We start from the raw sequence: 72,089 nt of genomic DNA on the forward strand, positions 1-72,089 counted from the left end.
GTCAGTAAAGACGGTGGGTCCTTGCACGGGTTCCTGACTATTCTTGGGCCGCAAAGAAATTTGTGTGGATTTCGCCATATGCAACAGCCGATGGCTGAGCAGATGATAAGTGATCTGCCCTGAAAAATTTTCCAGAGCACTCTGCAGGGACACACTGTTTTCAAAGCTCCAGTCAAAATCCTCCCATTGCACCGGGAGTATGATCTTTGCAGGATCCGCACCCATCAATTGCAAACACCGTTGTCGGCATTTGATTATCAAGCCAGCAATCAGCTCAAACAATGCCGTTGCCGTCTTCTGTGGCTGATGGGGCAGGAAAACCCATTCCAGAACGTGCAAGGAATCAGACCATTAGTCACTCCATTGACCAATTATACCTGTGGGATGCGAATCTGGAGTGGTGATGAACACAGTGACATCAACGGAGGGATCAATGAGATAAACCTGACAAACCGAAACAGTTTGCTGGACCACCTCCAATGCCGTACGCGCCTCAGGGGTCAGTGTGCGAGGTGACTTTAGATCAGAGTCTCCTTTCAACAAATCACACAGAGGAGACAGCTGTGCGTTGGTTAGTCCCAAGTATGGACGTAACCAAGTGATGACATCTACCAATTTCTGAGCATCATTCAGTGTCTTCACAGAATGCACAAATTGCACCTCCTGGTGATGGATCGTCCGTTCCAGAATTTTGACCCCCAAGTATTTCCAAGGTGGCTTTTGTTGAACCTTTTCTGGAGCCACCTGCAGTCCATGAGCATGCAAAGCATCGAGCAACCGAGGCTGAATCCTCAGCAGCTCATCCTGGGTGGACGCAGCCACCAAAATGTCGTCCATATAATGATACAGACGCTCATCAGGAAACTGCTTGCGAACTCCAGACAAGGCACGGGCCACATACCACTTGCATATGGCAGGGGAATTGCGCATGCCCTGAGGCAATGTCCTCCATTGATATCTCTGTGCGGCCTCAGCCTCATTAATCGCTGGCACCGAGAAGGCAAACTTCGGTCTGTCATCAGGATGCAAAGGAATCGAAAAGAAACAATCCTTCAGATCCACAATGAGGACCGGCCAGTCTGCGGGAAGCATAGTAGGCGATGGCATGCCCGCCTGCAATGGTCCCATGCTTTCCATCACAGCATTGACCTTCCGGAGGTCTTGCAACAACCTCCATTTCCCAGATTTCTTTTTGATACAGAGACAGGAGTGTTCCAAGGACTGGTAGAAGGCTCCAGATGACCCTGGTCCAACTGCTCCTGCACCAAATTCCGAAGGGCTACTAATTTATCATCAGGGAGGGACCACTGCTTCTCCCAAACGAGTTCGTCCACCAGCCACCGTATAGGAGGCGTAGGACACTCTGCGCCCTTCACTGCAGTGGCCCCCATCAAAAATCCGTCCCGATGCGCACCCCCCAGACAGACAGAACATCCCTCCCCCAGAGATTGGCAGGAGTAGATGTAACATGAGGCCTAACCCAGGCCATCTGTCCCTCCGGGTTCATGACCAGCACAGGCTGCTGGGCCACGTAGCATTGCGCCGTCCTTCCCAGGCCCGCGACAGACGTCCCCACCGGATCCAGGGGCCACTCCGAGGGCCAGGCGGCAAGGGAGAGAACCGTGATGTCAGCACCGCTGTCAAGAAGCCTGCAGATGTGGATTTCCGACGGTGTCACACCAGGAATGGACAGGGTACACAGCATCTCAGGACGGTCCTTGGTCAGGACAGCAGTCCAGTGAACCTGAGGCGGCCCAGTGGATCCAAAACCACCAGCTGTCCTGTGAACAGAAGACTTAAAGGCACAAGTTGAGCAAGCTGTGTCCCTTTTGGGATTGTGACAGGGGGAGTGGGTGTGGAGACCATGGCACAAATCTGCCCCGTAAAATCTGCATCAATGAGCCCCAGGTGCACAATGATGCCCTGAAGGGTGGCACTAGACCTCCCCATAAGGAGAGCACTCATGCCCCCACCCAAGGGACCAAAGGCACCCAGGGGATCCTTGCGTATCTCAGACCAGTCTAAGACAACTGTTGCTGCGGTGTAGACATCCACGCCTGCTTATCTGTTGGTGCTGGCTGCAAGCCGGCAAAGGAGACCTCCATCGGCACCTGGGTCTGGAGGGAAGCTTGTGTCTGAGCGCGCCCCTCCTGCTGCATGCTCCGCTTCCCGTTTCCCGAACCCGGTAGCGCCTGGCCATTAGCATGAACAGTCGCCTTACAAACGTTAGACATGTGATTCAGCCTACCGCACCGACCGCACAAGAACATGGGGAATTTGACCTTCTGCACCTTCTTCCCCCGCTTCCTGCTAACCTGCACATTCCCCTGCTGTGGCTGCTCGCCCTGTGGTGATGCCCAGACTGGCTGCACAGCGGCAGCCACAGTGGCCAACTTCCGACGTGAGGGAATGATGTTCGCACAGGCTTCCGTCATCTCCCAGATACTAGGATCACCAGACATAGTTGCTATAACCTTACTACAAGCTTCATTACAATTGCACTTGACAAGGTTTGCAATCTTATCGTTCCTCGCCAGAGGATCAGGCACCTGCCTCTCCACGGACGTAATCAACCTCGCCGCAAATACCATAAAAGGCTCGTCATCCCCCTGGACAATGGTTGAAAACGGCTGCTTCGGAGCAGCCATTTCCAGGGTCTGCACAATTGCTCCCATGCCCAGCATGTTGCATTGCTCAAGCACAAGGGGATCGTATCTAACCCGTCCCTGAACATTCTCATAACGCCCTGTCCCCATCAGCATGTCAACAACAACTCCACGCCTGGGGTCCTGTGGCACCAGCGCAGCATTCCGCCTCACCGCTTGGGCCACCAGACGAGCCCACTTGGTCTCAAAAACACCAAATTGCACAGGGTCAAAAAGAGAATGTGCCACACAACAGACATCGTGAGGTGTCAGCACGTCCTGATCAAGCCTTCGAAGAATGTGCATAACCTCAGCAGACCCCAAACCATGCTGAGCAACCGCTTCACAGAGTTCCTTCTCCAGCTTATATGCGAGGGGTTCATAGGTGTTATGAGTGATGCCCCCGAGCACAGGGAAAGCCTGGGGACCCCCTGGCAAAGCCACCGCACCTGCTGTGTCCCAATCCTTGGGCCCCCCAGAGACAAGAGGGAGTGATTGACTGGGAGCCGGGGCAACACCACTCGTCCCTGCGCCCACTGCAGCACCGGCAGAGCCAAAGGAATCCGCCCCGTGACCCTGCAGATGCCGTGAGGAGACAGGTTCATTCATCTCATCGGTCTTGGTTTTTGCCTCTCGCCAGAAACGTTCAGGGTACTTTGGGCGCACGGTCACCTGGCACGCAGGAAGCGTCCAATGACTTGACGAGAAAGCGCCATGGCCCTGGGCACCCACCGGCCTCCCGCTGGCCGTGTCAGCAGTTGCACTAAAGGTAAACACCCCAGTCCCCTGCCGCACTGCAGCTCCGGCAGGGGCCGCTTCGGCGGCCGCAGGTGCCAGCACGGCCCGCAAATCTGGCATGGCCCCGGACGAGACCGGTGCGGCCACGGACGAGACCGGTGCGGGGCCCCCATCCCCCGATACGGGGGCAGGGTGGGATGCCGAGTGAGGCGCGGCCCGCGGAGCCGCGTCACTGCAGGGCAGCACAAGGGAGCCGAGCAGGTCCCCTATGAGAGCCCGCCCCAAGCCGCAAGGTCCCGCAGCGGGCACCGCCCCCATCGAGCGGAGAAGGGCGGGCTGCCCGCCCACCAGAATGGGGCTGGGCGGAGCACCGACCAACGCCCGGCCCCTGTCTGCCTTCACCGGCTGCGCATGCCCAGCAGGCTGCGCAGACCCAGAAGCAGGCAACGTCCCGCCCCCAACTGCCTCCACCGACTGCGCATGCTCAGCAGGCTGCACAGACCCAGAGGCGGGCGAAATCGCCCCCCCCCGCTGAGGAACCCGACTCAGGGGTGGGAGAGCCCACCCCCACCGCGCTCAGGGGGAACGTGATGGACACACTGCAATTCGGACAAAAGGTCATGACTGAAGCAGCCTCAAGTCGAGGCGGAGGCTGACCCTCAAAGGCTGGGAAGGCACAAAGAGAGGGCAACCCGTCTCCCGCCCCGCCACCCGTGCAGGGCGAGGCGGGGCGAGGATGGCCCGCCGAATCCAGAGAGACCCCGGGACCAGCTGGCTGTGAGCCCAATCCACCCCGCGCAAACAATGGCCACTCCCCAGCACACCGTTCTGGGATGGGGCAGGGACCTCCACATCGCATAGGAGCTCAATCTCCTCCTCATCCACATCCGAGATAGAAGGGCTTCCCTGGGAACTCCGAGGGGTACAAGAACTAGACCCCTGCCAAAGCTCCTCACATTTCTTCCACTGCACCAGCAGCAGTCCCACATCTACAGTGCAATCATCAAAGAGGGTGTCCATGAGGTGGACCCCCAGGAGAGACCACTCCTCCTTAGAGAACGCCTTTGCAGGGTCCGAAAAAAACCTTGCTCTCAGGCCCACAGAATTAATCTCTCCAAATCATCCCAGGAAACAGATGCCTGTTTCCACTCCAGGACCCCCCTCTCGAGATCCAAAATGAGGAAATCATCCTGGAAAACCACAGAGGTTTCCATTGCCCCAAGAACAGCAGGCAAAGCACCAAAAAGAGGGGGAGAAAACCTCACCGCAATCCGCTGTCCTTGTCTCAGCCTAGGCTGCAATACACTTCGGCAGTCACCAGATGTCGCTGAAGGACACGAAAGAACACAAGCACACCACTGCTCTCAAGATGAAGGAAAAAAGGGAAGTTTTATTCTCTGACTCCAATATTTATAGTTTTACAAAAGTGACAACGGATTGGAAGGTGACAGTGACACCTCTTCAATGACACTGGTCAAACCAACAGTCCATCAACTCTCTCCTCCTCCATAAAGGAATGCAAAACAATGAGTTATTTACAGAAAGTGTGCGAGAAAGTTCACTACAAGAATGTCAACATCAGAAGGCTTAGAAAATCTTAAAAAAACAGGGTGACAGTTAAGCTTAGTTTTTTTATTACAGTACCAAAGTTGAATATTTCAAAGTTATAAATTCAACTTAAAGATTTAACTTGCAACTTTTTTACAATTTATTTTTCCTGTTTACAAGCTGGTTTTTTTTGTTTACAGAGTGTTTTTTCTAGTAGATAGAATTTTCTTCAACAGTTTTAAGACTTACATGGTTTACTCTTTTTAGAGATAAGTTGTCACTTGTAACCTAAACACTAAGAAATTCTTGCCTACTGACCTAAACCAATATACTGCACCTTCACTACATATGTCATACAAATTAAAACCATGCTGTTTTACTGTTACTGTTTGCTAGGGATTCCTGCAAATAGATGACAGCGAACAAACCACGATTTTTAGTGAAGACAAAATGGTGAGATGATGCAGTATTATAATCAAGTTATAATAAGCAGCTCAGCTCAACTCCATGGAGCAGCCTCTGGGCTGACTGACAGAAGCTCACAACCAATGGGAGCTCTCCTAGGATGCACTGTATTGGTTCAGAGTCTAGGGGCATAGAGATAGACCAATGAGCTGTCTCAACCCAGGGGTTTTGGATGGGCTATTGTCCTGGATTGCCAAGCAAATTGTATTCTATTTTCCATCTCTGTGGCAGTTGTCTTCTGTTTAGTGGGCAGTTTTCCTTATCTCTTCCACAACCACTCCTCCCTCTGGGGAGATGTCTTCTCATAATAGCCTATTGAATGTCACTGCATGACTGATAAGAACTATAGCATCCCATTGTGAGATGTTCCACCCAGAGGGAGGAGCCAAGCATTCTTACCTGGATATAATCTTGAAATTCTGGAACACCAGCACAGCTTCTCCACTGGATTTCCCAGAGGAACAGCTGCCTCTTCCACTGGATCTTCAGAGGAAGACTACACCCTTTCTACAGAATCCCTGCTCCAACAGAACCACACCTGACACTCCAGGAGAACTGCAGCCACAATTCCAATTGGACTGCTTACCAGCACCCTGACCAACAGGCTGTCAGGTTGTGTTCTGACTCTGTCAGTGTTGTATTGGTTTACTGCATTGTTTACTTTATATTTTTTTTTTATTTTCTTCCCTATTAAAGAACTTTTATTTCCTGCTCCCATATTTTTGGCCTGAGAGCCCCTTAATTTAAAATTTACTGCGATTTGGAGGAGGGAGGGGGTTTACATTTTCCATTTCAGGGGAGGCTCCTGCCTTCCTTAGCAGACACCTGTCTTTTGAAACCAAGACAGCTATAAAGGATGTGAGACAAAATAAATGAGGCTGTTTGCTGATGACCATGGGAGTTCTGTCCTGTGTTACGTCTCAGACATATGCAGATTCCACTGTAATAGGCAAGGGAAGAGGGGAGAGGATCCTTCTTACTTGCTTTAGGTTTATCTTAATTAGCCAATCACAGGTCTTTTCACCAAGGCTCACCTTCATAATAAGCTAGAAGAGGAAAGAAAGTAAACAAGTGAAGAAAGAAAAAAAGAGGAAGAAAGGAAAGGAGAAAAAAAATCCTTTAGTTTCTTCCTGAAAAGCAAAAACAAAAATAACCCACTTGCTATTCTGGAACTCCCATACTACAGGGTCAGCTCTTTTCACTGCCATGTTTTGACTCTTTGGTGCCTCTTGGTTTGGAGCAACTGTCGAAAGCCACTCACAAGGGCTCCTGAGACCCCTGCATAACAGAGACAGCTCTCGACCCCGGCAGCACCCCACAAGCCCCAAATTATGGCACCCAGTGGCAGCTCCTTGCTGCCCGTGGCCCCTGTCATCTGCGGCTCCCACTGCTAGCGGCCCCACACCTCCAAACTCCTCCAGCCCTCGCCGCCAGCAGTCCTGCACTGGAAGACCAGCAGCTCTGGTCTCCAGTGCTTCTGACTGCCATAGTCACCCTCAGTCGGGTCAGCACCTCTCAAAGTCACCATGCCGGGCACCGCCAGACCACTATCACCCGGTCTCACAGCTTTATGCTGACGGGTTTTATAGGGGTGCCACTGCATTTCTGCACCCTGGTCTGGGGACACTCATACCTCTCGGCCAGTCCCCTACTGCCATCACTGCCATGTGCCCTCACAATCAGTGCACTGGGCCTTCGCTGCCTCCCCCCACCCTCGTTGAGAGCAGCTGTGCATGCCACTCCACATTTCCCCACACCCTAGCTTCCTTTGTGCCAGCAGGTAGGAGAAATCACCACAGCTCTGTTTGGGGAAACCCTGCTTGTAGCTCCCACTGCCAGCGACCCCACTCGTGGCTTTTTTTTTACCCTTCTCTTGTTTGCATCTCACCAGCTACGGGTCTCCTGCCTCCCTTTTCTCTACACCCCTCGCCTGGGAGACCCCGTGCATCCCTTTGTTCTTGGCCCCCTGCCCAGGAAACCCAGCACCACTAGGCTACCACCAGACATCCCTGTGATTGGCATTTTTCAGTTGCCGCTACCAGCGGCAGCACCCCCTCCCAAGCCTCAGCTGGCAAGCTCTGGAAGTTATCGCTCTGACTGCCCACCAGAAGCCCACCACGCTGATTGCTGTGTGTGCTGCCACTCCACATGGAGCGTCTTTGCAGTGCCCCCTCCGCACTGGTGGGCTGGGAAAGCTGCTGCGATGCCTCACCCCAACACGAGTGTGGTCTTCACTGAATGGCAACTTTCGCCATCACTCTAACACCCTTTAAATCTGGTGACCCTCAATCGGACATTTACAGATGCTCTTGGGTCTCCTTAAATCTAATATCTATCACATGGGCCCCACCAGCCACAGGGTCTCCACCTTCTAAGGGGTCCCTGCTTTCTTCTTCTACATGTCCCACCTTAAATGCCTAACAGCCCACTGGTCCTTAGGCTCCAACGGACTCCCAGAATGGATTCCCTGTGCGACTTGCCTGGAGCTGAAGTTTGTACACCTGGATTACAGACAAACAATTTGTCCAGAACAATTATGAGGATCTTCTAAGTTTCATACCTACCCCAAGCACACTCCCGAAACTACGCCACTCACACTTCAAGCATAGTCTCTGCTCTAATACCAACAAACCTCTAGGTCTGCAGTTTTCAGGGGCTTTTTCTCTTCTTCCCCTCCTTTCTTTAATTATCCAGTCTTTGTTGTCTCTGGAGTGTCGACCTGCAATCACCGATGGTCGTTCAATCTGCCAAATTTAGCTGGGGTGCACCATTCATCCGAAATCTCCTAGGGCCACAGAGAAGAGGTTTTATATCCCAAACAAGTCCTCCATTTGTGTGAAACAACCCTCTATTTTAAAATTTTAAAAGGTTTATTAAACCTTATAAAAAAGATACAACAAAGGACTGAATAAGGAAAAATTGCAGTGCTGGGAGTGTCCGTGATTATCAGCCATGTGCTCATCTACAAAATGAATGCTCTGCCTTTTATATCCTTAGCCCTTCCCAAAGTTTTGTTAGTCAACTCTTTTTCTGCCATCCATTGGTGGAGATTGCTTTCTTACATCTTGATTGGAAATCAGGTGTTTTTACACCACACCTCCTGGTAACAAGCTGGCCCTCTCTAAATGTCCTGACTACTAAGGCTATTACCAGGAGGAGGCAAAAGAGCACTATGGGAGGACATATTACAATAACATCACTATGCATCTTAACATACACATAATATTCACCCCTTAATTGTGAGACCCAACCATTACATTACAGACATAAACAAAGTAGGGCTAGTAGCAAGGAAGGGGGTTGAATCGAGACGGGTAATTACTTTATCACCTGTGTTTCTATGTGGAATTCCTGTCAATTATGCTAATTTGCTAAACTAATAAAATTGCACTTCCCCTACATGATGCATGCATCATCAGTGCATTTCAGCTTGTTCTGCACATGCAGGGACTTTCATTAAATGTTAACTCCATTTTATCACCTAATCTCGTCTGACTCTTGATTTTAGGGGCTGAAAAGGCAACAACCTTACGTTTGATGAACTGATCTTAGCCCCCATTCCCAGTCTCCCTGCAATGCTGGGGGAGGAGGTAGAGCTGGGAAGGAGGGAGGGGTGAGGGGAAGGTGTTTCTTAAGGTCTTATTTTACTTATCATTTATCTGCTGTGATTTGATTGGTAATAAATTCAATTACTATCTCTAATTAGAGCCTGTTTTTGCCAATGATGGTATGCAGTGAGTGATCTCTCCTAGTCCTTAGCTCATGAACCCTTCACTATATTTTCTCTCCTTTGTCCAGCTGCAGAGTGGAGTGGTAGAGTGGCTTTGGTGGGTGCCTGGCATCCAGCCAGCATCAACCCACTAGAAGTGGTTTAGGAATGATATTTCTGAATTTTATCTTCCCACTGAAACCCTGCCCCCTCCCATTCTCCTTCCCCATGAGGCCAGCTGGAGACGATAACTGGAGGCACAAAAAGGTAAAGACCACAGAATGAGATATGTTACTGGAAACAGCAACAAAATAAGAAAATTAACAGAAACAGCAGTGTCCTAGGGTGACATTATGATGCTTGTATCCTCATTTGTGTGTTCTATTTATGCTGGATATTATGTTCTGTGCATTCAAGACTGGCTCTGAAGAGAGAATGCTTTGTTTTGTTATCAGCCTGCTCCCCCACAGCTGGCGGGACACACAGACGGGGCAGTACATAGTGAGGCTTTTGCTTTTTGCTTTGCTTTTTGCTTTGCTCTTGCTCTTGCTTCTGCTTTGCTCCTGCTTTGCTCTTGCATTTGCTTCTGCTCATTAGTTAGTTTAGCTAAGTAGTCCAAATTTTCCCTGGACTGTTTTTTCTTTCCCTTTTTTTGGAACTACTCAAACCTGCTTGGACTGGGACCTGGGAAACACCAAGAGGTTGCACTTTGTGGCCTTCAGCAGCTATTCCCAGTGCCAGAGGGACTGATAACAAAGCAGCCACTCCCAGGAGAGACTTTCTGAATTTGTCATCTTTCTTCAGAGCGGTGAAAGAGTGTTGTCAACTGGTATTGTTCATTTTGTGTTCTGGCAGGTGTTTTGCCTGTTAAATAAACAGGTTCTTTCCACTTGTCTCGGAGGAATCCTGCCAGAACTGGTTATGGGGAGGGGCCATGTACGTTTGCTTTCTGGAAGGGCCCCCTTTGGAGGTTTTCTCCCAAATTTGCCCTAAACCAGGACAAATTTATATATTACATATAAATAAATAAATATTAATAACCAGGTGTACAAGGGAAGTGAACAATTCACACATAATTGTTCACCACACAGAGCCTGGCAGTACCCAACCACACGGCCACACAACATGATCTGGAAAACACCCTTTTCCCCATCCCCAGAAAAATTATGTGGTGTGGTATTGGAAAAAAAAAGGCTCCCAATATTACCAGTTAGATTGTGCCTGGGCCAGTCTGACCCTCGCTGCTGGGCCAAAGGCAGCAACTGCGGTGTATCACCGCAGAGATACCTCGGCTTGCTGGTGGTTGCAGCTGGGCACTGAACAAGTCCAGGCTTGTAAGGGACCCCGTTACCTCAGGAGGGATAGCTTCAGGCGATGGTGAAGAGAAAAAGGAGATGGATTCTGCTGGAGGGTTTAATGTCCAGAGGTTTATTCCATGGTTACAGAGGTCTGAACGTGAGGACCTGCTCCAACAGAACGATGACCGCATGGTCTGATCACCTTTTTAAGCTCAGGGACAGGGGGAGGGGAGGTACAGGTGAGCCACCAACCAGGTGAGAGGGGCAGGGTCTCAGAGGAAGATGACACCCAGACAGGCCAATGACCCCTGGGCCTGAGGGGCATCCTTTAAACTTGACCAACCACACGACGCCTTGCTGGAACGTTTAGCCTGATTGACAGGACTCACTCAGCATGGGGGCAAGGGGGAAGGGAGAGAGGCATAGGCACACCTGGGGAAGTGACCTGGAAGGCCAAAATGGGACATCACAGCACACCACAACATCTCCCCCTAGTTTTGTTTAAAAAGAAGAGGACTATGTTTGTGGTGCAGAATGATTGCCAAACCATGGTTGGTAAATCAGTTCTTCCTCTACAGGAGGGTCAGTGTTTTCCACTGAGGCTTCTAGGTCATCCATTGGAGCACTGAGGGCTTCCAAATGGTAGACTTCAGGAGGGGGAGATGAGCTTGAAATTAACTTGAGCACCATGCGTTTGATTAGTCCAAAAACAATGCTATAAACTACAATAACTATAACTAAAATAAACAGAACTAAAACACAGTTTTCAGAATAGATCCCAACCAGCCCGAGAGTCCCCAGCCTTTGAACAGTTCATTCAGCCAGTTGTCAGTTTCTCTGTTGATGTCTGAGAGCCGTTGTCAAGGTAGTCCATACGTGGTTTGGGCTGAGGCACTATGCAGGAGGTCACAGGTGGGATGATCACGAGTAGGACGAGAAGCAGGCTCGGTCTCATGGCGTCTCAAGGCTACACATGAACAGTGGGATCTAAACTGGTACAAAAACTTGAAACAAACATATATTATAAACTATTTCAGATAGGAGGCTTAAATGGAATTTCCTCCAGAGAACACGGGCGGCGTTTTCTTCTCCAGGCAGCATGAGCAACCTGGGGTGCTTCTGTAGATTTCTCTGAGACCTTGGGAACATAGGGCTTTACCCATTTGGAAGGAACCCACCTTAAACCAGAGGGGGTGGACACACAGGCATATCCACGTCCCCAAGTAACCAATTTGTAAGGTCCCACCATTTTCCAAGTCTCAGGGTCCTTTACTAAAACTGGAGGTTTTTCCTTAATTAACCTATGATTGCTCCCCCCAAAGTGGCGTAGGATGGGTGGGTTTTGGCTGTCAAAAGAACAATTCAGAAAATTTATTGTGAGTAGCGCCCTGGATAACCGGATGTGGGGAGGTTCTACCTTCAGAACCTGTTGTTGCTGGTCCAGGACCCTTTTAAGATCACGGTGAGTTCTTTCTACAATGGCTTGACCTGTAGGGGAGTAGGGGATGCCAGTTTTGTGCTCTACTCCCCATTGCTGCAGGAAGCTCCCGAATTCCTTGGATTTGTAAGCAGGCCCATTATCAGTTTTCAGCTCCTTGGGGATGCCCATGAAAGAAAAAGCCTGTAAGAGGTGCTTAGTAGCATCAATAGATGATTCTCCTGTGTGGGCAGAAGCATAGACCGCTCCAGAAAAGGTATCTACACTAACATGAACATATTTCTGCCGTCCAAAAGACTGTATATGTGTTACATCTGTTTGCCACAGTTCACAACTGTTCAGTCCCCTTGGGTTTGCTCCCGTACTCACTGTAGGGAGTGCATGTTGTTGGCAATTTGGGCATGTGGCCACAATCGCTTTGGCCTGTTCTCTAGTGATGTTAAACTGACGAACCAGGCCAGGTGCATTTTGGTGGAAAAGCTGGTGGCTGATTTTTGCCTGTTCAAAAACATTTGGGAGAGTGGCCATTACTGCAGGTGCAGCAAGAGCATCTGCCCTTCTGTTGCCTTCAGCGATAAACCCTGGCAAGTCAGTGTGTGATCTGACATGCATCACATAAAATGGTTGCTCTCGGTGAGTGACTAACTTTACCAGTTTTGAGAGCAATTCGAAAAGTGCGATGTTAGACACATCTTGCAGTATTGCTTGATGTGCCCTGGATACTACTCCTGCCACGTATGCAGAGTCTGTAATCAGATTAAATGGTTCTGAGAACCTTTCAAAGGCCCTAACAACCGCAGCCAATTCAGCAACCTGAGGTGAACCTTCTACCTCAGCAATGTCTGTCTCCCACTGCTGGGTTTGAGGATCCTTCCAAGTCATAACGGACTTGTGGGACCTCCCGGATGCATCTGTGAAGACAGTTAGAGCCCTTTTTAAAGGACTCCTACTTAGAGCACTTCTCAGTTTTAAGGTAAATTGAACATCTTGTTCGAACAATTTGTGAGCGGGCCGCGCTACCGAAATTTGTCCTGAGTAGGAATCCAGAGCAAACTGCAACACTTCATTTTCTTGAAACAATTGTTCCAGTATTTTCATAGTATTTTGATCTGATTTTAACTCAACTGGAATGTGAATGCACTTAAAATCACATCCTGCTAACTCCCTGATCCGGGTCCTTGCCTTTCGGATCAGTTCTGCTACCAGCTCCTGAGGCTTTGTCAGTCTCTTGGACCTTTTGTGACTGAGGAAAACCCATTCTATGATCAAGAGAGGGTCCCTCTGGTCCCGGTCCTTTTTTGGTGTGTTCTTTGCCTTAGGTGTTTGTTTTTCCTCCCACTGGAAAATAATTCCATGGAGGTGTGGCAACTTACCTAGGATGATAAATTTGAATGGCAGGTCAGGCCGGCATCGGTTGGCCTGTCTTGTGGACATTGCAATCTGAACCTTTTCTAGAGCTTTCCGTGCCTCTGGGGTAACAGACCTAGGAGCACCTGGGTCCTCTCCCCCTTTCAATAAATTGAAAAGAGGGGCAAGGTCTTCATTAGTCAGACCGAGCCATGGCCTTACCCAATTCAAAGACCCATGCAACTTGTGGACATCCGCAAGGGTCTTGATCTTTGGATTGATTTCTAATTTTTGAGGAACAATGGTCCTATTTCCATTTTCTAAGCCCAAATACTTCCAAGGTGGCATCTTTTGAATTTTCTTTTCCTGGAGCTCGAACCCTGCAACAATCAATGCATAGATCGTTAGGTCAAGCGCATGCGTGAGTAAATCATCATTGGGGGCACACACAAGGATATCATCCATATAATGATAGATGATGGCCTTCTCTGCGGCTGCACGTACTGGGGAAAGCAGGGAAGACACATACCACTGGCAAATAGCTGGAGATACCTTTAATCCCTGAGGAAGAACGGTCCAATGGTACCTTTTCATAGGGGATTCCATATTAATAGAAGGGACTGAGAATGCAAAACGCGGTGCATCGTCAGGGTGCAAGGGGATTTGGAAAAAACAATCCTTAATATCAATAACAGCTAATTTCCAATCTTGGGGAAGCATTGTTGGGGATGGCATACCAGGTTGGGGAGAACCCATATCTTCAATTACATTATTAATTTGTCGGAGGTCGCAGAGGAGCCGCCATCTCTTTTTGTCAGCTTTTTGGATGACAAACACTGGAGAGTTCCATGGGGACATGGTCTCCACAATGTGGCCCTTTTTTAGTTGCTCTTCCACTTGTTCTTCAAGCACCTTTATTTTTTGTTTACTTAGCGGCCACTGTTTCACCTGAACTGGTTTGTCTGTTATCCACTTCAGTTTTGGGGTGGGGCGCTGTTGTTCAGTGACTGCTGTACAAATATGCTGTGGAGAGTCTGGAATATCAATTGTGACACCCCACTGGGCCATTAAATCTCTCCCTAACAAAGGTTCTGAATAATCCAACACAAATGGACGGATATTAGCCAATTGTCCGTTTGGTCCCTCGAATTGAATAATGCTTTTGGATTGTCTTGCCAATTGCAGACCTCCTACACCTTGAAGGTGACCGGCAACATTTTGCAAAGGCCAATGTGCTGGCCAGTCTTGTACTGGAATTACTGTGCAGTCTGCACCTGTGTCTACAAGCATCTCAATGCATTTAGACTCCCCACCCCCACTGACATTACACCATAATTTGGGTTTGTCTTTCCCAATAACTTGTACTTGGGCGACTGTGGGCCCTTGTTTTTTGATATTTTCAGGTAAAGATGGCACAGCGATAGCTTGTGCAACAATTTGTCCCTTGGGAAGAAACAGGGGTGAGTGGAAACAATGCAGGCCGAGAACGAATTGCTCAGGATCTGATGTTGTCATTCCCGGAGCAATTCTGATCTCTTGTGGTGTGTGTTTGGTGTCCCCAATGACGATGTACTTACAACGAATCCGGTTCCAAGTACCTTTCTGTTCAGGATTTACAGACACAAAATGCCAATCAGTGTCCTCCAGATGGAGTGACTCAGTCAGCTGCAACCTGTAAGGCTCATTGACAGAAGACGTGGTTAACACAGGATCACTTAAATCATACACAGTCTTTGAAGCACCTGCTTCACTTACACAAACATTAATATTATCACGCGCTTGATTTGTTTTGCTACCCTTATTCCCTTGGCCTGCTCTTTTTGTGTCTACGCGCCTGGCAGGCCGGCGCTGGCTATTTAGTTTTTTTGTTGTTGTTGACCCCCAGGGAGGGCTTGTAGTTCTCCTCCCCTGCCATTTCGAAATTCATCAAATTCCCTTTTCAGGGGGCACTGGTTACTCCAGTGCCCTAGGTTGTTACAAAGCAGGCATGGTTTTGTGGGCTCAACCATTGCTGGTCTCCGCTGCTGCCCAGGGTACTGCTGTGCTGAGGGGAAAGGCGCAGGGCTGGAAACGGCGACACGCTGAGGTGGTCTTGGCAGCAGCCTTGGTCTGGTGTCTTCAGCCACACTCATCAGAGGCACTTTCCTGTTACAGACTAGGAGCATATCTTTTAACGTAGGGGTAGGTTCGAGAGGAAGGCTGAGGATTGCCGCTTGACACTGATTATTTGCATTTGTAAATGCCATTTCTTCTAAAATTGCTTCCCTAGCATTCTCTTTTTTAACTCGTATTTCAATAGCTCTAGTTAACCTTTCTACAAATTTCAAAAAAGGCTCTGATGGTAGCTGTTTAATTTTACTATAGGGCTCAAAAGGCCCCTCAGGTTGTAGGGAAAAGAACGCTTTTTCAGCTGCTTCCTTTACTTTTTCGAGTGTTTCTGCAGAAATTGCAGTAGCTTGGATCGAGGGAGAAGACCATTGGCCCTCACCACAGAGGTGCTCAATGGTGATAGGGTTACCACTGTTGTCTTTGGCTGTGTTTGGATCAGCATGCAAGCCTGGGAGAGCATCATTCAGCATTTGTTTCCATGCTATTTCCCATAATTTGAATTCCGTGGAGGTCATGAGACAGGAAAAAAGCTGTTTTAAATCATGTGGAATCACTACAGTCCTACTCAATTCAGAATTTAAAAGGCCACGGAAATATGGACTGTGTGGACCATATTCTTTATGAGACTTACAGATCTCTTTAATCAATTGCCGTCCAAAAGAACTCCAATTAGCAGTTGGAGCTGCTCCCCCCTGAGCTGCAGGCTGAAAGGTAACAGGAGCCAGTGACAACATGGGACTATGCATTGGGTCTGCTGTTTCCTGCTCTGTATCCCTTGAAACAGAAGCATTGGAATCACAGACACAGGTTTGGGGGATGGCAGTGGGTGTGTCCCCACCGTGGGAACCCGGGGAGGGGGCGGGGATGCAACGGGTACAGGGGGCAGGGACAGGGGGCCGGCAAGGGGCGGGGAAACAGTGGGAACAGGGGGCGGGGTCAGGGGGCAAGCAGGGGGCGGGGACACCTGGTGACATCACGTCAGCAGACGCCCCCTGGGAGGAGTAGAGGGGCGGAGCTGAGGGTACTGCAGGAAAGGGAGGGGGAGGGGGGAAGGTGTCACGAGGAACAGGAGGAGGGGGGGATGGGGCTGGAGTTTCGGGATGCTTAAGAGGATTTTGGGAAGAAGAAGACCAGGTTTGGGAAGATGCCACGTGGCATCCACCATCTTGTGGACCCCCTAGGGGCTGGGGGCCATTTTGGTTATCACTGCTCTCAGGAAAGCTAACACGTGCTGTGGGTTTCAGAGGATGGGACACAGGGGATTGGGAAAGATTCCACGCAGCCTTGCCAGGGCCTTGTGGATAGGGCAACTCAGGCATTTCAACAGAATTTGGGCGTCGACTTCCCAATGAGTTTGATCTGTTTAAAATACTAAGTTTTGGGGAAAGAGGTTTAGGGGTTTTAGAACTAGGAGAGGGAGAAACAGGGAGAGTAGAGGTACATGGCTTTACATTTGGCTTTTTCTCCATTTCCTTTTGTTTGAGCAATGCTGTACGAATTTGTAAACTCCAAAACACAAATTTAGCTGAGGGGGCATTGCCAGATTGTCCTAAGATTATCAATTCATTTCCAACTTTATCCCAGAATTGAATATTGTGGATTTCTTCAGGGGAGATTTGTGGGAAGTGGAGGAAAAGCCATCTTATAAACTGTTTCAATTTTCCTTTAGAGAACTTAACATTACCACTGTCCAAAATGCTTACAATATTATAATACACTCCTTTTTCTACAATGCTGAGTTTCAAACCCATGTTAGATGTAAAAAGCAAAGTACTAAATCCTGCCTGACCAAAAACAAAGCCAAAATCAGCTACCGATTTAAAAAAAAAAAAAACACAGATGGAAAGGGATAACGAGCCGACAAAAGCTTCACTATGCAGCTGTATATACTGCTTTTAAAATTCCCGGGCAGCAGCAGCAGGGCACGCCCTGCCGAGCAAAGGCAGAAACAAAGCCTCCCCCCCCCGCCGTGGAATGCACCCCCCCGCGGAGCAGAGAGAGCAACCACGCCACGTGGCAAGCCGAAACCGGGGCCCCCCGCGCCGCGTGTGCAGAGAACCCCCCTTCCTCCACAGAGAGAGAGAAAGAGAGTCCCCCGCGGCAAGAGAGCTGAGAGACCCCCCTCCCCCGCACAGAGAGAGAGAGAGAGATCTCCCGACCACGTGGAGAGAGCCGAGCACGCTGCGCTGCAGAGCCTGGGGGAAGGGCAGAGAGCACTCCCACTCCGGCGCGAATTCCAAAAGACAGCAAAACACGCAGCAGAAAGCTAATAGCTAGAAATCAATGAATTCCCGTCTGTGGGGCTGCGCAGCCAAAAATGCAAATGCAAAAAGGAACAGAACTCACGGCAGAGTCTGTTTTTTAGCTCCTGCCCTACCGAGAGCAGAGATACTCACCCAAAATGGAAGCTGTAGCTGGCTGGGTACAGGCAGGTCTCTTCACCGGAACAGGACCTCTCTTGGGCGAGAGAGGCTCCCCTGTCCTCCCTCCGGAAAATCCGCTCACCAGAAAGGAGCTGGGCTTTCCAGAGGCGCCGAACAGTCCACGAAACTTCTTCTGGGAATATTCCCTAAGTCTCTAGCCGAGGGCGTTGCAACCAAAGCCCCTTTCAGCTGGATGCACGGCTGCCAGAAGCTTCTCCAAGGTACTGCAGGTCCGTCTCAGGCTGCAGAGTCGCTATGCCCGCCTCAGGGACGCCAAATATTGGAAAAAAAAAAAGGCTCCCAATATTACCAGTTAGATTGTGCCTGGGCCAGTCTGACCCTCGCTGCTGGGCCAAAGGCAGCAACTGCGGTGTATCACCGCAGAGATACCTCGGCTTGCTGGTGGTTGCAGCTGGGCACTGAACAAGTCCAGGCTTGTAAGGGACCCTGTTACCTCAGGAGGGATAGCTTCAGGCGATGGTGAAGAGAAAAAGGAGATGGATTCTGCTGGAGGGTTTAATGTCCAGAGGTTTATTCCATGGTTACAGAGGTCTGAACGTGAGGACCTGCTCCAACAGAACGATGACCGCATGGTCTGATCACCTTTTTAAGCTCAGGGACAGGGGGAGGGGAGGTACAGGTGAGCCACCAACCAGGTGAGAGGGGCAGGGTCTCAGAGGAAGATGACACCCAGACAGGCCAATGACCCCTGGGCCTGAGGGGCATCCTTTAAACTTGACCAACCACACGACGCCTTGCTGGAACGTTTAGCCTGATTGACAGGACTCACTCAGCATGGGGGCAAGGGGGAAGGGAGAGAGGCATAGGCACACCTGGGAAAGTGACCTGGAAGGCCAAAATGGGACATCACAGCACACCACAACAGTGTGGTATAGAATAACCTCAGAGTCCTGGCCATGCCCCCTCCTGGCTACTGCGAAAGTTAAATCTATCCTGGCCAGAACAAGGTCAACATTCTATGCTATTGTCCTAACAATCAGAATGTTTGTGACAAAACATGCTTATTCCTTGTCCTCTACAGTGATGAGGTCACATTTATATTGAAAATTATCTCAAAGCTACTAGGGTTTTGCAGCCAGTAGTGGGAAATAGTCCTTGCTTCTTACTGTGCAAAATAGAATAATAGACTTGTTTAGGTTTGAAAAGACCTTAAGGCCATCGAGTCCAACCTTGTCTTGGTTTGAAAGACAGGTGTCTGCCAAGGAAGGCTGGAACCTCCCTTGGAATGGAGAATATTACTCCCCTTGCTCTGAATTATTATAACTTTCAAATTAAAGGGCTTTCAGGAAAAGATATGGGGTAAGGAATAACAGTTCCTTACTAGAATGTATATGTATAACAAAGTGTTGGGGTTTTAGGAGTTCTCCTTGTGGTTTTTTTTCCTCTAAAGGAATTTTCCCCCATACGTGTTGCTAGGAGACAATAACGACTGGATACTTAACAGAGACAACAGAAGTTGTCAGTGCAGGGCAGGGGTGCAGCTAGCTATTCTCTCTTTACCTGAGGTTTCCTGTGTAGGGCAGAGATACCATGAGATTTGAGACTGAGAAAACTGAGTTGAGTGCAGTCCCTAGCTCTCTCTTGGCATTCGGAGGACAGTTGGTGCTGTTGCTTGGGGAAGGGAATTTGCTGCCACTGCTGTAGTCCAGCCCAGTCCTGTTTCTTCTGCAGTGGGGTTAGCCTCTGCTCATGAGAGCAACCACTGAACTGGGACCTTATTAACACCTTCCTCACTAAAAGAGAGACTTTTCACCATCTGCTCGGGTGCTTGGGATCCTGAGCCTGCCTCTCCCTGTCCTGCTTGGAGGCAGGCTGCTGCCCCACCCCCACTGCTTCTTTGGCATTGCCCTGAGCTTTCGCTACACTGTAGCCCCGCATCCCCTGCCTGCCTGCCGTGATTCCCTGCAGTTCTAGCTACAGCTCCGGAATTTCATACATCTCGTCCACCACCCCATGATTTTTGCTCTTTCCTGCAATCCCAGCTTGCTGCTTCCAAGAGTCCTGCTGGGGCACTGGGATTGACTGCCCCAGGGGGTTTGTGAAGAAAGCCTCTCTTCCATCCCTTCCCGTCTCAGTCAAGTTCACCATTACCACATGCTCCCCAAGCTCACACTGGAGCGCCCCCTGCAGCCATGGGGGAATCATCACACCTGCCCTGCCCACCAGCACCCCTGCCATCTGTTAGCATCACTACACCAAAGGGGAAAGTGCCTGCATCCGAGAAGGCTGTTACTGGCTTTCTGATTATGTTTGTTGTAAATGCCATATTTGTTGTTTGTTTGCCTCATTATACATAGTAGTAAAGAACTGTCACGATCCATCTTTACCAACGGGTTTAATGATGATTCATGGATTGATCTCAGGGTGCAAAAAAAACCCGACACGGCACAGGGGATTTACAGTAATAATCAAAACAAATGCACCTTTATTGAATGACCGCAGCAAAATGCGATAGAGGGATTAAGGGAGAGAAAAAGATAGAGAAAGAGAGAGAAAAGAGAGAGGAAGAGAGAGAGAGAGGGGGATATAGCTGCCAAACACAGAGATGAAGTCATTTGGTCCAGTCCAGCCAAGGATCCGCCTGTTATGTTGGGGAGATCTCAAAATCTCTAGCTAACTCAGAGATTTTAATTATGATAACTCTATTGAAAATTGCGAGGGGGGGGGAGGGGAAACAGATACAATAAGGAATAGACGTAACAGGTAGTCCATGTTCTCAGCAGTAAGTGAGAGCCGTTGTCTTCTTGGTCCAGTGGTCACAACCTGAAGGCAAACATCTCAGTTTGGTTAGCTTGCCTCCCCCACACACCTCCCCTGGGTTAGGAGTTTCAGTCCCAGTCCCTGGAAGGAGGAGAGGGGCCTTTTCACACAGGGGTTTCATGTCTCAGTCCTTGATGGAGAGGCCTCTTACATCTCAGATTGTCTGTCACGGTGGTTGCAAATGAATGAGAGGGGTCTTCTGCAGGGGATCACCCAGAACTCAGGAGAAGCCCAGCCAGGCCGAGAGGTGGGACAGCTTCCAAGGCTATTGTTGCAAAAAGGGCACAGTGCCCCTTCTTCTTCTCATTGGGCTCAGTGTAGCATACAGCAAACACACCTGTGCACAATAGCTTAGCAATGCTCTCAGGTCTCAAGGCCCTTGGCGTGTAACTTTCTCCTACAGAGACAGAGACTTTATACAGGGGAGGTCTTTTCTTCAGTGGTCCCCCAATGACGATCGTGAGCCAGATGAGGGATATTTCGGACAGACTCTCACAAGAACTGTTATTCCTATTGTCATATCTTTGCCTCAGAGGCCCTTAATTTCAAGATTATAATAATTCGGAGGGAAGAGGTTTACATTTTCTATTCCAAGGGAGGCTCCTGCCTTCCTTAGCAGACACCTGTCTTTCAAACCAAGATACAAGGCAAAAAAAATAACAACAGTGGCAGCAACAACAAACAAAACCAGAAACCCAGTAGCAGCCTTCTCGACTGCAGGCACTTTCCCTTTTGGTGTCGTGATGATCTCGGCTGGCAGGGGCGCTGGTGGCTCCCAGCTGGGCAGGGAGGGTGCAAGGATTCCCCCATGGCTGCAGGGGGCACTGTGGGACAAGTTTCAGCAGTCTCCTTCCATGCAGTAATTGCAGATGCAGGCAGCAGAAATGGATGAAAAGGCTTCCTGTATGAACTCACAGGCATAGCTGATCCCAGTTCCACCCTCTGGATAGCAAAAGGAGCTGTAGCAGGGAAACCTCAGAGTAGCAAGCTGGGAAGGCAGGGATGAGCAAAGTCCCAGAGGGGTAGATGAGATGTATCAGAAACTCCGCAGCTGTATCTGGAACTGCAGGGCATCGTGGCAGGACAGGGAGTGCAGAGCTACAGTGAAGTAGAAACTCAGAGCAGTGATAAAAAAAAACAGTGGGGGCAAGGCAGCAGCAGACCAGCTCCAGAGCAGGGCAAGGAAAAGGCTCCCTGGGAGCACAAAAGGGCTTGGGATCCCATGGTTTTCCCATGAGGCACCGGAGCATATGGTGAAAGTCCTCTTTTTAGTGAGGTAGGGTGTTAATAAGGTCCTAGTTCAGTGGCTGCTCTCATGATCAGAGGCTCACCCCACAGCAGAAGAAGCAGGAGCAGGCTGGGCTCCATCCAAGCACCAGCTCTGACCATCCTCCGAATGCCGAGAGAGCAAGAGAGCTAGCAGCTGCCCCAGCCCCTCTTTTCCCTAGCCCTATTCTGCCGGTATCTCTGCACATAGAGAAACCCATAGATAAGACAACTGCAGCCAGATGCCCTCCTCCTCTGAGCTTGGCAACTTCTTTTGTCTCTCTTAAGTACCCCAGTTTTTATGTTATTGTTTCTTAGCACTAAAATAGGGGGAAATTCCCTAAGAGAAAAGACAAACAAAAGGAAAAACCCTAGCCTCCAACATACCTTTAATCCAGCACTGCCAAGTCCACCACTAAACCATGTCCTTTAGTTCCACGACTAGGGAAGTCATGATTAAGTGCAGCATAGGGAAGCTGCATGAGCAGCTGGAATGTTGATTTTACTCAGAAAGAGTCACCACTGAAGTTTCAAGGGGAGATGAAGAACTCTAGGCTTTATCTCTGATGCAGTCAGAATTTTCTGGGCCCCAGGGGTAGCTGAAATTCTCTAGGGAAGATATCACTTTTGAGAAATCCATTTATATAGACATTGGCTTGCTGCAGACACAAGTAGGAGCTTGTAGAGATGTTTTCTGGATGCAATTTAAAAAATTTCTTTGGACTAGAGAAATCACTTGTCTCAGTTTCTTTGTGCCCTGTGCCATGTTCTGACCCCTGTGGCAGGACATCCCATCATCCCCCCCAGACAGCTGGTGTGAAAAATGCATATTACATGATTGGCTCTTCACAAATATTAACATGAATACTATATGTGTTATGTTGGAAATTTATGCTGTATTAATGTCTTTTAAGTAGTTGCCCTGGTTCAGGGCAAATTTGGGAGACAACCTGTCACAGACATCTTTTGTGAAAAATCCTTTCTTTAGGATTTTTCCTTCTGGGAGGCTGAGGCCCCAGAAAAATAATGTAAATGGTGGTTATATGCTGCTGTGGAATGCAACAGGTGCACCTGTGATTGGCCCATGTTGCTAGTGTACAATTAAGGGCCAATCACAGGCCGAGCTCTCTCGGGGACAGAATCAGAGAGAGCTCCTTTGTTTATTCATTCCTTTTCTATTCTTAGCTTAGCAGCTTCTGAGACTTTTCTCTCTATTCCTATTAGCATAGTCATAATGTAACATATATATCATAAATTAATAAATCCAGCCTTCTGATCATAGAGTCAAGATTCTCGCCTCTCTCTTCACCCTGCAACCCTTGCAAGCCCTGCAACATCTGGTGAACTCCGACTGAGCAGGACAAAAACCATCATTTGATGAGACCCCAGAGGAGAAAATTGCTGCACTGGGTGAACCCCGAATGTGCAGCATTGATGGTTGCTTCACAAGTGACCACAGAAGTGGATTCTAGCAGGAGCTGAAGACCCGAAGATCCTGATTTGGACAGAGTTCACAGCAAGGCTGACCACAAAGAGAACCTTCTGAAAAACCTCCAGGAAGATGTTCGGAAAGAGCAGCAGCACCATGGAGCTGGCCAGAGCATGCTGGACTCTTTCAAAAGGTATTGTTGGCTTTTCCCTTCCTGAAGATGCAGCCCTTCGTAGTTTGTGGCTGCTAATATGAGGAATGCCCCCCTTAGAGGATGAGGTTCATTTTTCTCCTTCAGAGGAGAAATTTATTGCTCTCTGGCAAAAATGGGATGAAGAGGACAGAATTTTCCTGTCGGAGACAGATTTCTATGAGTTTTTTCAATGGGCAAAACTCTTTGGGTTTTTTACTAATGTGCTGTATGCTCTGGATGTTTTCGTATGGGAGTGCATGGACTCCATTTTCCGATTCGTTTGGGACTGGGGGTGTGGTTGCCCCGGCATCTACCCAGCATTTGGAATGCTCCTTCCAGTTTTGAAATGGAGAGCAGCTGTTTTTCCCTGGATTGCTAACTGCAAGGGACAGGCTCCTTTTCCCCCGTCTCCGTCAGGAGAAGACCCTTTGGGGGATGATCTGTTGCTTCCCAGCCCCCCTGCTCCCCGGCGGGGGGGGTGAAACTTCGCCGCGAGAAGTTTTTTTTACTCTGTCTCCGGAGCATGCTCAGATGGAGCGGTCCTTCCTCCCCCCCCTTCTCTCTCTCCGGGGGGATGGGAGTGGGCGGCACCAACTCAGCCAGCGCCGAGAGCACTGCCCCTGGTGGCTCTGCAGGCCCCGCCCCTGCAAGTGCCGCGGCCGTCCCCCTGGGCGGTCCCGCCGGCGCCACCTCCGGCTCAGAAACACCGCTCCCTACGGCTGCGCCGATGTTGCTAAGCAACAGCAATCCTCCGCCGCTGCCCCTCCTGGCGGCTCCGGTGCTGCCCGTGCCAGACCCACCGCTGTCCGTGCGCACTCTGCCAGAGACTGCGACTGTGCCTCCGCAGCTGACCCCAGAGCCAGCGGCAGAAGACACTGCCGACCCCGCGCCCTGCCTGCTGCCGTTTCCAGAGCCAGGCGAGACGGCAGCGGAGTGTTCCCGCCCATCCCCGCCGCCTTAAGCCGAGCCCGTCCCTGTTCAGGACGATGCTGAAAATGCCGCTGAACCCGCGGGACCCTTGGAGCAACCTGCGGTCCTGCCACTTCTGGCAGCAGATGTGACGGTAGCTCCTGCAACCAGCTCGATTTCCCCCCTGAGTTTCTCGAGTTGTCCCGGGGCTGCCCCTGCGGGGGGAGCTGGGACAGGGAAAGAGGGCGTCAGTCTCCCCTTCCGTGGGGCAGGCACGGCCTGACAGCTGGGGGCGGGGGCAGCCCATCTGCCTGCGTTCAAAATCAGCATTCTCGGTGGGTTGAGGGGTGTTTGGTCAGTTGCTGCCCCTTGGAGGTTGCCATGTCTGCCGCCCCTGTTGTGCCCTAGTGACGAGGGGCAGGTGGGTTCCGAGAGTTCTGCCTTTGGTCCCCAGCCCAGAGGGGGTGGTGCCGGGAGGCAGATGGGAGATACACCTGTTGCATTTGCACTGCAGAGGCAGAGGGCACAGCTGGAAGAGATCATGGCTTGTTTGCTCTGGGGAACAAACATCTCCAGACCCGAGATGGGATTTCTGGGGAAGGCTTCTATTTCCCTGCTGCTGGCATGCCTCAGTGGTTTTGGGGAAAGGAAGCGTCTCACCAACCGTGCTGCCATTGTACTGGCAGCAGAGTGCAGGCCTGTGGCAAGGCAGAGCCTGCCTCGTGGGTTTGGCCTGGGCTGTTGGGCCCAAGTTCCTGGGCCAGGGCCACTGCTCGGCTTTCTGATGGCTTTGGGGGTTTTGGTTCCTCCTACCGGTCCTGGCCCGCCTTTTGTGGGCCAGCTTTGGGGTTCCTGGTCTGTCCATGGGCCAGGGCCCCCCAGGGCCTTTCTCTGGCTGCTCTGCTGCTCTTTTCGATCACAAAAAAAAAAAAAAAAAAAAAAAAAAAAAAAAAAAAAAAAAAAACAACCAAACAAAAAAACCCCAAAACAACAACAACAAAAAAAACCTTTAAAATTGAATAAAAAAGGATTGAAATGTCTGGAAGCAGCTCTGAAGCATTGAAGAGCCAGAAAATGACATTCCAGAAGTTGTTTCAAATTGTTTGAAATTGTTTGATGACTGTCAATGATTTTTGATAACTATTGATGGACTTTTCTGCAGCAAGCCTGTTTCAGGACCAAAAAGGACTTTCAGATATGTCCAAGAGGAACATCTTCAGTCCATGGACTTTTCCTGAAGCTCTGCTGCTTGGACTTGAATTTTCTTTGCATTGTTTTTTGCATTTTCTTAGATTGTAAGATTGTTTTAGTGATGTGTTAGTATTGTATGTTCTACAGGTGAAGAAATTCCCTGTTCATTCCACACCAGCATTTCTTCTTTTTAATTTTTTAGAATTTAAAGGGTGAAATGTCACAGACATCTTTTGTGAAAAATCCTTTCTTTAGGATTTTTCCTTCAGGAAGGCTGAGGCCCCAGAAAAAGAATGTAAACAGTGGTTATCTGCTGCTGTGGAATGCAACAGGTGCACCTGTGATTGACCCATGTTGCTAGTGTACAATTAAGGGCCAATCACAGGCCGAGCTCTCTCGGGGACAGAATCAGAGAGAGCTCCTTTGTTTATTCATTCCTTTTCTATTCTTAGCTTAGCAGCTTCTGAGACTTTTCTCTCTATTCCTATTAGCATAGTCATAATGTAACATATATATCATAAATTAATAAATCCAGCCTTCTGATCATGGAGTCAAGATTCTCATCTCTCTCTTCACCCTGAAACCCTTACAAGCCCGGCAACAAGAACTCCCAAAGGGGCTCCTCTTGGAAAGCAGATTCAACTGGCCGCTCCCCCCAACCAGTCCGGGAGAAAATACCTCCTTGGAGAAAAGTGGAAAAAAACTTTATTAAACAATAAAACCTAAACAATATTAAACAATAAAACCTCTTGCGGCTCCAAAAAAGCTGACAAACTCGGAAAGTGCCCTCCCCAGGTTGCAGTTCAACTCACTCAGTCTCTTATCAGTCCCTCCAGTGCTGGAAATGCTGTGGCCCAGGCCTGGCCCGGTGGGCCACAGGTGGAGCTGCCGGTGCTCTATGTGATGTAAGATACTTTTTGTAACTACCTCAAGGAATGGATAAGATAATCAAGAAATTTTTCACATTATCCTATCTGGATAGAGATAACAGCAACAGACACCAAGATCCCAAGAGAAGAATTATTGCCTCCTTATCAAGAAAGCTCAGACTTCGAGGAACCAAGAAGGTTGATTTACAAGATGAGAGGGGGAGCTAAAATTAAGCAGAAAAACCCTTGCGTGAAAGGAATGTTTGAATCGTGTATGAGATATATGAATATGCAATAGGCTATTGCTTTTAAGGGGTAATCTGCAGCGAGGTGTATCTGGCCTTCAAGGTCAGTGTCCGGCTAGCTGAGGTTAAGGCTGACACCCAGCTGCATATCCTTCCAGCACCCCTCAGCGTCGTAAGGCCTCGGGCTGTGCTGGTTGTGGACTGGATCGCTGCTAAACGATGAGAAGGAAGGAGTTGGACACTTGCTGGGGGCGAAACAGGTTTATTGGAAAGCCCACGATGCCAACCAGGGAGTGACCCTGAAATGGAGTCAGGAGTAGGGTTATCAAGGGAAGAGGTGGATAAGGGAGGGGTTTACAAAAGACCAATAGAGGGAGGAGAGGGGATGAACTTAACACAAATGACATAGTAGAGAACCCAATAGATACAAGGTATGGGAGGGCCCCCGGGACCACAGCCAACCACAACCCCCAAAGAGGAGAAGCTTCTGGAACACTAGGTGGAGTGGGGGGGTGATTGACTGGACCCAGGGAGGAGAAAAAGTATACATATAAGGGAAAAAGGGGGAGGCGGAATTATATAACCTAAAAGATTGACAATACACGTAGCAAAGGTTGCTAAGGGAACAACATAACTGGCAGGGCTGTGGTGGGAAAACTGGGGAGGGCAGAACCATTTTACACAAAATAGGGGGAGCAATACCTCGAATGGGGGAGCAATTAAATAAAATAACCGAACATACTACAACATAATCCTTTGTTAGCAAGGTGTGCTTTTCGGCGGATGTCCGTAATTCTTTGCTTTTTATTGTCCTAATTTTTATTATTATTTCCATTACTACTTTCATTACTATTAAACTTCTAAAATTATAACAAAAGTAAATGGCATTTTTCACAGTTGGAGGTTTCAACAAGATCTAACACCTCGCTTCTGAAACCTCAGAGGATTCCGAGTGAGGGAGGCACCCCCTGTCAAGTTTGGCAGCCTTGCTCTGTTTCTTCTGGTGTGATTGGCAGATGCAGGTTCCTACATGGTGCACTAAAAGAGACAATAAAACAAAGAAAAGGGGAAAGGTTCCCTAAAACCACAGTAATTGGTCCCCTAAGACTTGTGTACACGAAGATCCGGAAAGGAAAAAGGATTGTAAGTACTTTTCGGGAAGGCAGATATGGGGTGGGTTGTGAGATGTGTGAATGAGACATGGGCCAGCTACTCTGGACCTGTGAAGTGTTTGTGGAGTTTCTGAGTGCTGTGGTTCCTTTATTTTGTGAGAAATGCGGCCAGTGAGGAAACAAAGTGAGTGAAAAAGGAGTGAGAGAGACCCCCGGGGTGACTGGGACAGGGTCCCAGGGAGGAGTTGGACTCCTCGGAAGAAGGGATCAGAGGAGTTTCCTAGCACAATCTACTAGGAAACAGGACAAAAGCAAGGGGCCCCTAGAAATTTTGCCAGGTTGAGGGTCTAAACCACACAAGAGACTGGGAAGTGCCAAACTCAGGAGCATCTAGGCTTAAAAGCTGCTAGGCTAAGAGTAGACATACTAGAGACTCAGGGGTGTGGGATCCAAGAGCACCTTGAAATGGCCAATATCATCTGAGATTTTAACAAGTGATTTGAAAGTAAAAGGTACCTTATTGTTGTCTTGTGTGTGGGAGTGAGTGAGAAATAAAAGTGAGCAAATGTAGATGAATGAAAGTCTATGTAATGTAGATTGTTTATTTTAAGCTTCACTTTATCTCTTTGGAGGGAGGTGTATTGTACTGAATTGTATTGTGAGAGAAAGGGGTTTTTGTGTTGTGGGAAGAAGGTGGTATTTAGGTTGTTAGAGAAAGTGGGAAACAGAGGCAGGGGATGAATAGATAAGATCCTTAAAAATGAGACAGAAAACCAGTAAGTTTGGTACAGGAAAGAAAAAAGGGAGTAAAAGGGTCCCAGCAGAGATACCCCAAAATAGCCCTCTGGGAGTTATGTTAGCTAACAGGGATACAAATCCTTGTACAAGGAGAAAGGACAAGGTAAAGATTATCCAATTTTGTATGATAGAATGGGCAAAGAAGGAAATAAGATCTGACCACATTTAGTGGCCCAGATACGGCTCTTTTGAAGTTTGGATTTGTCAGGCTCGAATTTATTTGTAAATTCAAAAGAACCGTTTAATCCAGAAGAAAGAGAATATGTCGCATGCTGGACGGGAGATTGTAGGATAATAGAAAACTTTAAAATATCAGAAATCCCTTAAACAAAGCAAGAAAAGAAAAAGGGGAAAGAAGAAGGCTGGGAACAAGAAGAAGAAAAGAAAGAAAAAGACTGGGATCCTTTACAAGTATTGACTCCTCCGTTCCTGCTTGTTCCCCCACTGTTCGTGGCCTCACCACTAGCCCCCGCCCCCGGCCCTGCCCCGCCCCCACCGCCTGCAGCTGCATCACTCGCCCCAGCCCCCATCCTGACCCCAGCCCCGCCGCTTGCTGCTGTACCACTCAATCCAGCCCCTGTGCAAGCTCTGGCCCCGACAGTGAATCTGTCTGCCCCAGTCCCAGCTGCCCGGCCCACGGCCACTCCGCCAGTCGTGCCAGAGGTCTCGCCTGCCGCGTGGTCTGTGGTGGTCGCTGCGCAGGCCATGCTGGGCGTCCCATTTGTTCTGGCCGCTCCATCCCCAATTGCTCTTCCTGCAGCCATCCTCACTGCCCCACCCCCGCCGGCTCTGCCCATGCCGACTGCACTGGGCGCCACCACTACTGCTGCCCCTGCCGCACCTACTTGGTCTACGCTGGCTGCGCTGGGAGCTGCCGACCAAACTGCCATGAACCATATGTGGGCCATCCACGCTCCAGTTTGGTTTCCACCGCAAGACCCCCCTCCTTTGGCAGTTCCGGCAGCAGATCTGGCCTACACCCTTCTCTTGGAGGACCACCCTCGGTGCGGATCCCTCCCATCACCCCCCTTTTCTTCTACACTTCCATCTGTCCCTGCCCTGGGTCCCGTTCCCTTGGTAATGACAGCTCCTGCTGTTCAAGAAAACTTTCTCCCTGAAGAAGAAGCATCTTACTGAAACACAAGAAGCTCAGTTAAAAACAGCCCTCCCCTGATCTTTCCTCAAAACAAGGGAGAAAGGTTATAAAGGATAAAGAACAAAAAGAGTGGGGTAAAGAGATTAGTTTATTCCCACTATGAGAAATTCCAGTGGCGGGGGGGAGTGGGGTTTGTAAATGCCCCTTTGACTTCTTCTGAAGTGAGAAATTTTAAAAAGGAAATTAAAGGATTACTAGAAGATCGCATAGGCACAACTGAGCAATTAGACCAATTCTTAGGTCCGAACAGTTTTATTTTGGAAGAGATACAATCTATAATGAAAACAGTTTTTTATCAGGAGGAGAGGCAAATGATCAGGGCTGCTGGAATAAAAATTTGGGAAAGGGAAAACCAGCAGAGCCCCCCAGGAGATGAGAAAATGCCAATAGCACCTCCTAATTGGAGTCAAAATGATGAGGAGGGGAGGAAACACATGAATGATTCTCATAATTTTATAATCAAGGGAATAAAAGAGTCGGCAAAATGCTAAAAAGGCTTTTGAGGGACAGCAGGGGAAAGAAAAAACTCCAACTGAATGGTTAGACAGACTTAGGAGAAATATGAAACAATATTCTGGAATAGACCCCAAGACTATTGTGGGACAAACTCTGTTAAGAATTAATTATGTCACTAATGCCTGGCCAGATATTAGGAAAAAACTAGAAAAAAATGGAAGACTGGCACAGTAGATCACTAGATTATTTATTAAAGGAGGCTCAAAAGATTTATGTCCAGAGAGATGAAGGAAAAGCTAAAGTGAAAGCAAAAATTATGGTAACTAGAATGAGAGAATGTAATTTCCAGAGGAATCTAAAACCCCCAGGCACAACTCCTAGACATGAAGGTTGGAGAGACAGGGGAAAGGAAAAGAACAGAACCCTAGTACAACCCAAATCTCAGGAGCATTCAAGAAATATCTGTTTTTACTGTGGGGTCAAAGGACATTATAGAAGAAATTGCCCTGATCGGATAAAAGATGTGAAAATCTTCCAAAAGATGGGCCCAGAGGAGGAATAGGGAAGTCATAGGCTCTATTTTCTGGGGGACAAATACCATCTGGAGCCTGTGATAACTTTAAAAGTGGGTCCCCAAGAAGAACAATTAGAATCTGTGGTAGACACAGGGGCAGAAAGAACCTGCCTATTGAATATTCCAAAAGGTTATAGTGTAAGTAAAGATAATGTAAAGGTAACAGGGGCAAAAAGAGAGAGTTTTACAGTTCCTGTCATTAAAGATGTGGTAATTGAGGGAGAAACTAGAATTTGGATGGGGGAATGTCTTATTGGTCCCTCGGGCAGGTAGCAACTTATGAGGAATAGACTTAAAGGTGAAACTAGGAATAGGGGTTATACCAGAAGGGAAAATGACAGCTAGAGTTTTAAAACTTGGCCAAGACAATGAGGATAAAATTAACAAGGAAGTTTGGGCTGAGGAAGGAAATAGGGGAGGATTAGATATTGACCCCATAAGGGTCACGATTGAGAGATTGTCCCATACATGTACATCAGTAACCTTTATCCTTAGAAGGACGGGAAGGTTTGAAGCCAGTAATAGAAGGAGTAATAAAAGAAGGGACATTAAAACCTTGTATGTCTCCTCATAATAGCCCTATTCTCCCAGTAAAGAAGCCCGATGGGAACTATAGATTGGTACAAGATTTATAGGGGGTTAATAAAAGAACTTGGACCCACTATCCTTATACTCTTCTAAGTAAGGTCCCACCCCAGCATCAGTGGTTTAGTGTAGTGGATCCTAAGGATGCTTTTTGGGCTTGTTCACTACCCTAGGAAAGCTGAAATATCTTTGCCTTCGAATGGGAGGATCCAAAAACTGTGAGAAAGCAGCAACTAAGATGGACAAAATTACCACAGGGGTTCACGGAATCTCCAAACTTATTTGGGCAAGCTTTAGAAACAATACTACAAACTTTCCCCACCCCACCTGGAATACAAATTATCCAATATGTGGATGATCTATTATCTGAGGAAGCTGAAGTTGAGGTAAGAGAGGCTACTATAAAACTTTTGAATTTTCTCTGAATTTTCTCTGTGAAAAAAGATTAGGAGTATCAAAAGGGAAACTGCAATTTGTAGAACCAGAGGTAAAATATCTTGGACACTTAATAAGTAAGGGTAGCTGGAAGCTCAACCTCGAGAGAATTGCAGGAATTTGATCTCTTCCCCCTCCCTCTTCAAAGAGGGAAATCAGAAAACTACTCAGATTATTGGAATATTGTAGATTATGGATTGACAGGTACACACAGGCAGTAAAAGTTTTGTATGGAAAATTGACCGAGGGAGATGATATAAGGTGGACCAAGGAAGATGATGTTAAATTAGAAGCATTGAAGTTGACCCTTATTGTACCGACTCCCTTCCCTCAATTTGCTCCCAATTAGGGTTGCAAGGAGAGTGCTTTATGGAACAGAACCGGAAACTGAGATGTTATTTTGATTGTCAATTCTTAGCTGAACTAAACCTAAACTTAACTATAAGAAACATTAACAAACTTTAAGGATATAAGGATAACAATGTAGATGCTTCTCGTGGGGAGTTGTGTTCAGGGTTGCACTTCTTTTGGTGCTTTCCTCAGGACCAATTTCAAGTCTTTATTGTTTTTGTTGGCTATAGTCCATTTGCTTGCCTCAGCTAGGGGTTGTACTGGACCCTTCACTCAACTTGCATGAGTCCACTCCCGCTCCTTTGTTCTTACTGCGGTGTTTGTTGTAAGCAGCACCTGGAAGGGGTCTTCAAAGCAAGCAGTTAGTGGAGGATTTTTCCATGAATTAATGAATACCCAGTCTCCTGGGTTATTACCATGTATTTCACAGTCCAGTGGGGAAGTTTGGGGAAGGTAGCCCTTTTTCCTTAGTTCTTCTAGGGTTGTTGTCACTGTTTCTATATATTTTTGCATTGTCGTGCCTCCCTCTAGATGTTCCCTAATACTGTGCGGGCTTAGCAAGAAAGGCAGCCCAAACAACATTTCATAAGGAGAGACCCCTAGGTTTGTTCCGGGTCTCATTCTTATTTGTAATAGGGCTAGTGGTAAACATTTGACCCAATTCCGTTGGGTTTCTAAGACCAATTTAATTTAAGATATTCTTTACGGTTTGATTCACCCTCTCGACTCTCCCAGAACTCTAAGGGTGCCAAGGGGTGTGTAACTTTCACTTTATTTCCAGGGCCCTGATGACTGTTGCAGAACACTGGATGTAAAGTGGGGGCCACGGTCCAAATCAGTAATATTTACTAGCCCGTATCTTGGAATAATTTCTTCCAAGAGAACTTTCATGATAGTTTGGGCTGTCTCCCTTCTCATGGGGAATGCTTCAACCCAGTGTGTTAGATGGTAAACTATGATCAATAGGTGTTTATGCCCTTGGGCTGGAGTTAATTCAGTAAAATCAACCTGAATACTCTGGAAAGGTCTTATGGCTAATTTCCCCCCTCCCAGATTGGTCTTTTGCATCACCTTTTTGATGACTTTTTGACAGGTCAAACTTTCTCCTGTGATGGATCTGACTATTTAATATATTCCCATCTCCATGTAATATTTCAGGAAATGACCACATATTCCTTGTGTTCCCCAGTGAATTAATTGGTGTATCTCTTCCATCACTTTCCTGGTTATTATTCAGCTGATTATTTGTTCACCACTTTTCATCCTCTCTTTTTACCCCTCCCATTTTCTCTATTTCTTTTAGTTCCTTGTCATTGAAAATTGGTACCCCCCTCTTCCCTTATTTTTCCCTGGTCTTCTTTTACCCTTAGGACTATGACTGGGTCCCCCATTTCTAAGGCTGCTTCTTTGGCTGCCAGGTCTGCTAATTTGTTTCCTTGGATTTCAGGGGTATCCCCTTTTTGGTGGCCTTTAATATGGACTATGGCAATTTCTTTTGGTCCTCTGAGGGATTCGAGTACTTCCCTGATCAGACTTTGATGTGCCAGATTTTTCCCTTTTGAGTTAAGGTATCCCCTCTCTTGCCAGATTTTTCCAAAGGTATGAGCTATGCCAAAGGCATATCGAGAATCCATGTAGATTGTCCCTATTTCGTCTACTAATAAATCTAAACCTCTCTTTAGGGCATATATTGCCCAACTTTGTGCAGACCAATTCAAGGGTAATTTCTCTTTTTCTTTGATTTCCCCTGCTTCAATAATGGCATATCCTGACACCCTTTTTCCCATTACCATTCAAGAGGATCCATCTATATTTAGAAGCCTATCATATAGTAAGGGTCTTCTTCTAGGTCTTCTCTTACTTTTGTTAGTATCTCAAGTAGCTCTATACAATTATGCTCTGAATTTTCCATTGGTTCCCTGGTTAAGAATTGATCAGGATTTAAACATTATGAGGTGACAATCTCTAGATTCTCAATATTCATCACAGTTATTTCATACCTCAGGATTTGGCTGTCTGTTAGCCACTGAGGAGCTTTTTGGCTTAACACTGTCCTCAAGTTGTGGGGTGTGTGTACTTGAATCCTCCCATTTAATGTAAGCTTTAGAGTGTCTTCTAATAAGGTAGCTGTGGCTGCCACAGCTTGAATACAGGCTGGCCACCCTCTTGCAAGCAGATCCAATAATTTTGTCATAAGCCACCAGTTTCCTGCTTCCTCTCCAATCTTGGGTTATTACACCATATGCTATCCCTTCATTAACATTAACAAACAGATCAAATGGTTTTCTTAAATTAGGCAGACTCAAAACTGGGGCTTTTGTCAATCAAGACTTTAAGTCTTGGAACTGTTTGGTATCCTCTGGAGTCCAGGCTACAGGTTCTGTGCTTATTAATTTTTCATACAAAAATTTTACAGTTTGAGTATACTGATCGATCCATAATTTAGAATAGCCCATTAGACCTGATAGCTTTCTTACATCTCTGTAGGAATGTGCCCCCTGTTGACGGAGTGACAAAACTATCCTTTGTCCCCTTGAAAAGGAAAGAAGCCCAGAAGCTTCTCTCCTCAATTAGGTGAAAAAGGCATCTCATAGGCCTGGGGGACTTCACCTTAAACTTAAGAATAGCTAATTGGAAAGCAGCCAAAAAGTCCAGCCTGAGCAATTTACTAGAAAAAGAAGAGAACAAAGAAACTAATCGCTTTTGTGAGGTGTTTTACCAGGGGCAGGAGGGCCTCTTGCACCTGGATCGGTTTTCTCTGTAAAGAGTTTGTTATTTTGCCTTTTATTACAACCTTTTTGTTTCCAACACTGCAACAGAAGCCATCCTACTGATTTTATGCCTCCAAAGGTAGCTGAGCTATCTTGGGTGAGAAATAGACCTCCAAGAGTTTATGAGACCTGGCTCGAGGAGGCTCCCATTTCACATGATGCCTGGACAGGTGATTTCTCCTATTGAGATGTTAGCGTTCAGAAACACGTAATCACGAGAATGATTATATGTAGGTGCTTTTATTGAAGAGCTCTGGGTGTCAGGGGTACAACCCCAAATCTGACTCCCACATGGGTTCGGGATGAACATGTTTTTATATTCTATCATTATATAACTTTCATGTTAATTATTAAACTTATATTGTTCTATTGTATACATAGATTTAATCTGTTATAAATGATCAAATCTGTAGCCAAATTTATAAAAATTTGACTAGGATTTATTAAGTCAATTAATGAAAAATAGAAAATTTGAAATCCCACCACAGCCAAGACAGCGCCAGCCCCAGGTACAGCCGCTGGGTGCCCTTGGGACCTGCTGACAGAGAGACAGGTTTCCCCAAAGGTACACCCCGAGTGCTTCCAGCAGCCTGCTTATATACAGTTTATTCCGCCTGAGGCAGAGATGACCACATAATTCTTTGTCTCTCTTTGCATGTAAAGTTGGATCCATACATGTGTAGAAACAGACAAAGAGAATGTCCAAAGCCTAGATGAATGTCTGAGTGCCCAAGAGGAAAAGCCATTCACATGTAGTAGATGATGCCATCTCTTGAGTAGCAGAGATTCCATCAAATCCAGGTGCATGATCTCATGGGCTTCCTGAGATGTACCATTGATCATCACCCAGGAAATTCCAGATGATATCTTCCAGATGCTGGTGTCAGAGGAAATCCTCTCTGATGGCTCCAGCCTGTCTTCTACATCTGATAATGGGTCTGATATAGTCCCAGAGCTTTTCTGGGAACTGGTTACCATGTGAATACCTTTAGTCCCAACCAGGACAATTGCAGACATTCTGGCTCAGGGTTAATGTGTTCATACGATAACAGGGTTTGATTTTATCTCAACTCTGTCCAGGAATCAGTTATAATGTGAATAGGACTCTGTTCCTGGACAGGGTGGTTTCACAAGCATGGGTTTAAGCTTTACTAATATTTTATACATACATATACCTATTTCTATAGCATGAATTATCTCTATTACATATAACACATCCAAGCATGGGCTCCTCGTGGTCCCCCTCAAACTTCTAACATAGGTTCTCATGATTCTTCTTACAATTAAACAATAATTATATTTAATTACTAAACAATCATCACATTGTCGTGAAACCCACAACTTTAGCCAGGGCCCCGTGGAGAATCTGAATGCTGACACAGCAACAAAGAAGCTTCCTGGCTCCAGGGACATCCACCCTATAACCTATCCCTATAACCATGTAAGGCAATATCTTGTTAACCCTACTATTGGTCACTTATGGGCCTTCTAACCTTTTGCCACTGGTCAGGATTGGAACTGGGCCAAAGATATAAAAGTAGCATACTGTACCCCTACTAACTCGGAAGAAGAAGAGCCGAGACCCTTCACGAACCCCTCCAATAAAGCCTTACTCGTGGAACAGCCGGCATCTTCTCCTCTCTCTACTGTCTGCTGGAGCCTCAAGCCAAGGGAAAGCTACCTAGCAAGCAAAGCTGAAACCATAAGAGCTGGCTAATCACTAAGAGCTGAATATTCCCTGCTTGCTAGGGGCTGACCCACGGCCTTGGTCTGAGCGAGCTGGCCTCTGGCACTCAGTCCTCTTGGGGGCTGAGCTCTGGAGCTGTAATAGCTTGCCTAGGATAAGACCAATTAAGGCTCACTTATCACATCTAACAATTATATCATTTATCATATACTGCTTACACAGGTGCAATTTCACATGATCTGGCAAACACAAAGCCTAACATTTTCAGAGTCTATTTTTAACATTTTTCCAGGGCCCCACTAAGTCTAACTTCTTTCTAATTCCCCAAATTTTATGATTTTAAAACCTTTTACTATCAGAGAGACACAGTCTAGGAATATTTTGATTGCCCTCAATCAAAATTAGGACATTTTTTTCCTTGGTCTTGCATTTTTGGAGAGCAGGCCGGCAGCTGGGTTTTTGGCGCCTGAAAGAAAAACCCAGAAATGGAGGATCTGAGACTTAGAGGGGGTCAGATCAAAGCCTCACAGCTGGTGAAAGGAGGCTGGAACTGGGGACAGTACTGGAGAACACACTGCAAAATCCTAGAAGGAAGATGCTATTTGGCTGAGCCAAGACATCACTGCATTTCCAGACCCAGGGAGAAAAGACCAAGGAGGACAACTCATCTGAAAACCACCCTTTGGTGAGTAAGAAATGGGAAACTGGTTGTCTGTAGCTGAGCAGGATCTTTATTTTTATTTAAACTATTAGCTAGAAATTCAAGATATAAAGTTTGAGAAGAAACAGCTTAAAAACCTCATCAGATGGGTTTTCACAGAATTCCCAACCCTATATATGTCTGAGATTCTTACTCTAGAGTTCTGGGACATGGTGGAACTGAAGTTATATAATATGGAAAAGAATAAAAAGCCCAGCTTTAAGCTGCGTCCAATATTCAGGACGGTGTTAAAATTCGTAACCTTGGAAAGTGAAAAGCAAGCGAGAAACAGCCACAGAACACCACAGAGCAGACAGAGAGCAGACTGCAGGCTACAGCAGAAGGAGGGGGGATCCCGAACCTTTTCCCGAACCGATCTGAAAGGCACAAACCCCGGGGGAGCAGGAGGGAGGCGGCCAGGCCAGCCCCTTCCCGCCCCACTCCCCCTCCACCACCTTCAAAAACAGGGCAGACAAGTCCCTGCCAGACGAGTGTGAAAGCTACTTTTCCTAAATCACCTACCCGAAAGATTTCCCCTTGATTTCGTCTTAAAAGTAGCCTCCGACGCACAAAATAGGTGAATTTTGTCAGTAAAATTGAAAAAAGCCAAGCAGGCTCTATGCTCTGTGAGAAGGGGGGAGCATGTGCCCAACGCTGTTATGCCCAGAGGGGCAGCTTTCCCCTTCATGGGCATCCTCCTCGGGCTTCCAGGATTCCCCTTCCGATTCGTCATTAAGCTCCTGCCCATCAGATGAGGGACACACCTCGTTGCTGGGCCAAGCCCAATCAATGTCCCTGCCCCTGCTTCCCACTCACTCCCCGGGACGACACGTCCACACCCTGCCAAGCGTGGGAACCGGATGTGAAGTCTGGAAAGAGACCCCATCCAAAATGGTGGCACCCAAATTGGGAGGAAAGCCGGATCAAAACAAAAGTTATTCCTACATCCCCCAGTGTAGCCCCCCAAAATCTGAGGTAGAGTTTCATACACCAGGAGACAGATACCTGGCAGAGGATAAGAAAGGATGCAATCCAGGAAGGAGAGTGGGAAATTGCATCGAAGCTGAAAGTGTTTCCAGTAAGATATACTGCAGGGGCTGTACCCCGACCACAGTGGCAACAGATAAACTTTGCAGAATAAAAGAGATATACAAAGCCTCTCTTTTATATGGGACAGAATCTGCATATTTCAGAGATCTGTTACAAGCCACCTTTGCAGCAAATGTATTCACTCCTCATGATTTAAAACAGCTGTGTACATCTTTGCTGTCTCCAACAGAGTATTCTCTGTGGGAACTGGCATGGAAACGTTTACTAAATGACCTTTTAAGAGGTTATGCAGTATTGGGGTGCACGAGACAGAGAGTACTTTGGACCTTATTAGCATAAGAGAATTGATAGATAAAATGCCTTGGCAAAAGCAAAAGGAACTTTGAAAATTAGATCTAGATAGCAAGAAGATTTAATTAAACAGGTTTACCAGAAAAAGAAAATCCTATTAAACAATGCAAGCAAGAGATGTTATTATATGCATGTTTGTGTATGTGATTTCAACCTAATTATTGTACTACACATTACTAGTCTCCCTAAAATAGTATATAAGCACTTGTATCCCAAAATAAAATCGGATTCTGACCACCAAGTCAGTCTCCCCATCTCTCTCCATCACCAACAATGCAGGAACTCCAGCCACTGCAAATATAACTCTAGATCAGCTCTCAGGAGAAGGACTCCACACAGACCCACAGGGTACTCAATAGACAAATCCTCCAGGATGTCAAAGAAGCTGCAAAGACTGCTCTGTTCCAGGTGCCTGATGGGAATAAACCAGAACTAGATTTCACAGAAATAAAACAAGGGATGGATGAGCCATACATTAAGTTTTTGGACCTTTTAAAAATGGCATTGGATAAGCAAATTGCAATAGACCAAGCCAGACAAGAGTTATTAAAATCGCTTGCAATATCTAATGCAAATCCAACCTGCAAAAAAATATTATGTGCATGGCCACAAGACCCTGAGCTCACCCTAACACAGCTAGTGTAAGCTTGCAATTGCCTGGGTACTCCTGAACATGCAGCAGACATGCAGGCAGAGATACTAGCTAATGCCATCACAACAGCTCAGGAAAACACCCTAAAGCAGCAGGAAAAAGCCATAGAAATGCAGACACAAACTATAGCAGAGGCCCTAACAGCATTTAAAGGGGCAATTGAAAACCAACAGAATCCAAAGGACATGTGCTATTCCTCTGGTCAAAGAGGGCATTTTAAAAGGGAATGTCCAAGAATGCGAAGGAGGCCACCTCCAAGAAACAGTGGATACAGAGGTCTCTGTCAAAATGCTAACAGTTTTCGCCCAGTACAGGGTTGTCTATGCCATCTGCCAGGAAACGTGCAGCCAAGCGCAACTCAGTGATGTGCCATGACACAAGAACCACTCTACCAGAGGCCAGAGACCACCACAGGCCACCAAGTTCAGAACTGCAGCAAATCGTTGCAGGACTACCCAGCACAATGTCTCCAGGTACCAGATTGGAGCTGTCTACAGCCCAGCCAGTGATGCTAACAAATGCCAGTGCTCACACAGTATCCATAGGACAGCTGGGACCTGAACCACAACCACATCAGTTCTTAATAGTGGGAGTGAACAGATCTCATGCAGAAGGTTTCTATATCATTCCAACTGTGTTATCTGTCACTTGTTCACAGGAAATCACTGTATTAGCTTTATGTCCAGACCCTCCATGCTTTTTACCCAAAGGACTAACCATAGCTCAAGCTTTTCTCCTACCAGAGTCACGGAGCAATACATCTGTCATCGCTTGGACCAGGCACATCAGCCACGGGTGGCCTCAACTCACCTGTGTCCTGAAGCACCTTGGGAAAGTCATCACCCTCGTTGACCTGATAGATACTGAAGCAGACTTCACTCTGATATGGAAATCGAAATGGCCACAGGACTGGACCATCGTGCCTACGCTGCATCAACTGGCAGGTATTGGTGGTCACTGTGAAAACTTCCATAGCTTGCATTCAGTCACATTTGAGGGACCCAAAGGTTGTGTTGCCACCACAAGACCATTTATTGTAGGAGCTGATATAGTTCTTTGGGGAAAAGACATTCTCTCACAATGGGGTCTGAAACTAGAAACCAATTTTTAACAAAGGCTGTTGATGGACATAGCACACTAAAACTCACATGGACATCTAATACACCTGTCTGGGTCAGTGTCTTGGTTTGGAAAGACAGGAGTCTAAGGAATGCAGGAGCCTCCCCTGAAATGGAGAATGTAAACCCTCCTCACCCCTCCGAATTGCTATAAATTTTAAATTAAGGGGATCTCGGGCAAAAAAAATGGGAGCAGGAAATAACAGTTCTTTAATAGGGAAGGAAAAAAATAAAAGGATAAAATAAACAATGCAGTACACTAGAACAACACTGACACAGTCAGAATCCAACTTGACAACCTTTGGGGTGTTGGTAGCAGTCCAATTGGAAATGTGGCTGCAGTCCTCTTGAAGTGTCAGGTGTGGTTCTGTTGGAGCAAGGGGGTCCTGTAGAGAAGGATGTATTCTTCCTCCGAAGATCCAGTGGAAGAAGAGGCAGCTGCTGTTTCTCTGGGGAATCCAGTGAAAAAGCCGTGCTGGTGTCTCAAAAACCTCTGGATTATATCTGGGTAGCAATGCTTGGCTCCTCCCTCTGGGCGGAGCATCTCACAATGGGATGTTATAGTTCTTATCAGTCATGCAGTGACATTCAATAGTCTGTTATCAGCAGATGTCCCCTTTGGACATCTGTGATTGTGGTCACTCAAAGAGAGAGATAAGGCAAACTGCCCACTTGACAAAAAGATAATCTGCCTTACAGATGGTAATTGAAAACATATTGCATTGCAATCTTCAGCAGTCAGCTAATGGCCCTTACCAGAAGAGAAACTTGCTGCATTAGAGCAGTTGGTACAGGAACAGTTAAACAAAGGTCACCTAACTCCAACTACCAGCCCCTGGAACACTCCAGTTTTTGTAATTAGAAAAGCCAAACAGTGGGAAGTGGAGCTTATTGCAGGATCTCAGAAAAGTTAACGAAGTGATTCAAGAAATGAGTTCTTTACAACCAGGTTTACCTTTTCCTGTTATGATTCCAAAGGATTGGAAGTTAACTATTATTGATTTAAAAGACTGTTTTTTCAATATTTCTTTGCATCCAGATGACACACCAAGATTTGCCTTTTCCATCCCATCAATAAATCAGCAGACACCTTTAAAAAGATATCATTGGCTTTCTCTTCCACAAGGCATGCAGAATTTTCCCAGTATATGCCGATAGTATGTAGCAAAATACTTTCCTCAGTTCATGCACAATACCTAAATTCCCTCATCTTGCATTATATGGACGATGTTTTAGTAACAGCAAAAGACCAAGCATCAATGCAGGAGACAACAGATCAGGTCATCTCAGCAGTAGAGAAAGCAGGACTCACAGTAGTGAAGGAAAAAATACAGACACTTCCTCCCTGGAAATATTTCGGATACAGGATCACAGAACAAACTTTAACTCCACAACCACTACAACTAAGGATAAATCCAAAGACACTGAATGAAGTGCAGCAGCTGGTAGGGACTCTGAACTGGCTTTGCCCACTGCTAGGCATTTCAAATCAAGATTTAGCGCCTCTGACAGATCTGTTGAAGGGAGACACAGCTTTAAACTCACCAGAAGAATTCAACAAAGAAACCCAAAATGCTTTAGATAAAGTGATGCGAGCCATCCAGTCAGGCCAGGCTCATTGGTAGAACCCTAACTTGTCTTTTTTGTTTGCAGTTTTAGGAGAGAGTCCACAGCTTCACAGTCTAATATTCCAGTGGGATCTAGAGAAGAAGGACCACCTGATAATCTTAGAGTGGGTTTTCCTATCTCGTCAGCTGGGTAAAACTATAACAACTTGCCCTGAAATTCTATCACAATTGATTATAAAGGCTAGATCCCGAATATTTTCCCTTGCAGGAAAGGATTTTGCAGACATCTTTCTGCCTGTCACATCCATCTATTTGGAATGGTTAGTTCAAAATTCAGAGGTCATGCAATTTGCCTTAGAAAATTTTACAGGAAAAATTTCAGTCAGTTGTCCCAAACATGAGCTATTAAGTTCATCTTTAAAATGAATTCATAAGCCCTTAAGAAGTCATGCACCCTTAGATGCAATCACATTTTTTACAGACAGTTCTAGTAAATAAAAAAAAAATCTGTGATTGCTTAGAAAAATCCATAGACCAAACAATGGGAATCAGATATTGAGGAAGTAGTTGGTTCTGCACAAATCATGGAGTTAACAGAAGTTGTATGGGTCTTTTCAAAATTCACATTTCCTTTTAATTTAGTAACGGATTCAATTTATGTTGCAAGTGTAGTGGAGAGAGCAGAAGGATCTCTGCTAAAAGAGGTTTCTAATGATCAGCTATACGGTTTACTCAAAAAATTAATATTCCTTCTTTCCATTCAACAGGAACCTTACTTCGTAATGCACATTCATTCACATTCTTCTCTTCCAGGTTTCTTATCAGAAGGCAATGCCATGGCTGATTTGTTAGCCATGCCAATCCAGAATACACTTCCTAATGATTTATTAAAAATATGGATATTGATCTAGTACCGATATCCAACTGTGACGGACAAAGAGTCTCTAACAGTTTAAACTTAGAAAGTGCATGTTTACTGTGATGCTGGGCAGTGTGCGAGATAGCTCCCAAATACACACCGCAATTTACAGGTGATTACAGAGTCCTTTTATCTATACAAGTATTGAATACCCAAAACACAAATGCATATTCATAACTTTGGTACATACCATTCCCCACTTCGTATGGCAATTAGTTCAAAAGCTATTAAGCATGCGTAGTTTGTTCCTTGAAATGGGTCGATGGTCCCTTTCATGAGGAGAGGTCCCAAAATGAGGAAGTAAATGAAGTCTTCCTCATTCTGACCTTTCTACCTTTTCAATGCAAATATGACAAATGAACCCTTGGTAGAACTCCCATTGCGTCCAACTTTTGTTTTGATATTTCTTAAATATGTTATTATTGGAAAAAAAGGCTCCCAATTTTACCAGTTAGATTGTGCCTGGGCCAGTCTGACCCTCGCTGCTGGGCCAAAGGCAGCAACTGCGGTGTATCACCCCAAAGATACCTTGGCTTGCTGGTGGTTGCAGCTGGGCACTGAACAAGTCCAGGCTTGTTGGAACCCCGTTTACCTCAAGAGGAATAGCTTCAGGCGATGGTGAAGAGAAAAAGGAGATGGATTCTGCTGGAGGGTTTAATGTCCAGAGGTTTATTCCATGGTTACAGAGGTCTGAACGTGAGGACCTGCTCCAACAGAACCGAGACGGCATGGTCTCATGACCTTTTTAAGCTCAGGGACAGGGGGAGGGGAGGTACAGGTGAGCCACCAACCAGGTGAGAGGGGCAGGGTCTCAGGGGAAGATGACACCCAGACAGGCCAATGACCCCTGGGCCTGAGGGGCATCCTTTGAACTTGACCAACCACACGACGCCTTGCTGGAATGTTAAGTCTGAGTGACAGGACTCACTCAGCATGGGGGTAAGGGGGAAGGGAGAGAGTATAGGCACACCTGGGAAAGTGACCTGGAAGGCCAAAATGGGACAATACAGCACACCACAACATCTCCCCCTAGTTTTGTTTAAAAAGAAGAGGACTGTGTTTGTGGTGCAGAATGATTGCCAAACCATGGTTGGTAAATCAGTTCTTCCTCTACAGGAGGGTCAGTGTTTTCCACTGAGGCTTCTAGGTCATCCATTGGAGCACTGAGGGCTTCCAAATGGTAGACCTCAGAAGGGGGAGATGAGCTTGAAATTAACTTGAGCACCATGCATTTGATTAGTCCAAAAACAATGCTAACAACTACAATAACTATAACTCAAATAAACAGCACTAAAAACACAGTTTTCAGAATAGATCCCAACCAGCCCGAGAGTCCCCAGCCTTTTAACAGTCCATTCAGCCAGTTGTCAGTTTCTCTGTTGATGTCTGAGAGCCTTTGTCAAGAAAGTCCATATGTGGTTTGGGCTGCGGCACTATGCAGGAGGTCACAGGTGGGATGATCACGAGTAGGACGAGAAGCAGGCTCGGTCTCATGGCCTCTCGAGGCTACACACGAACAGTGGGATCTAAACTGGTACAAAAACTTGAAACAAACATATTATAAACTATTCCAGATAGGAGGCTTAAATGGAATTTCCTCCAGAGAACGCGTGCGGCGTTTTCTTCTCCAGGCAGCATGAGCAACCTGGGGTGCTTCTGTAGATTTCTCTGAGACCTTGGGAACATAGGGCTTTACCCATTTGGAAGGAACCCACCTTAAACCAGAGGGGGTGGACACACAGGCGTATCCACGTCCCCAAGTAACCAATTTGTAGGGTCCCACCATTTTCCAAGTCTCAGGGTCCTTTACTAAAACTGGAGGTTTTTCTTTCATTAACCTATGATTGCTCCCCCCAAAGTGGCGTAGGATGGGTGGGTTCAGGCTGTCAAAAGAACAATTCAGAAAATTTATTGTGAATAGCGCCCTGGATAACCAGATGTGGGGAGGTTCCACCTTCAGAACCTGTTGTTGCTGGTCCAGGACCCTTTTAATATAACAGTGAGTTCTTTCTACAATGGCTTGACCTGTAGGGGAGTAGGGGATGCCAGTTTTGTGCTCTACTCCCCATTGCCGCAGAAAGCTCTCGAATTCCTTGGATTTGTAAGCAGGCCCATTATCAGTTTTCAGCTCCTTGGGGATGCCCATGAAAGAAAAAGCCTGTAAGAGGTGCTTAATAGCATCGATAGATGATTCTCCTGTGTGGGCAGAAGCATAGACCGCTCCAGAAAAGGTATCTACACTAACATGAACATATTTCTGCCGTCCAAAAGACTGTATGTGTGTTATATCTGTTTGCCACAGTTCACAGCTCTTCAGTCCCCTTGGGTTTGCTCCCGTACTCACTGTAGGGAGCGCATGTTGTTGGCAATTTGGACATGTGGCCACAATCGCTTTGGCCTGTTCTCGAGTGATGTTAAACTGACGAACCAGGCCAGGTGCATTTTGGTGGAAAAGCTGATGGCTGATTTTTGCCTGTTCAAAAACATTTGGGAGAGTAGCCATCACTGCAGGTGCAGCAAGAGCATCTGCCCTTCTGTTGCCTTCAGCGATAAACCCTGGCAAGTCAGTGTGTGACCTGACATGCATCACATAAAATGGTTGCTCTCGGTGAGTGACTAACTTTACCAGTTTTGAGAGCAATTCAAAAAGTGTGATGTTAGACACATCTTGCAGTATTGCTTGATCTGCCCTGGATACTACTCCTGCCACATATGCAGAGTCTGTAATCAGATTAAATGGTTCTGAGAACCTTTCAAAGGCCCTAAGAACCGCAGCCAATTCAGCAACCTGAGGTCAACCTTCCACCTCAGCAATGTCTGTCTCCCACTGCTGGGTTTGAGGATCCTTCAATGTCATAATGGACTTGTGGTACCTCCCGGATGCATCTGTGAAGACAGTTAGAGCCCTTTTTAAAGGACTCCTACTTAGAGCACTTCTCAGTTTTAAGGTAAATCGAACATCTTGTTCGAACAATTTGTGAGCGGGCCGCGCTACTGAAATTTGTCCTGAGTAGGAATCCAGAGCAAACTGCAACACTTCATTTTCTTGAAACAATTGTTCCAGTATTTTCACAGTATTTTGACCTGATTTTAACTCAACTGGAATGTGAATGCACTTAAAATCACATCCTGCTAACTCCCTGATCCGGGTCCTTGCTTTTCGGATCAGTTCCGCTACCAGCTCCTGAGGCTTTGTCAGTCTCTTGGACCTTTTGTGACTGAGGAAAACCCATTCTATGATCAAGAGAGGGTCCCTCTGGTCCCGGTCCTTTTTTGGTGTGTTCTTTGCCTTAGGTGTTTGTTTTTCCTCCCACTGGAAAATAATTCCATGGAGGTGTGGCAACTTACCTAGGATGATAAATTTGAATGGCAGGTCAGGCCGGCATCGGTTGGCCTGTCTTGTGGACATTGCAATCTGAACCTTTTCTAGAGCTTTCCATGCCTCTGGGGTAACAGACCTAGGAGCACCTGGGTCCTCTCCCCCTTTCAATAAATTGAAAAGAGGGGCGAGGTCTTCATTAGTCAGACCGAGCCATGGCCTTACCCAATTCAAAGACCCATGCAACTTGTGGACATCCGCAAGGGTCTTGATCTTTGGATTGATTTCTAATTTTTGAGGAACAATGGTCCTATTTCCAATTTCTAAGCCCAAATACTTCCAAGGTGGCATCTTTTGAATTTTCTTTTCCTGGAGCTCGAACCCTGCAACAATCAATGCATAGATCATTAGGTCAAGCGCATGTGTGAGTAAATCATCATTGGGGGCACACACAAGGATATCATCCATATAATGATAGATAATGGCCTTCTCTGCAGCTGCATGTACTGGGGAAAGCAGGGAAGACACATACCACTGGCAGATAGCTGGAGAGACTTTTAATCCCTGAGGAAGAACAGTCCAATGGTACCTTTTCATAGGGGATTCCATATTAATAGAAGGAACTGAGAATGCAAAACGCGGTGCATCGTCAGGGTGCAAGGGGATTTGAAAAAAACAATCTTTAATATCAATAACAGCTAATTTCCAATCTTGGGGAAGCATTATTGGGGATGGCATACCAGGTTGGGGAGAACTCATATCTTCAATTACATTCTTAATTTGTCGGATGTCGCAGAGGAGCCGCCATCTCTTTTTGTCAGCTTTTTGGATGACAAACACTGGAGAGTTCCATGGGGACATGGTCTCCACAATGTGGCCCTTTTTTAATTGCTCTTCCACTAGTTCCTCAAGCACCTTTATTTTTTGTTTACTGAGCTGCCACTGTTTCACCTGAACTGGTTTGTCTGTTTTCCACTTCAGTTTTGGGGTGGGGCGCTGTTGTTCAATGACTGCTGTACAAATATGCTGTGGAGAGTCTGGAATATCAATTGTGACACCCCACTGGGCCATCAAATCTCTCCCTAACAAAGATTCTGAATAATCTAACACAAATGGACGGATATTTGCCAATTGTCCGTTTGGTCCCTCAAATTGAATAATGCTTTTAGATTGTCTTGCCAATTGCAGACCTCCTACACCTTGAAGGTGGCCGGCAACATTTTGCAAAGGCCAATGTGCTGGCCAATCTTGTACTGGAATTACTGTGCAGTCTGCACCTGTGTCTACAAGCATCTCAATGCGTTTAGACTCCCCACCCCCACTGACATTACACCATAATTTGGGTTTGTCTTTCCCAATAACTTGGACCCGGGCGACTGTGGGCCCTTGTTTTTTGATATTTTCAGGTAAAGATGGCACAGGGATAGCTTGTGCAACAATTTGTCCCTTGGGAAGAAACAGGGGTGGGTGGAAACAATGCAGGCCAAGAACGAATTGCTCAGGATCTGATGTTGATTTGACGATGTACTTGGACTCGGGCGACTGTGGGCCCTTGTTTTTTGATATTTTCAGGTAAAGATGGCACAGGGATAGCTTGTGCAACAATTTGTCCCTTGGGAAGAAACAGGGGTGGGTGGAAACAATGCAGGCCGAGAACGAATTGCTCAGGATCTGATGTTGTCATTCCTGGAGCAATTCTGATCTCTTGTGGTGTGTGTTTGGTGTCCCTAATGACAATGTACTTACAACTAATTCGGTTCCAAATACTCTTCTTTTCAGGATTTACAGAGACAAAATGCCAATCAGTGTCCTCCAGATGGAGTGACTCAGTCAGCTGCAACCTGTAAGGCTCATTGACAGAAGACATGGTTAACACAGGATCACTTAAATCATACACAGTCTTTGAAGCACCTGCTTCACTTACACAAACATTCATATTATCGCGCGCTTGATTTATTTTGCTACCCTTATTCCCTTGGCCTGCTCTTTTTGTGTCTGCGCGCCTGGCAGGCCGGTGCTCGCTTTTCAGTTTTTTTGTTGTTGTTGACCCCCAGTGAGGGCTTGTAGTTCTCCTCCCCTGCCATTTCGAAATTCATCAAATTCCCTTTTCAGGGGGCACTGGTTACTCCAGTGCCCTAGGTTGTTACAAAGTAGGCATGGTTTTGTGGGCTCAGCCGTTGCTGGTCTCCGCTGCTGCCCAGGGTACTGCCGTGCTGAGGGGAAAGGCGCAGGGCTGGCAATGGCGACACGCTGGGGTGGTCTTGGCAGCAGCCTTGGTCTGGTGTCTTCAGCTACACTCATCAGAGGCACTTTCCTGTTACAGACTACGAGCATATCCTTTAACGTTGGAGGCGGTTCGATAGGAAGGCTCAGGATTGCCGCTTGACACTGTTCATTTGCATTTGTAAATGCCATTTCCTCTAAAATTGCTTCTCTAGCATTCTCTTTTTTAACTTGTATTTCAATAGCTCTAGTTAACCTTTCTACAAATTTCAAAAAAGGCTCTGATGGTAGCTGTTTAATTTTACTATAGGGCTCAAAAGGCCCCTCAGGTTGGAGGGTAAAGAATGCTTTTTCAGCTGCTTCTTTTACTTTCTCGAGTGTTTCTGCAGGAATTGCAGTAGCTTGGATTGAGGGAGAAGACCATTGGCCCTCACCACAGAGGTGCTCAATGGTGATAGGGTTACCACTGTTGTCTTTGGCTGTGTTTGGATCAGAATGCAAGCCTGGGAGAGCATCATTCAGCATTTGTTTCCATGCTATTTCCCATAATTTGAATTCCGTGGAGGTCATGAGACAGGAAAAAAGCTGTTTTAAATCATGTGGAATCACTACAGTCCTACTCAGTTCAGAATTTAAAAGGCCACGGAAATATGGACTGTGTGGACCATATTCTTTATGAGATTTACAGATCTCTTTAATCAATTGTCGTCCAAAAGAACTCCAATTAGCAGTTGGAGCTGCTCCTCCCTGAGCTGCAGGCTGAAAGGTAACAGGAGCCAGTGACAACATGGGACTATGCATTGGGTCTGCTGTTCCCTGCTCTGTATCACTTGAAACAGAAGCATTGGGAACACAGCTACAGGTTTGGGGAATGGCAGTGGGTGTGTCCCCACCGTGGGAACCCGGGGAGGGGGCGGGAATGCAACGGGTACAGGGGGCAGGGACAGGGGGCCGGCAAGGGGCGGGGAAACCGTGGGAACAGGGGGCGGGGTCAGGGGGCAAGCAGGGGGCGGGGACACCTGGTGACATCACGTCAGCAGACGCCCCCTGGGAGGAGTAGAGGGGTGGAGCTGAGGGTATTGCAGGAAAGGAAGGGGGAGGGGGGAAGGTGTCACGAGGAACAGGAGGAGAGGGGGATGGGGCTGGAGTTTCGGGATGCTTAAGGGGATTTTGGGAAGAAGAAGACCAGGTTTGGGAAGATGCCACGTGGCATCCACCATCTTGTGGACCCCCTAGGGACTGGAAGCCATTTTGGGTATCACTGCTCTCTGCAAAGCTAACACGTGCTCTGGGTTTGAGAGGATGGGACACAGGGGATTGGGAAAGGTTCCACGCAGCCTGGCCAGGGCCTTGTGGACAGGGCAACTCAGGCATTTCAACAGACTTTGGGCGTCGTCTTCCCAATGAGTTTGATCTGTTTAAAATACCAAGTTTTGGGGAAAGAGGTTTAGGGGTTTTAGAACTAGGAGAGGGAGAAACAGGGAGAGCAGAGGTACATGGCTTTAAATTTGGCTTTTTCTCCATTTCCTTTTGTTTGAGCAATGCTGTTCGAATTTGTAAACTCCAAAACACAAATTTAGCTGAGGGTGCATTGCCAGATTGTCCTAAGGTTATCAGTTCATTCCCAACTTTATCCCAGAATTGAATATTGTGGATTTCTTCAGGGGAGATTTGTGGGAAGTGGAGGAAAAGCCATCTTATAAACTGTTTCAATTTTCCCTTTGAGAACTTAACATTACCACTGTCTAAAATGCTAACAATATTATAATACACTCCTTTTTGTACAATGCTGAGTTTCAAACCCATGTTAGATGTAAAAAGCAAAGTACTAAATCCTGCCTGACCAAAAACAAATCTAAAATCAGCTACCAATTTCAAAAAAAAACCACAGATGGAAAGCGATAACGTGCCGACAAAAGCTTCAAAATGCAGCTGTATATACTGCTTTTAAAATTCCCGGGCAGCAGCAGCAGGGCACGCCCTGCCGAGCCGAGGCAGAAACAAAGCCTCCCCCGCCGTGGAATGCAGACCCCCCCCGCGGAGCAGAGAGAGCAGCCACGCCACGTGGCAAGCCGAAACCGGGGCCCCCCGCGCCGCGTGTGCAGAGAACCCCCCCTTCCCCCACAGAGAGAGAGAGAGAGGGATCCCCCACGGCAAGAGAGCCGAGAGCCCCCCCTCCCCCGCACAGAGAGAGAGAGAAAGATCTCCTGACCACGTGGAGAGAGCCGAGCCTGCAGAGCCAAGAGGAAGGGCAGAGAGCTCCCGCGCGAATTCCAAAAGACAGCAAAACACGCGGCAGAAAGCTAATAGCTAGAAATCAATGAATTCCCGTCTGTGGGGCTGCGCAGCCAAAAATGCAAATGCAAAAAGGAACAGAACTCACGGCAGAGTCTGTTTTTGAGCTCCTGCCCTACCGAGAGCAGAGATACTCACCCGAAATGGAAGCTGTAGCTGGCTGGGTACAGGCAGGTCTCTTCACCGGAACAGGACCTCTCTGTGGGCGAGAGAGGCTACCCTGTCCTCCCTCTGGAAAATCCGCTCACCAGAAAGGAGCTGGGCTTTCCAGAGGCGCCGAACAGTCCACAAAACTTCTTCTGGGAATATTCCCAAAGTCTCTAGCCGAGGGCGTTGCAACCAAAGCCCCTTTCAGCTGGATGCACGGCTGCCAGAAGGTTCTCCGAGGTGCTGCGGGTCAGTCTCGGGCTGCAGAGTCGCTTTGCCCACCTCAGGGACGCCAAATATTGGAAAAAAAGGCTCCCAATATTACCAGTTAGATTGTGCCTGGGCCAGTCTGACCCTCGCTGCTGGGCCAAAGGCAGCAACTGCGGTGTATCACCGCAGAGATACCTCGGCTTGCTGGTGGTTGCAGCTGGGCACTGAACAAGTCCAGGCTTGTAAGGGACCCCGTTACCTCAGGAGGGATAGCTTCAGGCGATGGTGAAGAGAAAAAGGAGATGGATTCTGCTGGAGGGTTTAATGTCCAGAGGTTTATTCCATGGTTACAGAGGTCTGAACGTGAGGACCTGCTCCAACAGAACCGAGACGGCATGGTCTCATGACCTTTTTAAGCTCAGGGACAGGGGGAGGGGAGGTACAGGTGAGCCACCAACCAGGTGAGAGGGGCAGGGTCTCAGGGGAAGATGACACCCAGACAGGCCAATGACCCCTGGGCCTGAGGGGCATCCTTTGAACTTGACCAACCACACGACGCCTTGCTGGAATGTTAAGTCTGAGTGACAGGACTCACTCAGCATGGGGGTAAGGGGGAAGGGAGAGAGTATAGGCACACCTGGGAAAGTGACCTGGAAGGCCAAAATGGGACAATACAGCACACCACAACATGTTATCACAGAGGTGTTACCATCATCTCTAATTGGCCCAGCTTTGGCGAGCAGCATGTCCATCTTCAGAGCCATCAGGAATTGACTCTTTTGGACATGATGAAAGCTTCTAGCAGCTTCTCACAGAAACCTTCTTTGTGGGCTCCTGCTACCAAAAACCAGGCTATGCAAAACCAACACAGGCAGCCACAAATCTGGGCAACCTGTTCCAGTGTAGCAGCCACAGAGCCTGCAAGGCCTCCCTGGCGGTTAGTTGCCTAAGATAAGAAATGCCTAGTCATGATGACTGGACCAAAAGAAGCTCCTCTTCCACCTTCGGACCTTCGTTATCTTTCTGTAAGACCATAGGTCATATTTACTTCGACCCTTACTATTGGACTGTTTCCCAAAACCCCTATACCCTGTATAAACCCCTACTTCTGCTCAGTTCAGCAGAAGAGCTGTCACTGTCTATTACAGCGTCCTGAGTGGGTCGCTGGAGGTGAGAGAGAGATGAGAATCTTGTTTCTTCATCAGAAAGCTGGATTTATTGATATATGATATATAATACATTATAACTATACTAAATAGAATAAAGAGAGAAGTTGCAGAGGCTGCTAAGCTAAGAATAGAAAGAAATAATGAATCTATAACAAAGTTGTGTCCAGGGACTCTGTCCCTAGCTTGCACTTGTGATTGGCCCTTAATTATAAACATGGGAAAATGAACCAATCACCAATCCAAATAGGTGCATCCTATTGCATTCCACAGCAGCTGATAACAATTGTTTACATTCTCTTCTGAGGCCTCTGCCTTCCAGAAGATGCAGAAATCTGAAAGAAAGGATTTCTGTGAAAAAATGTCTGCGACAACTGTCACCCTTCGCAGAAGCTGCCAATAAAGACACCTCTGTGGAACTTCATACAACTCTTCTCCTCTCTCATCTCTGCATCTGCCAAGGCACTTACCAAGCAAAGAGCTGAAATTACTAAAGAGTTAAATTCACCTAAGAGCTGATCTCACTTCAGAGCTTAGCTGCTTGCTAAGATTGCCTGTGGCTGGGAACCTGTCTGGGACACCTGCACAGGTTGTGCTTAGCAGGACTTCACTATCTGGGACACCTATGGCAGCCGGGGTTGGACAGACCCCGAAAACCTCTAAGCCGTTATATTCCAGTACCTCATCACCCTGTGACATTCCACCTTTAAGGGGAAGGGAGCACCCAAGATTCATAGATGCTCATGGTCAAAAGAACAACAAAAGTGAGAGTCCACAAAAAAGTACAAAATTTTATTAGTAGATTACACACTTGAGATGGAAATTGGTATGTTATTCCCCGACCTACGATATAAACACACAGTAGGGGGTTTTGGATAAAGGGGTAGGGTGAAAGGGAAGAGAGAAATGAAGACATGAATCAAAGATGAGGAAGGAGAAAGAGAGGAAAACAGAAAGAAACAGAGATCACCAGTCCTGGTTCCAGATGATGGGATGTCCAGGGTGCTGGGGGCACCTCCTGGGCTTGTTGGGGGTACCTTTTTAAATATATGTTTCCCTGTCCTGAAGACAGGTTTCTCACTTTTTATGCAAATTAATTATCATTTGCAGTCCATTCTTTCAGACCTTTCTGGAAATGGGTCAGAGGGCTTCAGGGATCTCAGGTGGTCTTGATCTCCCCCTACAGTCCATGCCCACTTCTTGGCCTCATTCCTGCACTTGCACCATTCTGTGTTATTTTCTTATTTTAAGACAATTTTATGAGGCAGAGACTCCAAAATTAGTTACCTTCCCTTTAATTTTATCCACTCCCTTTTCACCAATAAGGAGAGACGAATACAAGAAGAAATAAGTGAAAAAAACCCCCAGTTTCCTAAAAAGCAAGACAGCAACAACCAAGACAACAGCAATAACCACTAGATACAAAGGTGCTGAATCCTGTGGGCTCCCTGGGAAGAAAGTACACAAGATGGTGAAGAAGCCCCCCCCCCACAAGATTTTGGCCACCATAGTAGACCTCATGCACCAGAAGACAGACAATAGGGCAGAGAAGCCCTGATCAGCTCAACCATCCCCCAGAACAAAAAGAAACCCAGGAAGGTAGGAGCTTATGAAGCAGTTCTGGTGGCAGATGGGGGGTACTGGCATTGTTTGGGGTAGCTTTGGACCTGTGGGTTATATGCATCTTCATGAGAGCGATACATTATTCAGACATTCCCGAGTTTAGATGTTCCAGGAATTCTTTTGCATGGTTTTAACCTTTGACTTGTCTTCATGCCATCCTGTGAATTAAATCAACATATTTTGTTTCTTCTTATGATTCCATCCTGTTCTTTTTACACTCCCTGATAACAGAGTCAATAAATTCTTCTCTTAGGGTTCTGGCTTCTGTCAGTGTTATCATTCAGATAGGATAATCCACAAATGTGAGCAATCACCTAATTACTTTTACCATTTTCTGAGTTAGTTACATGAATAAAAGCATTTTAGCATCACAGTCTCTATTTTAATATTATGCTATGGTCTAAGATATATATTTATCACACTACTATTTGTATAAGATATATGGTGCATACAGTAACTGACAGCTTATACTATACCAAAAAGCAGTTAAAAGGAAATATCAATTGTACCATATCAAAATCTTTGTGATTAATAATAATATGCTAAAGCTATTACATAAATGCAAGAGCTAATACAATATTTATAACAGAGAAAAAGAAAAGAGCCCTTGAGCATGTGAGTTCCCTCTTTTTAAAAGGACCCAGTGCCCCTCCTTTCCATGAACCTGGGGTAAAACACATAAATTCCATTTTCCTGGGTTGCTAAGTCTTAAAGTGACAGTAACACAGACTGTGTATTGATGTAGAGGAAATATGGAATACAATACATGTTTTTTGGGTCATCTATGTTATAGATGAGTAATGTAATATTTGGGTCTCACAATTAAGAAATAGATATTATGTAGATGCATAGTAATGTTATTGTAATATATCTTCCCATAGTCCTCCTACCCCCCCTTGTAATAGCCTTAGTAGTCAAGACATTTAGAGGAGGCTGGCTTGTTACCAGGAGGCGCAGCATAACAACATCTGACCTCCAATCAAGATGTAAGAAAGTAATCTCCACCAATGGATGGCAGAGAAAGAGTTGACTGACAAAACTTTAGGAGGGGCTAAGGATAGAAAAGGCAGAGCATCCATTTTGTAGACGAGCACATGGCTGGTAGTCATGGGGAATCCCAGTGCTGAAAACCTTTTTCCTTATTCAGTCTTTTGTTGTAATTTTTTTAAGGTTTAATAAACCTCTGAATTTTTAAAAGTGAACAGTCGTTTTTCACAAATGGGGGCTTGTCCAGGAGATAAAACCTCTTCTCTGTGGCCCAGGAGATTTCGGATGAATGGTGCCCCTGCCAATTTTGCCAGATCAAACAACCTCTCCTGTGACCATCCGTGATTGCAGGTTGACACCCCGGAGACAACAAAGACTGGATAATGAAAAAGAGGAGGGGGAAGCAGAGAAAAAGCCCCTGAAAACTGCAGATCTAGAGGACTGTGAGTACCAGTAGGAACAAGAGCTGACACTATGCTTGAAGTGTGAGTAAAGTAGTGTGCTTGGGGGTGGGTATGAGACTTAGAAGATCCTCAGAACTATTTTTGACCAGATTGTAATTTCCATAATCCTGATGTATAAATGTCAGCTTCAGACAATACATGTGACCCGTCCTGGTCTGTTGAAGCTTTAAGATATTGGAGAGTTGGAAGAAGAAGGACGGTGGGATGCGTGGGGGGAAAAGAAAGCAGGGACCCTGTGGCCGGTGGGATGCATGTGGAAGAGAGAGTGACAGGTGGGACATGTAGAAGAGGAAAGCGGGAACCCTGTGTCCAGAGGGACACGCGAGATTGAAGGATCTGTAGGGGCTTGAGAGCACCTGGGGTTCACCAGGTTGAGAGCCACAGTGTTAGACTGATGGCAAAAGTCACTCGCTGTTCAGTGGAGACGGCGCTCGTGTCTAGATGAGTAGTCACAACAACCTTCCCAACCCATAAGTGGTGTGGGGGGGGAGGCCGTGTGCCTGTCATGTGGCTGCTCCCGCATGGAGCAGCGGTGCACTCAGCACGGTGAGCATCTAGGGCACAGTCAGCGTGATGCCTTCCAGAGCTTGCCAGCCGAGGCTTGAGAGGGGATGCTGCCACTAATGGCGGTGACTGGGAAGCACTGAGCGCTAGTGAGAGGCTGCGCATGTGGGCCTGCCTGCGGTGACTTGGTAATGCCGAGCAATGGAGCCCAGCAGGATGACCCAGTGGCAGAGTGCCCAAGGGTGGGGGGAAGCCGGCACAGGCAGGACTGCTGCTCAGAACAAACCAAATACACATGTAGGTACACAGTTCGTGGTAATTGGGATTGGGGCTGTGGCCTAGCCTTATCCCTAATGGGCTACAACTGTGAAAAGCAGGTGAACAGTATTGAAAGCAATGAGACATGGAGTGCCAAGGTGTACTGACCAATCACGAAGGGGAATAGAAGGCACACAGGCGCAATGCATGAAAAATGAGGGGTATAAAAGGCTGGGCTAAAGAACAAGAAGAGCAGATGCCTGAAGCCTTCTGATGTGGTATGGTGTTACTCTGTATGGATTGAAGTCTTATGATATTGTATGGTGATACTCTGTGTATTGTGACCATCTTGACTGCGGCATGTACTGTGACATATGCTGCAACATATGGTGATCCTGATGTGATTGGGGATTGGGCTGTAGGGTGAGGTACAGTCAGAGACAGAGCCCAGCGAAGCATTGAGAGCAGTGGTTGAAGCTGCCTTTGACACCTGGGGTACAGGTGAGCTGCAGGTGACATAATGGAAAATAAAAGCTTTCTAAAATTGTATGATGATACTCCATGTATCGTGGCCATCTCAACTGCGACATGTGCTGTGGCATATGCTGCGACATGGGTGGGGTTTTCTGAGAGGGGTCTGTGGGGCAGAAGGCAGGAGGGGTTTCCCAACCTGCCACCGTAGTTCCCCCAACCCACCAGCACAGGGGAAGACAAGGAGGCAAGTCTGCATGGAGTGCTGCTTGCAGTCGGGCTTGGCATGGCAGGTTCCCAGTGTGTGTCAAGCCAGCGGGGGTGGGCAGGGGCGGTTGAGGCCCAGCATGGTGGCGCAGCCAATCCTGAGAGCAGTGGGGGAGCTGTCGGCGGCAGGGGAGCTGTCAGCGGCGAGTGGGGCAGTTTTTGCCGGGTGTGGGGAGCGCCTGGTGAAGCAAGCCCAGTTGCGCGTGATTTCCCAGGCAAGGATGCCGTGAACAGGGAGCCACAGGCGGGTGTGGATGTGACAGTCTGATCAGAGAGAGAGAAAGCTAGATAAGCTTTCCCATGAATTGGTTGATCTGGGAAGCTTTAGGGAGCTGGAGAGAAATAATGATAATCAAATGGAAACAATCTGCAGGTGGTATTTTTTAATAAGCTGTTTTCCTCATAAGGTTGTTTACAGATGGGTGTCTTCTTAATTAGCCAATCATGTGAAATGTGTTGATTAAATGACCAATCAGGTCTACCTGTAGCAAACTAGAGTATTAAAAGGAATGGGTTCCTAATAAAATTATTCTTAGCCTTCTGAAAATGCATGGAGTGCGTCACTCTTTATCCATGTCATTTCTGACTCAACGGTGATAGGCAGGGTTGCTGGTGGCAGGGGCCACGGGCAGAGACAAATTATTGTAGACAGTGTCCAGTGGTGCAATAGAGCTCCAACACTGCAGGCTCGCCTGCCCGCAGCAACTTGGACAAGCCAAGTGGGAAAGCCCAGTGCTCACTGCCCCAGCAGGGGTGGCAGCGGTGCCAGGTGCAGTTTGTGTGGTGCTGCCAAAAAAATCAGGGGCTCTTGGAGGCGGCGGAGGGCCGCCAGCTGCCACTAGGATGGCTTTCGCTGAGTGCAGGGCGCCTGGCAGGGTGGGCCCAGTTGCTTGGGGCGTCCAGGCCAGGTGCCGCACGGGCCCGTATGGGCAGTAGCGGACTGGAGGGGGGTCAGGAGTTGTCTCCGTTATGCGGGGGTCTCAGGAGCCCATGTGGGTGGCCTTCAACAGTTGCTCCAAACTGAGAAGCACCAGACAGTCGAAACATAGCAGCAAAAAGAGCAGATCTCTGCCCGCTCTCCGTGTGTGCATGCCAGTGCATGCCCTCCCTACCTCCCTACCCTGTGTCCTGGGACAAAAGAGCCATCCATCTTGCAGTCCCAAGAGTGCTAGGAACACAGGTTCCTGAGGGGACTGTGGGAAGAGTCTCTGGACAGCCAGGCTGGGCCAGCCCTGTCCTCTAGTGTCTTTGTCACAGCCATGTGCTGTCTGTGTCAGAAGTGGGATAAGACAGGGCTTTGGGAAAAGTTGCCTGTGATTCGCTATTCCAGTACAGAGGGAAGGCAGCTCTGCCTGCCTGCACGGAGCCAGCATAGCTCAGCTTCCTGCAGTCCTGTTGAACCAGCTTTTATGTTCCTTAACAACCCCCAGAGATGTTTTATAGCTGTTGTCCTGTTTGTGATTCAGTCATGTACCTGCTTGAGAAAACCACAGCTCAAAATAAAGCCTGAGCCCTGACTATCCTTAGAGGGAGGGGATGTCTTTCCAAGCAGGACATCTGCAATTTGCAGTTGTAGCTAATACAGAGCTAGTGAATGGCTCCTTTCCAAATCCCAAGATTTTGCTGCATCCAGTTCTTGCTCCCCAAGGCACAAAGGAACCCTGCCCAATCATATCTGTCTATGATAGTGCTGGGAAGTCTCTCCCCTCTGTGCTAATGCCTTCACACAGAACCACAGAATGGTATGGGTTAGAAGGGGCCTTGAAGCTTATCTTGTTCCACCTCCTGCCATGGGCACTCTGCCATGGGCAGGGATGCCTTCCTCTATCTCAGGGTGCTCCAAGCCCTGACCTACCTGACCTTTAATAATTCCAGGGATGAAGGAGCTAAAACCTCCCTGGGCAACATCTGCTCAGTGTTTTTCTAGAGGTCTCTGTTTGCCTGGGGGGACCCTCCCCTGAGGGCTGCCACAATGATCTGCCTCAGTGCAGCACACATGCTCCTGAGCTCTGACCGGACCCCATCTGTACTAAGAGCACTGGTCCTGTTGTGGGCCGACAGCTAAAGGCCATACAGGAGCACACAGGCTTAGCTACCAGAATATTTGCAGCTCATAGAAATATTGACTCCAATTCTAAACGCTGACTGAAGCTGATAAATCCTAGCCCTGTTTTTAGTCCTAACATTAACATTACAATATTTAGCTGCTACTTCCTCTTTAGTACCTGAGATTAACAAGCAACAGCTAGTCCCTCCTGGGCAGTCAGGGAGCTGGCTAGAACCCCCAAACTCTGCCCTACTGCTCCCCCTTATCTTCCTCACTTTTCAGCATAACCAGAGAGCACAGACACATCTGAGTGTCTCTGAGCAATGCCCTGACCCTGCTGTAGGGAGGGTAGAGGAGCAGAGCTGAGTACAGCCAACCTCTGAGTTCTTCCTTTCTTCACTTGCTTTCATTCTTTCTCCACTTGTTTTTGTTCTTTCTCCTTCGAGCTAATCAAGAAGGTGAGCCTTACTGAAATGACCTGTAGTTTGCTATTAAAGAGTCCCCAAGGGGAAAAGGAGGATCCTCTCCTCTCTTGTCTTGCCCTCCTCTGGGTTACTAAACCTCTAGGCTTTTCTTTTTCCTTAGTCTTCAAACTTTTCATCTCGTAGTTGCCAAAGAGAAGAGCTTAAGTGTCAAAAGCTTAGACACAGATACCTTTCTCTCCTTCAGTCTGAGATGACAGGCCTGTCTGCTCCCACCCCAAAGGCACAGAAGGTGCTCTTTAAACTGAACCACAGTGTCACACCTACACTCTCCTCTTCTATCCCCATCCTTGCTATCACATGAGAGACCCAAAGGGGTGTCAAAGCCAGGAGAGCTCTGACAGAGTGCTGTACATGTGTGTACTATTGTGAACAGCTCTGTGTGAACATGTGTTTTTCTAGTGTGCCCAGATGTGAGTGTACACATCCTGCTTTACGCAGTGTGCACGTATACTAGTGTGCACAGCACTATTCACATAGATACACTGAAGTGTACACGTGATGTGTACACTGCTGTTTACACGCGTGTTAAATCACACACTCTCAAGTGTGAGTGGGTCTGTACACAACTCTATGCTTGTGAGTAGGCACAAGTTCTTCTAGTGTGAGCATAGCTCTGTGTGATACATGCATATATTAATATGTATAACACTGCACACATTGGTGTGCTCAAAACTCTACATGCAAACAAGTCCTATGCTTGTAGACACGTGTGTATCAGTAGAGACTGTACTTGAGTGTCTGTGTAGCACATGTGTGCTGGTGTAGCAAGTTAAGTGTACACAAATGTGTGCTGCTAACAAGTATGGTAGTGTGGAGACCCTGGGGGGCATCCCCTAGGCTAGGGAGACACAAGAAGTTTCCCTCAAAAAGCTGTTAAGACCCCATTGGCTCCTTCCCCTGTTCCTATGTCCCTGAGCCACTCCCTCCCTATTCCCTGATTAGCCCTTTTCTTTGTACTGCCCCGAGACCAGGTTCACCCCTGGGTCCCTTGACAGAGAGAAACCCAGAGTGTCCCCATGAGTGTGCTTGGGACCCTTAACATCTTACTGAGCAGCTAAATTGAACATCTGTGGATATTATGAAAAGGCCTTTTGTCACCATGATATTTTATGAAAAATCCCTTCACCAGGATTTCTTCTCCTGGGAAGCTGCGAAGCTTCAGCTTCTCCCTGTTTTGCTGCTTTGAAATGCGATTTGGAGAATTGTTTACCCAGCATGTGAATTGTTTTTAATTAATGACCAATCACAGCCAGCTGTGTCGGACTCTCTGAGTCTGTCACAGGTTTTTATTATCATTCTTTTCTAGCCTTCTGTCTGTATCCTTTCTCTTTCTTTAGTATAGTTTTAGTATAGCATTTTAAATATCATATAATATCATAAAATAATAAATCAGCCTTCTGAGAACTTGGAGTCAAATTCTTATCTCTCACCTCATCCTGGGGACCCTCACAGCACAACAACCTTTTTACTTCCTTACCCTGCACTTTACTAGCAGCTGTTCAGGCTGTAATACCATAGTGCACAAGAACTCTGTACAAGTGAGCAAGTATGTGTGTGTATGTATACTAACTCTGCACATGTTCCCCGGTACATACAGGAGCTGGGCATGCCCAGAGAGAGACATAGCTCTAGATACACAGCTCCATGTATCTGACTGCTGTCACACCTAGAAAAGCAGATGGGTGTATAAATATGTATTTGTGTGTGTGTCACTACCTTGCTCTGCTAGCTGAAGTAGCCCCTGGCTCTCTGTGTACACTCTGTTCTTGTAAAGAGAAAAATTTGCCTATATGTTTAAGTTTGCAAAAAAATTTATGTAAGGTTGTGTATAGTGATTTCCATTAAATTTAAGAATGTTTAAGTTACCATTAAATCCCTAAAAGCAGAAATATCTGTAATTGCTGTAATTCACTGCTGTTCTAACCCACATTCCCTAGGAACTGCTTCCGTCAAAACAAGATACTAGGCTGACGAAGTGAAGGGAGACGACCATCCAATTGATGAGCATCGAACTCCGATTTATTGATCCAACTTACACACTTTTATAGTAGTGTTAATTAAGCTTATACATATTACAAAACCCGAGCTCATCATTGGTTGCAGATTACACACTAACCCCTCCTTTGTTGCTGATACCTGTGGTTTTCTTGTTGAGCTAACACTTGTTTTTCTCATCCTGTTATTGACTTGTTATTTATCATTCTCAAGGCCTCCATGTTTTCCACCATGCCTTTCTCACCACTTCCTCAAGGACGTGGTGTTTACTGTTGTTAAGGGAAAAGCCTGAGAACTTGCTGCTTACAGCTGCCTTTTATTTTTTAACCAGCTGCATATGTTCATGGCCTCTTTCTATAAGCCATGTTTGAACAAAGCTCTCCACACTAGGCCAAGTGCTAAACCTCTCTGTGATTGTAATGCTTCCTAAGCCGTGCAGTTCCCTTGTGTCAGCAGTAGTAAGTTCAAATAATGAAACAAATGAAGCAGTGCTATGTACATTGTCGTTAGTTTAACCCCTCAGTGGGGAAACCCCTCAGTGGGGAAGTCCCTTTCAAATACTGCTAACCTGTGAATTGGCTGTGTGAACCACAGAGCGGGAGTAGACTCATGTAAACAGAATTCAAAGCCCACTGAAAGAACCCAAAGAATGGACCATGATAACATCCAGACCGAGTGAGAAATAACTGAAGAAGCTTGAAGATGTCCAAAAAGTAGAATCAAGCTTTCACTAGTGTCATGGTTTGGGCCTGGCACAATGCCAGTGCCCCCATGAGAATACCCTCTCCCTGGTCTCTGCTGTGAGATGTGACCAGGAATAAGCAAAGCAGGCTCCTACTTAGAAATAAAGAAAACTTTATTAACTAAATTACAAGAAAAGAAGAAAAAAAACCATAAGGGAAAATTAAAACCTTACAGAAGCATTTTCCTCCTCCCCCCCCCCCACCAAATTTCCCAATGCAATACATTCCCCCACATCACCAACTCTCAGTCCAGCACCACCCTTTAGAATATTCAGTCTTCAGTTCATGAAGAGGAGTTCTTCTTGCACCATAGGCTTCCCCTGGAAACACATTGAAACCTCGTGTGCTTCCATGTCACTCAGAACTGCCCAGAAAGTCCTTTGCCATCGTGACACCTTCCTTCCATGCCCAGTGCTCTCACCATTGTGTATGGACCAGAGCTGCTTCTAGGGTTGTCTTTCAAGGATGCCTTGTCTCACTCCAAAAAAGGCAGTCTCTCCTTCGGGACATCTGTCCACCCCAAATTTTTTCACCCCCTGGGGCTGAGGGGTACCCACACTGAACCCTCCTGGTTCTGAGGCACTGCCTCCCCCCAAATGCAGTCCCTGTGTCACAGGAAAAAAAACTGGTTCAGTCTATGGCCACACGAGAAAAGTCCAGCCAAATGGCCACTCTTTCATCTCTCCCCCCACTCAAGAGTCTTCTCCACTTCCCTCGTGGCCTATCCCTTCTTATCTCATCTCTTATCTCTCTCCTCATTCAGCTCCAGGAGGAGCACCATTTACAAGGTCTCAATCATGCAGGAAAAGGGTTAAAAATTGCAGTCTCTGTCTGTCCCAGAGCTCTGGAACTCCCACGCTGCCCTGCCAGGCACCTTCTCGCCGCACTCCCCCCCCTTCTCCTCCTGGGCCAGCCGCTATCAAATTCAGATGCCGGCTCTCCCTCTCTCTCTCCTGGGGGAGGGGGGGGGATGGCTTCCCGATGTCTCTTGGTGCTCCTCCACCCTTCCATCCTCAAGGGCCTCCTCACCTCCCATCTCTGTCCAGGCCCAGCCCTACCGCAGGCTGCCCCTCCCCCTGCCCAGCAGCAGCAGCTGGACGGGGGAGGGAGATCCGACCTCTTTCCCAATGAAGTCCGAGGAGAGGTTCCTGGGGGCGCAGCTCTGGTTTTTAACCCCTGTGTTTTCTCAGAGGCGGATCTAATCTTCAGTAGTCAAACCAAGTGCCAATCTTAAAATCTGAGCATCCATTGGTGGTTTGGTGGTAGTGACCACAGCATCTCAGAAATCTCATTTCTGTTTAAACCACCACATGATGTCCAAAAAGTAGAATCGAGCTTTCACCAGCCAGCTTAAAGATTGTTTCAACTAACACTTCAGGCAAGGAGTTTGAACTGTATCATTTATTGATGTAATCATCCTTTTTTAATAGATAAGAATTACAAGCATCTATTGAGGGAAGGTACACAAGGAACCGTAAGAAGTATTGAGACAGTTTCCTTAAGAACCAACAAATAATGTAAAAAAATAGAGAGCAAGACCGTGTTGGCCCATGTGTTTGCACCGAGAAGATTATACCCCTGCTGTGGGTGGCAACCCTGTAGGCATGGTAAGGTGGGAACAAGAGAGCCATACCAGACCTCTATCATTCCTCAGTTGTCTCTTAACACAACAGAGACCAAAGGGCAAGACCAAATTAGCCTCTGTAATCCCATTTTGTCCATTTCCAAATAAAATTTTTTCCTGTTCCCCCTGTCCTCGCCCACATCAACAGATGCTAGTAAAAATTATTTTTATTTCTTTTTTGAGAAATAAGAGTAAATTATCCAAATCAAAAATAAGAGTTAATTGCTCAAACCAAATGACTCCTAAAAAAGGAAAAGGGGGGTTTGTTATAGATAAGTAATGTAATATTTGGGTCTCACAATTAAGAAATAGATATTATGTAGATGTATAGTAATGTTATTGTAATATATCTTCCCATAGTCCTCCTACCCCCCCTTGTAATAGCCTTAGTAGTCAAGACATTTAGAGGAGGCTGGCTTGTTACCAGGAGGCGCAGCATAACATCTGACCTCCAATCAAGATGTAAGAAAGTAATCTCCACCAATGGATGGCAGAGAAAGAGTTGACTGACAAAACTTTAGGAGGGGCTAAGGATATAAAAGGCAGAGCATCCATTTTGTAGATGAGCATGTGGCTGATAGTCACGGGGAATCCCAGCGCTGAAAAACCTTTTCCTTATTCAGTCTTTTGTTGTAATTTTTTTTAAGGTTTAATAGACCTTTGAAATTTTAAAAGTGAACAGTCATTTTTCACACCTAGGTCACCTAGGACAGTTGTGCTTATCTCCAGGAACTACAACAAGCATGTTTGTCCTTGAGAAGTGCTGCCCTACTACGATATGGCCCCTTTCTCCAGCCACATCTTGTTCTTTCTCTCAGCATGTTATTACTAGCAATCTTTGATTGGCTCCACAGCCATTCAGCTATTGGTGTTTGTGACATACACATTAGCCCTTATCTTCTGGGATTCTACACCACCCTGTCTCTCAAACATTCATATGGGCTTGGTGATCCATTGAAAAGGGAAAATAAGAGAAAGAGAGGGAGAGAGACAAATGCATTCTATAAGCTATCTCTAAACTTTGCAGATAATCTCTCTATAATTTTACATGCCTTAACATACAACCTAATTTCAAACATGAAAAGCAGAAAGGTTAGTTTAAAATAACAATCACAGGATGCAATATCTTTTTAAAAATTCCCATTACTGTTGGTGACTGTAGGAGACTAGAGACAGCCATATGTTTTTCTCCCTACCATTTAGGGATTCTGAGATTAGACAGTTTTGAAATGGAAAGCCCAACACTTGTTTATAGAGGCATGTGGTAGAGAAATTGAACACCCTGAAATTAATATGTCCTTAGAAATAAATGACACTTATTTTGCATATTATGATTCAGTCAAGGACTTTTAGGGCCAGAGTCTGCAGTGCTTTTTACCCTGAAATGGACTTCACCTTGCCTACAGAGGAGGTTGGAATGGATCAAGCTTTTGTTATAGAGAACAGGACCTCCTTATCAGGGAATTTTTGAGTTCCAGCTGCAGGGGGCTGTAGCATTCCTTGTGAGGATTTTCCTTTTGACTATATGTTTAACTTCCTGAGGCAACCCGACTATTATGAAACAAAGTTTTCACTGAATGTCAGTCTCCCATGGTGTATAACACTCCCAAACGGTACAGGAGTTGGGTCAAAGGATCTTAACAATTTTATGTGGCTGTGGTCTAGACAAAGCCTGCAACTGAAACCTCTAAAGCACACTGACATTTTCCCTTATCCTGGGCATTCGAATCTCTTATGTTGTAATAAGATAATTGACTGGAATATGTGTCCTAGGGATCCTCCTGGAACCTGATTGCTGGAAGGGATACAGGTGTTAATCAGGGATATGTGTAATTTTTTGGGTTATCCTTCTGGTTTCTGGAATTGAGATTTTTGGTGTAATAGTACAGTCAATAGAGTAGCATCTTGGCGACTACAGAATGGTATAATTAAGATGGCACCGTATTGGAGAATGCAAGCACAATACTGTGATGTGCCAAATATCCATTTCCCTTTAACCAACTGTGACAGGACCTTTCACCACTGAAACTTTTCTGCATCCCCCACTGTCAGCGATGAAGAGAGATGGGGAAGACTGATAGGTGATCAGAATCGGAATTTATTGTGGACTACCAATGCTTATATACTGTTTTAGGAAGACTATTACTGCACCTGAGTGGGTCGCAGCTGGTGAGAGAGAGACGGTGAATCTTGTTTCTTGAGTCAGAAGGCTTGACTTATTAAGATATTATATAGAATACATTATAACTATGCTAAATAGAATATAGAGAGAGCTTTGCAGAGCAGCTAGGCTAGCTAGGAATAGATAGAAAGAATCTATAACAAAGTTGTGGCCAAGGACTCAGTCCCTAGCTTACACTTTGTGATTGGCCCCTAATTATAAACATGGGAACATGAACCTATCACCAATCAAAATAGGTGCCCCTGTTGCATTCCCCAGCAGCTGATAATAATTGTTTGTGTTCTCTTCTGAGGCCTCAGCCTTCCAGAAGACACAGAAATCTGAAAGAAAGGATTTCTGTGAAAAAATGTCTGCGACAAGGAAGACTAGTAATGTTTATTACAATGATTAGGTTAAAATCACATACACAAACTTAGGCATATTGCAACATCTCCTGCTTGCAGAGTTTAATGACATTTTCTTTTTCTGGTAAACCTGTCTGATTTAATCTTCTTGCAATCTTGATTTAATTCTCAAACTTCTGTTTGCTTTTGCCAAGGCATTTTGTTTAACAAATCTCTTACACTGGCATTGCGCCAGCGTCAAACCATGACAGCTAATAAGGTCCAAAGTTGTGAAAAATGCATAATTTATGATTGCCTTTTTGCAAATATTAAAATGAATATTATATGTGTTATATTTGCTTCAGCATTTTTACACTTGAATGCACCTAAACATAAGGAGTTTGTTCAAGGTATACCTGTAGAAAAATTCTTTTGAATTCAGTGCTTGCTTTTTTACATCTACTACATCTAAGCAAGGCCCAAAGAATACAAAAAGCACACTTATTACATCTTACTTATACAATCACTTTAACACATCTTCAACATTTTCAAATTTTTCAAAATACAATTTCAGAGTTTGATGTTCCACCGACTGAGTTATCTGGGCTTCTGATGTTTAAAGTCTATGTTAATACAGGTGATTTTAAGGCAGCATAATGGATGCTAAGCCAAATTGGCCGAAATTTGGCTCAACACATTGACCACGCTGATTTCTCTTTCACAGTCTCTGCCAGGAAGAACAAAAAGTCTTTTTAACTTAGGTGGAGGAGCGTCTTGATAGTAATGCTCCTTGGTGTTACTTATTTATCATCACTGGTCTCTTCACTGCTTTGTGCACTGGAAAAGCTAGGCTCGCGTGTTGTCTCTGCCCCTGAGTGCCGGCCAGCCGCACCGGGCCTTGAGCACTGGAGACACTGTCCGTGGAGGCGCCAGCTGGGCCGTGCAGCTATACTTGCAGTCTGTTAAGGTACAGTCTATTTAGGTTGCTAAGTCGAAACTAAGGCCCTTGCCGGCGCGGGGCGGAGGGAGAAGCGCTCGCGCTGGAAAAGCACTCCAGTCCGTGCTCCGCTTGGGTCGGAGTGGGGCGTCCCCCCCCGCGCTGGGCTTCCTGTTTCGGGAGACACGGCGGCCGGGTCACTCCCCCCGTGGTGGAGCTCTGCTCCCCCCACCACTGCTGCCTCAGGCGAGCCACCCGTGCCTGCCACGGCTTGGAGCCGCCGCTGCCACCTCAAGCGAGCCGCTCGCTGCGGCTGCTCACCATGGTGCAGCGCCCATGCTGAGTTCAGAGTGGCACAGCCCCGCAGGCGCCCCGAGCCGCGGCTGCTGCCGCCATCACAGCAGGGTCGCTGATTTATTGTGCGTGTACTTGCAGCGCCAGCACCACAACGCACAGTTTTGCAAGTCTATATGCAGCAATCTCGGGAATTCTCTTCCCAAGTTGACAATCTATAGTCCCCGCTTTTCTAAAAAGCATTTAAAAGGATTATATGCCGCTTGTCTCTGTATTACCTTTTAACCTGATATTCAGCCCGCTGCAGCCTTTCCAGGACGTCGGCGGCATTCAGTCAGCTGGACTCTCCTATGAGGTCGCCAGGGCACCAAATCTCGCCCTTTCGCCTTTCTCCAGGTCTCCTATATAGAGTCGCCTGAGGCAGGGCCCGCTTTTTGTGTCTCCAGGGCTGCGTTGGGACTGACACCAAAATACTGCACCGGACCGTGGCTCGGAAGCTAAAATCAGCCGTAGGGCATCGTCTCCTGTTCGGGTGGCCATTTGTTGCAGAAATGAGCCATTTGTTGGGGATGAGCCATTTGTCGCGTGCAGGGAAAACTCGGGGCTCAATATGAGTCATCAGCAAGTTCTGTTTATTGAAGAGAGCATCTGACACTTATACAGAAAGTAATAAGCTCATGAATATTCTGTAATTTACACCGTCCATTGGCCACACCACAACACCAGCTCTTCTCCATTCCTCACTATTGAAGTGAAGGGAGACGACCATCCGATTGATGAGCATCGACTCTGATTTATTGATCCAATCAGTCACTTTTTATAACAGTGTTAATTAAGTTCATGCATATTGCAAAATCCGAGCTCACGATAGGCTACAGAGAAAACTCTAACCCCTCCTTTTGTTTACAATACCTGTGGTTTGTTTATTGAAACCAAGATTTGTGTTCTCATCATGATATGAAAAGTTCTCAAAACCTTCATATCTGTTCCCAGAGCAGCCAAGGACAGAATGTTTACCTGTTATGAGAAGACTGTCTGAAAATCCTGCTGTTTATAAAAAATGTGCCTGAGAACCTAAATATTTACAGAAAAAGACTTGGGAACTGCTGCTTTATGGCTGCTTTTTACTTTTCCATCATCTGTATATTTTCATGGCCTCTTTCTTTAAGCCATGTTTGAACCAAGCTCTCCACACTTCCCCCATTTCTTTCTTTTTGAGCAAGGAGGTTAGTTTGCCAATTTTTCTCTATCATCCTACCAACCATATTTTGGATACAACTACAAAGACAAGGTAAAATAAGTAAAAGCACTAGAAGCACACCTAATATCCCAATAGCATACATCACAAGGTTTCTTAACCATGGTCCCAATCCTAAACTTTTAAGCCACTCATCAATTCCCAATCCTTCTTCTTCCTTGAGATTGTGAAGCCCTTGCTGTAGCTCTTTTATCTTAGCATGAATAGATACAGAATTATCAGATAAATTCATGCAACACATCCCTTCAAACTCTTCACACCCATGGCCTTGTGCTAGAAGCAGAAAGTCTATAGCAGCTCTATTTTGTAAAACAGCGTGATTAACACTTTGTACATCTCCAGTTAAGATATCTAATATCTGTGACTTTTTATTTAATTCACCCTTAGCCCAGCACCCTATTTGTTTTGCTAAGTTCATCGCTTTGTTTGCAGCACCTCCTGGCAGGATAGTTGAAACCACCACTTGTTTCAGCTTACTCCAGAACCATGGATCTCCTATTTGACTACAGTCTAAGTTATGCAAGCAATGCCTCTGCCTGCTTGTATTACGACTTAGTTGCATTAATACAGATATATTGGGGTAGAATAATGATAACTTGCCTAAGTAACAAGGTCCACCCTGCGGCTGGGCTGGTATGCCATTCCAGGCTCTATCTCCGCAAATTAGAAATATCGCTGTGGGTAATTTCTTAGGTGTCATGATACTAGAGCCTTTACATTGGTTATAAAGTTGCTTGGACACCATGTCCAGACTTAGGGATGAATCTAGAGTAGCCCATGTCCGTCTATGCTGATTCACTTTTTGCAGACTTAAGGAATTAAAGCCGAACCATCTGCCATTTGAAGTGCTGGTCATACTAGCGTTTGCACTTCCGAAAAGATCTAACTCCTCAGGAGGGGAGTGCAAAGGAGTATTAAGTGATTGAATTAGTAAGCATTGGCGGTAGCCGTCACTCTGACTGGCAGTATACCCTCTTTGTGAGGGCAATTTAATATTCGTCATATTGTGCATTCATAAAGTGCAGTTATTAATAAGACTGCAAAATTCTTGAGGAGACCATACTGGAAGTCCTACCAAATACGTTCAAAATGGGTTAGTAACTCCTCCAAGGCTGAGACAAAGCGATGACTGGTTAATCTGTCTAGCAAGTGTTATCCATACATTTTCTCTAGGTTGATTAAAGTGTGTTACCCCTAATTCTTCAGCCACCACTACACCAAGTAATATAACAAAAACAAACCTCATTTTTCTGTTCTTACTTTTACCTTCTTTTTCTTATCAGTTTTTACCTTACTGTTCCCAATACCTGAAGTCCACACCTTTGTAATCTCCTAATGCAGTGATCTAATGCCTTATTGGGATCTCCTCTTATAGGCCCTACAACGGAATGTTGTGTTAAGGGTACCAGTTTTCTACACCTTGCAGAGGCTATATATGATGCACTTTGAGCTTTAACTCTTTTCAAAATACACTGTACCTCCCACCGATAGTAGGCCAAGATTTTCTGCTCGTGAGATTCATAAAGATCTAAAGCTGAGGCAGTGTTTAGCCCTGTCTGACTCCATAGTGCCCACTCCCAATTATGTTCCCATGTATGTTTATAGTTACAGGGGCTACACCACAAATGCAAAAGCGACGACTGTTCCACCCACAAGGTCCTATCACAACCCCCACAACACAGTGCAACCCAAGCAGCACAATTCGGGCTGTGGCATTCAAGGCAGTACTCTCTTGCCGGTCCTCTTATGTGGAAAGATGATAATGATTCGACAATGTCAATCAGTTCCCTGGCCGTCCGGCCACGGCGTGTTACGGCCCTGTCGATCGCTTTCGAGTGTCCCTTCAGCTGTAGCAGTAGTGGTCGCAGGATCAGGGGCAGTTTCTTCTCTAGATGGTCCTTGTCCTCTTCCGTGAGTTGGTCCACCAATCGCTGCATCAAGAACAGGTTTAGTCCACTTGGCAGGTACCCACAGTGCTCCTGTAGGGGTGGAAATACAAAGATATCCCCTTCCCCCAAACAGGACCTTAGCAGGATCCTTCCATAACCCTGTCTTGGGACCTCGGTATTTTACCCATATTTCCTTTTTCTGCTCAACAATCTCTTGTGGCTTATAGTGCAGTTCTGCCGGGGGTTGCCCTACATCTCTGAATACACACAAGTGATTAATCACAAATAGACTTTTTAATAATCTTGCCTGGGGGTCAGTTACTTCCTCATGCTTGGATAAATACTTTTTCAAGCTACCATGTGCCCTTTCGATGATAGCTTACCCTGTTGGGGAATTTGGGATACCTGTAACATGTTCAATTCCCCAACTTCTTAAGAATCTCCCTATCCTTTGACTGATATAGACAGAACCATTATCCGTTTTAATTCTTTTTGGTGTACCCATCACTGCAAAGCAACTGTACAAATGCCTTTCCACGTGTATAGCTCTTTCTCCTGTCTCAGCTGTTGCCCAAATATATTTGCTATAAGTATCGATAGACACATGTACGTATTTCAGCCTGCCAAAACTAGGGACGTGTGTAATGTCCATTTGCCATAATTAGTTTGTTTGCAGGCCTCGTGGGTTTACTCCTAGGCCTAAACCACTTCCCCCATTATGGTGACAACAAGTCAGGCAAGCCCCCACAATGGCTTTTGCTTCTGCAAGTGTTATCTTAAATTCTCTACTTAAGCCTTTTGCATTTTGGTGAAACATTGAGTGGGCTTCTCGTGCAAATTGGTGACTTGACTTGACAGAGGTGTGCTTTGGGTAATGGTGACCAATCTATCTGCCCTATCATTCCCTTCTCCTAAACCAACATCCCATTTTTGACTTCTAATATGAATTATGGCATAAGCATGCTCCCTGGATTTTGTAGCTCTCTTCAACTGCATTAATAGTTCATATAGTCTTTGATTTTGCACCTCTTTTATGGAAGCGTCTTCAATTCTTGCTACAACTCCTGCAACATACAAAGAGTCTGTAACAACATTCAAGGGTTCCTTAAGCTGTGCCATTGCCCATACCACTGATAACAGCTCCATGGTTTGTAAGCTGTCCACTGCTTCCGCTTGCAGAATGTGATGTTTCCATACTCCCTTTTCCTGCCAGGTTATTGCAGCAGTTCTTGACTTCCTGCCAGCATCTGTAAATGCAGTAATGGCACCTGATATAGGGGAATTTTCTCACTTTGGACGAGTTATCCAGTCCCAGTCCCCTATCCACTGAATCAAAGCTGGTCAAAGCTGATCTGTTTCAATGGGGCAACATGCACCTAAGAGAGCTTCCTGAAGTTCTTCTGAATTACTCAAATACCAGTCCAAGGTATCCTTTTTCATTGGTATCCTGATGGCAGCTGGTTCTGCCCCAGCTGCCTGCAACATCCTTTCT

This window comes from Melospiza georgiana, chromosome W (assembly GCF_028018845.1).
Source record: "Melospiza georgiana isolate bMelGeo1 chromosome W, bMelGeo1.pri, whole genome shotgun sequence".
In the NCBI taxonomy this organism is placed as follows: Eukaryota; Metazoa; Chordata; class Aves; order Passeriformes; family Passerellidae; genus Melospiza; species Melospiza georgiana.